Genomic DNA, 72089 nt, shown 5'->3' with positions numbered 1-72089 from the left:
TTCAAATGGAATAGTGGAATGTAGAAACAGTTTCTTACTCCAAGAAGTCTTTTATTGCCTGGTAAAATTCTTGTTTCATTGATAACAAAATTCATTGTTTCCTTGATAAATGCTAGCTGCTGAATCTACACACAGATCATTTCTTCCAGGCCTCCAACATCAGAAATCCATCAGAGAATTCCAAGAAGGCGAATAGAAATAAGGGTGTGTTGGTGTCTCTGGTAAGAAGCCCACTTTGCTGGTGGATGAATGGATAGGATTGGGTCCCAAAGATCTGGGGCAAAGCCAGGTAAAAAAAAAATTCATTGTGAATGTACCTTTATTGTTCAGTACCTGTACTGCCCATTGTGTATGATCAAAAGACTCTCCCAGCCACTGCCTAGGATAAGGAGACCCAGGAGACCCAGCTAATATAAGAAGGATACACACCAACACAGAGTAACTGGATGGGTAAGCAGCTCACAGAATGTGACTTTCTCCTCCACCTTTTATCTCAGAATTGTAGCCCTTTTGGATCAAGGGAATTGTGCTGAGGCTAAAGCTATAAGCTGAGCTCCCATACCATTCTGGGGGTGAGGCACGCACGTGTGTGCCCCAGGTAACCATACCGGTGTCTCCAGGTACCTTCCTGCTCCACACCTGTCGACACAGCACCTATTGGGAGAACTGGCCCAGTGCGTATCACTGCTATACTGAGTGCCATCCCCACGCCCGGCACTCCGTGGTGTACCTAGTAATTGAACTGAATGATAACCATTGAGAAATGTTCAGTAGTCACGGTCCCATAAGACAGACAGAAAGAACAATATGGATGTATACAGAAAAAAATAAACGAACAGCTGCCTTGGATTGACAGGCCTTTACCAGTGTTAACAAGAAATTGATGGTATGGTGTTAGATGCTCCATTGGAGGCACACTTAATCTATATCAAATACACATAGACCTTGCTTCAAGCAACTCTGTTCCAAAACTAAAGGCATATAATTGGAACCACTGAAATATATGCAGAAATTTAAAAATCATATTGAATTGTATAAATTATATATATATATATATATATATATATATATATATATATATATATATTTTAAAAGATGGCTAAAAATGCCTATGGCCAGGACGACAGCACCCCAAACCCTTTCTCCATAACCACATCTTGGCCAGTTGATACTTTTGTGCTCCCAGGGCGGGTGTGGGCAAGTCTGGAAAAGCAGCCAGGCTACACAGTAGCTTCAAAAGACATAGTGAGACCACATTTGTAAGGGACAGAACATGAGGGAAAGAGACAGGATGAGGAAAAGTGTACAAACGGGATTGTGTCTCAGTGCAGCGTCTGAAGTTTCCCACCCTCACACCGCCCGAATCCCCAGCAAGCTGATAACGATGAGCCCCTAATGCCTTCACCGCCTCTGACTTGTGCCGGCCCAGCATGCAGTCGTCTAAATGATACCACAACAATGCTAGAGCACACATTAAGCACTTATTGTAATAGCTGGACTGCTGAGCGGGAGCCATGGAAGGAGACAGAGCAGGAAAGACGAAAGGTGTCTTTGACGGCACAGGCACATTTCTAGCAAGTCATGGTTTGGGCTGCACTGGGCTACAGAGTGACCACAGCAGGGAAACATACCAAAAGGCTGCTGAGGGGATCTCTCTATTTTGAGGTTAAATATACATTAGACCAAGAGTAACATATTAGACCAAAGTAAACAATAGACTTTGGGCAATAATGAGATACCAAAATAGGGTCAGTAACTGAAGTGTGGGTTGTTGATAGTGGGGGAGGAGATATAGGGGAAATCTCTGTACCTTCTACACAATTTGGCTGCAGGACCTAAAATTACTCTGAAATACAAAGTCTATTTATAAATTAATAAAGTTCCAAAGGAAGAAAAGATGGATTATAATCCCTGCAGTAAATACAATGATCTTAACTATCAATCAGCCTCATCCCATGAAGGGTGAAAATCACGTAGTGTCAAAAGGCAGTTTCCTAAGTCAGAAATCGGGTATAAGTCTCAGCAGACAGAAGCCAAGGTATTGGTGGGCTTCATTCCTTTCTGCGGCTCTAGAAGAGAATTCATTTCTTACTCACTCAGGTCAGCTGTAGGACCAAGGTCCCCATTTTCTTCATGCATGTAAACTGAGAAGTGTCCAGCTTCTAGAGGTCACCTTATTCCTTGACTCAGAGGCCCTTCTTCCACCTTCGAAACCAGCAATAGTGGATCGAGTGGTCACACGGTATCTTTCGGAGCCACGAACTGGCCTCCTCTTTTACTTGTAAGAATTCGTGTGATTAGATTGGGCCCATCTGGATTATCTCCCCAACTCAAAGTCCATACTTTAGTCACAATGGTGACGTCTCTTCACCATGTCAGATAGCACATTCCCAGGTGCCAAGGATTCAGTAGGGGCATCTTTGGGAGGCCATGATTCTGCCTACCACACTCTCCTTACCTTCTTGATATATAGCCCTACATCCATAATGCTTTTGGAACTCCCTTCACTAAATTCTCTTGAACACTTCCAAGCTCAATGGACCTTGCCTTTCTGTGAGCATTCGGCAGGGTTTGACCTTGATGTGACCTATTTCTGAAAGCACCTGGCTTCTACTTGCTGCAATACTACCTGATGTTCTCCTCCTCCCTCTTGGGCCATCCCTTACTGAACCCCCATTCATTTCTCTGCTTCACCTGTACATCTCAGGATGGTATCCTGCTCTCCTCAGCCTTGGTTCTGAATCATAACTGCCTTCTGAGCAGCTTTGCTTGGATGATCCGTGCACTCCTTTTTGTCCCAAACCTGACCACTTCCTCTTTCTGCATTATATACCCCCTCATGACAGCACCAAACCCCATTCTTCCATAAGCGATTCTTTTTTTTTTTTTTAAAGATTTTTATTTATTTAGACAGAGATCACAAGTAGGCAGAGAAGCAGGCAGAGAGAGAGAGGGAAGCAGGCTCCCTGCTGAGCAGAGAGCCCGATGCGGGGCTCGATCCCAGGACCCTGGGATCATGTCCCGAGCTGAAGGCAGAGGCTTTAACCCACTGAGCCACCCAGGTGCCCCCCATAAGCCATTCTTAAGAGTCATTCTTTCCTCCTTCTGCCTTGCCTCACACCCTCAACCCAGTCCATCATCAGGCCCTGTCTGTCCTGAATCCTGAGTAGCTCTTGAACCCACCCCAACCACTCTGTTGCAGCTGCTACTGGGAATGTTCAGACTCCCCGAAACAGTCCCTAGTTTATTGCCTGGCCTCCTATCTTTGCGCCCTGTCCTACCCACTCCCAGCCATTCTTTATTTTGTCACTAGACACAGACCAGATCTTGTCATCTCTCTCTTTAAAAGCATTGGCTGCTGCCCATTGATGAACAGCATCGAATCTAGCCCACAATAGACATGGGCACACAGTCACATACCAACACCCCCCGCCAAAGCCTCAAACTGAGCGCTAGGCTTATCACCCTAATTACCCTTCTCCCACTTGTTCCTATCCCCAGAGTGGTCTACAGGCCAGCAACCAAAGCATTCAGTTAGAAGCAGGTTAGAAACAGAATCTTGGGATGCTTGAGTGGCTCAGTCAGTTAAGCACCTGCCTTGGGCTCAGGTCATGATCCCAGGGTCCTGGGATTGAGTCTTCCCTCTGCCCCCTGCATGTGCTTGCTCTTTCTCTCTCTCTCTCTCTCTCTCTGAAAACTAAATTTTAAAAACTTAAAAAAAAAAAAGAAAAGAAAAACATAGAACCTCCAGCCCCACTTCAAATCTACTTAATTGGAATCCGTATTTTAGTGAGATCCCTATTCAAATTCTAGGCACAGTAAAGTTTGAGAGACATCACTCTAGACTGTGCTCTCCAGAGTGGTAACCTTTTGAGTATGAAAATATCTTTTAGAAATTTTCTTTATTTTTATGAGTAATCTCCTCCATCTTAATTTGGATCTTTGCATGTTTTATGAATCACTGGCCATTTCAGCAAGTCCTCCTTACTTGTCACATCTCTGTGCTCTTGGTTTCCTCTGCCTGGAATAGTTTTCCCTCTCTCCACTGACTGAAACTAGCTTCGTCACTCTCCAGTATCACCTCCTCCAGGAAACCTTCCCCATCTCTTCAAAATATGTTATTGCTCCCACACCACACTCTCATAGACGTTCTTATTGAATTATTTTTGCTTGCATGTTCATCTTCCCCATTGGCTTGTGGGCTGCACGAGGATAAAAACCATGCCATCTCTATCTCTGTGTCCCCAGTGTACAGCAGTCATACATCTTAGCTAAGTAAATGAATATCTAACTTGAAAAACTGCTACACGTTAAATATTTTACTATTTTTCATATCTCTGTTTAAAACAAGAGACTCAGCTTCTCATTTCCTTCCTCAGATCGCATGTTCTGGCTGATTTCTTATTGGCATCAAGTCAACTAGACAGAGAGCTGAAAGTAGACAGGGCTTCATCCTCACACACCTATGACCAGCCCAGAGGATGTCAGATCGGCACCCCATGTTCTCTCAGCTCTGTGTTCATTTCATGTGGATTTACACTACAAGAAAGAGACAAAGACAGATGCCTGGAATCAAATGTTTAGCATCTTTCACTTTGTACAGACTTTGATCCTCATAAACAAGACCATGACAACATCGTAACCCATATGAGCAAAGCCCTCATTTCAAAGAAAAACATCTTGTTTTTCTGTCTGCTCCAGGATAGCATTAGCGGACTCTGACCCTAACTAGTAAGTTACTAAAGGGAATTAAACTCATTAGCAGTGTAGTCTGATATCTTAAAACAAAATGGCAGCTAAAAATTTTCAGAAAGGAGTATTTCTCTAACTCACAACGAAATTTGGTATGTACAAAAAGGTCAAAGAGGCACACCGTTGGACTAAATCCATTTCTTCACGTGGGCACACCGTTGGACTAAATCCATTTCTTCACGTGCAAACATGGGTCCTATCTGCCACACGGAGTTACTGTGAAGGTCTAATGAGATACAAAATGCAAAAAAATAGATGCTTTGCAACTCTCTATAAACATGTGTTTGGCATTGTCACTAATAGCGCTAATTTTTTTCAAATGACTTTCAGATTTCACTTCTTCAGGTAAGTGTTTGCAAACCTTCTACACTTTAAAAAAAATAGTTTATCTATTTATTCCAGAGTGAGAGAGAGAGCCCAAACATGAGCAGAGGGAGGGTGAGAGGGAGAAGCAGACTCCCCGCTAAGCAGAGAGCCTGATGGTCCAAGGACCTTGAGGTCATGACCCGAGCCGAAGGGAGATGCTCAACCGACTGAGCCACGCCGGCATCCCCCTTCTACACTTTCTTAAGTATCTCTTTTTCTTGTCTTTTTGTTGTTCTTCTCACCCTCTTCTTGAATTTGAGGGGGTACATACATCCCCTAAAATAGTAATTCGATAGTTAGGCAGGGCAACTGCTTATAGAATGCACCTAGGCACGTCACTTATTCCATCTAATAGGGTTTTAAATAAATTTTATACTTTTTCCTCTCTGACATTTCATGTACCTGGCACTGTAAGAAAGTAAACTTAAAGCCAAATGTGATAGGATTCCCTGTGGTCCTAATATCCTTTGCCTACTGTAGCATATGATCTGCTTCAGATAATATGGGTGTACACTTGTTCGTGTGGCAAAGGGAGGTAGGTAGAAGCTAGGAAAAGGGCAGGAAATAATTGGAAAGTTGGAGACGGAGTATTGCTTCTCATTGCAGGCCCTACCAGTATCCACTCCATGGTTATCTTCTTTCAGCTACTCAATACAGAGAAATGTCTGTCGGATCCATTCAGGATTGAATTTGGCCAACTCTATTCCCTATCAATGCCATGCTGCACCAGCTCCCATGAACAAAAATAGTTAACTAAAATGCATAAATATTTTACGCTTGTCTATTGAGATAACTTAAAAAATCACAAAATGACACCAAAACTCATAAGGGACAGAAAAATGGTGCATATTAGAGGTAACACAGGTGAATAAAGAGGACAGTAGAGAGGGGTTCATTTAGACTTTGAAAATCAAAAATACCTTCTCAGAGCAGGTGGCCTCTGAGCAGGTTCCTGAAGATGCTGGGGCTCAGGTAGGCCAAGAGGGGCAGGGATGCCCAGGAGGAGAAACAGGAGAAGAAGGCAGGTACAGGTGTGGCAAGGAACAATCATCTGCAGGGGACTGAATGACAGCGTGCTCCGCAGGGCTCCCTTGTGCTCCACAAACAGGCTTTGCTAGGCATGGAGAAAGTAATTAACTGCTCTTTATTTCTGCTTCTCTCTTTATATTTGGTAGGCTGAACTGATACATAACTTACATAAAGCAAAATTTTCCTTAATGTCCTATTTTAACATCTAGCACAAGGCCCAGTGCCTAGCAGAAAGCCTCGCACGCCGCAGATCTTCCACAAACAGCAGAAAGGGACTGATAGTAGCTGTCCACAAGGTATTCTTTGACTTTATAAGCCATCTTTTTTTCCCCATAGAACTTTTTTTTTTTTTTCGTGAACCACTGAGTTAACGTGCTAGATAATACTGTTGTCCATCTTTATAGGTGTCTGATGTTGAGAGGTCCCTGATTTCACCAATTTTCCACTTATTCATTTAGAAATTATTGCACACATGTCAACTCTCTCTCCAGGATCTCAGGGCATCTGGTTTGCAAATAGCCACAGGGAATCTGAACATAACATGTGACAGGACATTTGATACTATTTCTCACTTTCTGATGAAGAGACATTTTCTAATTGAAAATTCGATTGTGAGAGGAAAGATCAGGCTTCTCGGGGAAGCCTGAGGAGAACGGCTGAGGAGAAAAGGTAGCAGTCACTTTATTGCTGGAACCCCATTTTCAAATTCATTCTCCCCACTTAGGCTCCCACATGCAAAGCAGGTATTATTCGCCTAATTTGATAGATAAGGAAAAGGACTTGAGAGCTGAGTGATTGTTCAAGGTCACGGGCACAACAGACACAGGAAGAAAACTCAAGTTCTAGTTTAAGGCTCTAAAGAGAGGAACCTCACAAGACACTTTTTCATTAAGCTAAAAGAGTTGAAATTCTCTTTCAGACACTGCCTTTGATCAATGTACCCGTCAAGGCTCGGTTTTAGGAAACAGAAAGTACTCTAGCTATTTTAAAGCAAAAAGGGATTTGATACACGGAATTCTGTGCTTACAACGTCAGTGAAAGGGCTGCAGGAATAGGTTGCAGAGTGGACCTCCAGGAATGACTCCCCAGTCTACACAGCCAGCCTGGCCACTAAGGGGAGCTGCCCTCTCCACCCCCAAACAGAAGGGGGAGAGTTGGCAGGCTGCCACAGGAACAGCTGAGTTCCTGCGTGGAGCTGTAGAATCTGGAAACTATCAGCATGCTGCTACGATTGCCTTTCTACTTACAGGCGGCCGGTGACTATGGGATAGAATTTTGCTACAGAAAAGCATGGCATCTTTAAGATCCTGGTGGCCAGAAACAGTAGCCAAAGCTGCAGATCAGACCTTTTGTCAAATTTCCCCCTTTCATATCATGCATGGATGCAACTAATTGGGAAAGTGCTTTGCATCCATAACCCTAGCTTCAAGGGATTCTGGGAGATATGCAGCTGGAATAGATGGCCAGGTACTCATCCTCTAGACCCATGACCCCTCAATTCTGACATACTGACAGGCTCTCCCAGGACAGATGAGAACCAGGATTCTTGGGCTGTGCTTCAGGGACAGACACCACAGGCCACCGATGTGCAGTTACAACATAGGGTCCCACGGGCTTGCACCTTCAGGTTTTGCTTTATTCAGAGAGACTGTGGGCCAGATGGTCACCCTGGAGCTGTCTGTGCCAGCCTTCTCCAGGGTTGTCCCCGTAACAGCAGAGTTTGGTTGGGGCTTGCTTTGACATGGAGGGAAAGCCATGGGTAGGACTAGATTAGAAAGTTACTTAGAAATGGAGGGTCACCCAAGGTACTGAGGCCATAGTTGAGGGTAGAAGGTCAAATAAAGATCAAGATGGACTTGAAGGGCTGATGGCCATGGGACCAGCCTGGAGAAGGAGGTTGGATATCTTCATCACACTCTCTTAATTGGACTTCAGCATAAACACTCATTCCAGAGAATGAAACTGTAAGTTATCACCTAAGACAGTCAAAATCAATTATGGTATACTGAAAAGTCTTTGAACTGATTTTGCATTCTGTAAAATTAAAAATAAAAATATATTGTTTTTCCCTACCCATGCATTAAACACACACACACACACACACACACACACACACACACTGCCAGGCTCTTTTTCATTGTATTAAATCCATCATTCCTCTTTTACTTGTCTGTCTGTCCAGCCAAACCCAGAATATTGTATTGGGTTTTCACTCTCTGACTTCAATAAAGATATTAAGAAACTAGAATATAGGAGCACCTGGGTGGCTCAGTCCATTAAACGCCTGTTCAGGTCTTAATCCCAGGATCCTGGGATGGAGCCCCGTATCGAGCTCCCTCTGCTGTTCCCCCTGCTTGGGCTCTCTCACTCCCTCTCTCTGTCAAATAAATACAAAAAATTAAAAAAAAAAAAAAGAAGTAAAAAGAAATTAAGAAAGAAAGAAGGAAAGAAAGGAAGAAACTAGAATTTATCCGGAAGAGACCAATTAAAAATTAAAACAGGGCACAAGTCTAGACCCAATGGCATGAAACCATTATTAGCCTTGGAAGAGAAACTTATGTATCCAGGGGTCCAGCATTACGGAGGAGGAGTATAGTCTGTTCCGTGTGGCTCCATAGGGAGGAAGCCGGGTAAGTGGTTCAAGGTTACAGAAGGGGAGATTTAGAGTCAGTGTAATCATGAGATCCAGTGACCAAGGTACCAAGCTGCCTCCCTACGTGGTATGGTAGGGGATGACATCCCACCTCTAATCACACTGACTATTTGCTCACCTGCTCTGTTGCACAGACTGATTAGATTTTTGTCATTTTCCCACTGGCCTTGAAGCAGATCCTGACCACAGATCGCACACTTCCATCTCTGTATCCTCAGCTCATCCCACAGTGCGTGGCGCATAAGAGGCACTCGGGACAATTCAGGTGAAAGAGTGAAGGGGTGGACAGGGCTCATGGATCCAAATGGCAGCAGTAGAGAAGGACTGGCCCTCCTGCCTGCTCCCCTCCCCCAGAGAGCGGACTTGGAGCTGGTGATGCTGAGCGGAACTCCTACCTAAGCCCTCGTTCTGCAGAAATCAAGTCCAGCAGGTAGGTAAACGGGGACAAAAGAGAAGCTCATGGTGAAGCTCAGAGCCCGGTCTGAGCTCGGGTTCCTGGTGGAGGCCAGTGGAGGGGACAGCGGTTAGACAAGTCTGGGCACAGATGCCCTGCTGCTTTCTCAGCACCCATCCACAGTCGCAGAAGAGGTTATTTATTTTGGATGGGGTGGGGGGGGTGGGTAGTGGTAGAAGAGCTCCTGCATATAGAGGGCCCTTTGTTTCCAGATCTTCAAACATTCTCTGCACGTGATCTCACTCAGCCTACCTCTTCCCTCAGAAGCAGGCAGGTGGACACGACTGAAGGCGCCCCAACCAGCCTGTCTGGACAGGAGGGTACCAGACGGCTCCTCTGTGGCAAGCAGCCACCTTAGCAGCCAAGAAAGGACTCTTTCAACCCCAGTGACATCACGGGGTGACTGGAAGCCATATCGGTTCCTAGTCCTTGCTACTTGTGACTCACGGGTTAATACTGAAGTCTGTATCGCTAATCACAAATTAGCGACCCGTGACTCAGTGCCGGACTGAATCAGCGAGGATGGAGGGGTCTGAGCGTCAATAGTGTGTGTGTGTGTGTGTGTGTGTGTGTGTGTGTGTGTGTGTTCCAGCATAAGGTGCTGACATGAGCCCTGTCTTCTAACACCTCCACCACACCTCCACTCCCCTCCTCACGAGCTCCCGGAAGGCCCAGGACTGTCATTCCAGTTCGACTGCTACTAAAGTACGTCAGCTGCCAGTCAGCACTCGCCTGTCACCTTATTTATAACAGGCCTAGAACGGAGCTGCCTGTCCCTGGCCTGCTTCCGCCCCTGCCACTCTGCTCACGGTGCGTGACTCTCTCTGTAGGACCTTCCAGGCTCAGCGTGTCCGGCCAACGGGCACAGCGGTCCTATCGCCCAGTCCTGCCCGCTCCCGACCCTAGCGTCCTGCTTGCAACCTTCTATTCTTCCAGGAGCAAATCTAGCAGCCTGAGGCTGTGGGTTCATGAGTGCCGATGAGGAAGGTTTCTCTCTTGATTCACAGGAAGAGTATTCATACCTTTGGCTTCCTGTTTTTGATGAACCAAGTAAAAGAAAGTGTGTGTGTGTGTGTGTGTTTAAGATATAATTGGCCCCAAATAGTAACTTCTAAAGGAGCACAAGAACATTGCACATTGATGAAGGACCAGTCACTGATGTCACCAAAGATGACAGCCCACCTTCAGCCGAGGTGCCCCGGACCACCCTTGACACGTGACTGACAATGGAGCAGCCATGCTTCTTGGAACAAAAGATGTGACCGTTTTTAGGAGAGGAAGTGAAGAAGGGTGTCTTCAACCGAAACCCCAACGGATAAAATGTGTGCAGAGTGAGTCAGTGGGACGGCAAATGGACCGTGAGGGACTACAGTGCTCTCATTCCTGTTCCAGCAGATGGACACTTTCTCCCAACACCTGCCGACCAACCTGCCTGAGTCGGTCCAAAGACTGGGCAGCAGGGAGGAGGCTAGCTTGCATCCAAATTGGTCAGAGGATGGAACTGCGAACTATAATCCCCATCACCTCAGGCTAAAAGAAGTACCGTCTACACGGCATCAATCGCTTTAGAGGGCAAGGAAATAGAGACCAAGGCAGTCCGCACCCCCTTTTGTGAGCTCACGGTGGGGGGTGGGGACCGACTGGGGGCCATAGCTGAAGGTGGCAAGACCTCGCCCAGCCACCCGCAAGGCTAAGGGAACCAACAGCCCAGCAACCCACGTCCATTTGGGCTCTGACCACGTGCTGTAAGGCGGCATCCAGAGCAGCGTGCCTTGTCTACGTGTGCTTGTGGTGTTCCTCCTCATGGAGCTCCAGCCGCCCTCAGATATATCATGAATATTCAATTTATTGAGTCCCACACACAGTAGGTGCTCGGCAAATAACAGGCCTCTTCTCTCCACACTTGATCCTATAGCTCTTCAGAACACGGACTTTGGCCACTACCATCTGGCTCTGCTATTTATTAACTGGGTAACCTTGTGCAAACTACTTTAACAGCCTAGACCTCTTTCCTTACCTGCCTTGTATGGTTGTTGGGATGAACTGACTTAATTTATGTAAGATTAAGTCCAGCCCCTAGTTAGTCCTCAATAAATGGCAAGGAATATTTTTATTCCCTGACTCTTCCAACTGGGTTCATGCTACATCAGGGCACCATCAGTCTTCATATTTTCCAGCAGGTCTGTGTCTGTCTACTTGCCCATACACACAGGCTCAGGAATTTCATGGGGCAAGAGCTGTTTCTTACTCATTTCTGTTTTGGCACCATGGAGCACGGGGATTGGCACCTAGCAGCTGGTGAAGAAATGACTATCACTTAGCACTTTCGGCACCCAGAGCACTGAGCCCACTGCCAGTGTCTGTCAGCACACCGCTGTCTGTCATCAACACTTTGGGTTCCAACCAGAGGCTTTTGCTCTTGGTCTCAAGCTCGTGAACCTACGGAGAGCCGCCTTCAGCTGCAACGGGCAACCTCGGAAACAGGCCAAGTTTCCTTTCCAACCTCTACAGAAGGAAGGCTGTGATTCTCACCCCAGCAAGACCAAGGGTGACACCAGCTGATCTCAAGAGTTGTCACCTGCATGGAGAGATAACCATGTGGTGAGCGATGTCTTTCAACACAAGAGAATGTAACACTTCTTTTCTCAAAGTCTGTTGGTTCTGCCAAATCTCGCGATCCTCCAGAATGCAGCCCAGGGGCCCAGACCCCTTTCCAATCATTCAAGGAGAAGGAAGAACTCGGCCTGTTCTGGGTCCCTACTGTGTGGCAGTCTCTGTCCTGGGAAACACACCCAAGAAGGAAGATTTAACATCAGTTGAATTTAGTCAGACTTAAACTTCATATTCCCGCAGGGTAGAATTTTCCTTTTCTCTGAGGAACACAGGAGGTTAAACTAAAGACCTACCAGTTAGTTACATTTCCATGAGAGCATGGGGGGTTTACAGCTGTCAGCTAGGGCTGCATTCGAGTAAGATGCATCATTAAAGCAAACAAAGCCCCATGTTGCCCCTAGAGGTATCACCACAGCAACAGTGAGCGGATATGCCCGGAGCTGGACAATGAGACTTGCCAAGGCATTCATTAAGTTCTTAGTGGAGTTTTATCGAAAACGTCCTGGCCTCCAGCGCTGCATGGGGGAGAGCCACTGACTCGGCAGGTCGAGGGGCAGGGGACAGACAATGCAGGCTTTTGTGTGGGGTGGGCCTCTGGGGAAAGGCGACAGCAGTGTCCACTCAGCTGGGGCAGATGTCTAGCAAAGCCTGTGGAGGACAGGTGCCTCTGAGCTAGGAGATGCCCCGTGGACCGTGGACAGACACCTACATATAATCTGCCACCTGAACTTTAACTCAGGGCATCAGCAGCCTGTTGCTCTACGTTCCAGATGGCTCGAGCAAGAGCAGAAGCCAGAGGCTGAGGCAACAAGTGCCCAGAGCTTCCTTGCTACAAGTGCTCGTGGTCCCAGGTACTGCCCATCTGCAGAGGGGGCTCATCACAGCCAGAGGGTCTGGGCTCTACCTCTTCTCCCCGTGCAAGACTGGCAGGAGGTGACATGGAACAAGTGGCTATTTCAGAGGATCCAGATGAATCCTTGAGACAAGGATGGGAAGGCCATACCAACCTCCCTGATCGCCCCTCATCACTCCCTCTGCCCCCCACCCCTGCACGCACACACTGTGCTCCAGTCACACTGGACTTCGGGCAATTCCAGGACTCGCAGATCGACTTCCCCCAATAGACTCTGCGTTTGCTCTTCACCCCTCCTGGAACTTATTTCCCGTTTCTGCCACTCCTCAAAAAGGCCCTCCTTAGCTCCTTTTGGAAAAATCTTTCCTATTCTGGGACACCTTGGGCATATAACCTTTGTGACATGCCACACTTTGCAGTGGTTTAGTGACTCCCACAGGAGAACTTTCTAGCTGACCGCAGGAGTAGTCCACGGTGCTTCCATGGAGAAAGGGGTAGAGAGCATGGAGCGCGCTGCTCGCCACAGTCTTTCAGACACGGGGCTCAGGGGGGTGCTGTTGTCTTCCCCATGTGGTTTTCAGAGTCTCCCTACAGGTCATCACCTCCCTCAGCCAGAGGAAAGAGTCTGGAGGGGGTTACATGGGAATTTTAGTAAGTAACACACACACTTTCCACTCCCAGTCCAGTGTTTGGCACTCAGGCCTATGCCTGGACTTACTGGTAAAGGAGAGCGAGAGTCCAGTCCAGCTGCATATGCGGAAAGGAGGAAAATGGTTTGGGGGAAGAACTGCCCAGACTCTGTCACACCTGCCCTCCCTTCAGCCCTCGTGTTTCGCAGAAAAAGTCTCCCTCTTCCTGTCTAGGGTCAAACCTTCTACGTCTGCCTTGAATTTCATATCTTTCCATTTCTTTTTGTTTCTCTCTTACTAATTTTCCCTTTCCACATCTGTATTTTCAACCTTTTCCTCTCTACTTGGGTTCTTTCCTCAAATTACCTCTTTTCACTTTCTAAAGCCGCCACCAAATCCATATTCTCACATTCACTATGGGAGCCAAGTCCTTATCTTCCTTGAACACCCTGCGAACGGACAATGGACCTCTCCCCTCTCTTTTAATTTCTCTTTAATTTATTTTCTTTAATGATAATGGCCCCCTGCCAGCGTGATACCCTCCTCCTGCCCCCACCATGGGTATTTCTCCCTAGTCTACTTTTTGTCTCCCCTTCTTTCTTTTACTTCTTAAAGGAAGTAAGCTCCCTAAGTTCTGCCTTTCACTTCTTTGGCCATCCCGTGTTGACTTCGCCTGTGGCCATAGTATCAACTCTCATTTATACTCACGTGACTTCTAAACCCATATTTCTTTTTTTTTTTTTTTTAAGATTTTATTTATTTATTTGATAGAGCGAGATCACAAGCAGGCAGAGAGGCAGGCAGAGAGAGAAGAGGAAGCAGGCTGCCCGTGGAGCAGAGAGCCCAATGTGGGGCTCTATCCCAGGACGCTGGGATCATGACCTGAGCCTAAGGTAGAGGCTTTAACCCACTGAGCCACCCAGGTGCCCCTAAACCCATATTTCTAAATAAGAAACCCCTGCTACACTCCAGCCATTATACCCAGGCACCTTCATGTGTTCTGTGGAGGACTTAAGACATATTTTGCTGAAAGATTTAAATATCAAAGGGAAATATAGATAAGAAAATCATGAAGTCAGACATAGCCCACATAATCCACATCGGGTTTGCTTTCCAGTTGGAGTTATCTCCAAACTTCACGTTGGCGGGTCCAAAGAAGCAATAGGACAGGCATCAGATTCCCCAAACCCATTAGATAAAAGCAAACCACATATCCAAGAGAAACACGTCTTCTCTTCTCTTTAGATCCTAAAAGGATCTTCTCAAAGGAGTCCTGACTATGCAGTATTTTGGCTACTTTGGAGAAAGTCCTTGACACCATTCCTACCTCTGAGCCAGCAACGGGCTTCACCTGGGTGGGGCCCACAATGTTCTGTATGGCCAAGACCTAACACAAAAATGTAATTCAGGGACAGGAGTGGCTAAGCACCCAGAGCATCACAACCCTAGCTTGGCCTGGCTGGATGCAAGTGAAGAATTGGACATCTTAAGGAAGTAGATTCACTACAAATTACTCAGGAATATCTTCTTATACATTGTTTCTCACCACCTGTTCTTCACAGCATTAGATAGTAAAGGCTTCCAGCTTTCAGCATCTGGCCACCCTCCAGAAGGAAGATGGCGGTATTGACAATCACGGCACAGACATCAAGGTTTTGACAACAGTCAGGATATTGTCCTCTTAAGAAAATTTGGAAATGTAACAAGACAGTCTCTGTGGGTTCTGCTCCTGCAAATGCCTGACGCATTTCAAACCCATCTGATACTCATACATCATCTCGTCCCTGATTTTTCACATACTCCTCCAGCCTCAAGACATGGACCACTTTCAACTCATATTGACAAGAGATTCATATTCAAAGTATAGAAAGAATTCCTGCAACTCAATAAGGGAAAGAGAACTAACCAAATGAAATGGGCAAAGGATTTGGGAAGACATTTCTCTAGGAGAAAAATCTAGAAAGTTCTACCAGAGTGGGCTCTGCCAACAACTCGTTCAAGAAAGGCCTTGGAGGTGTAAAACCAGGGACATGAGTTTCATCCCAAAAACGCTGAGTGATTTTAAGGAAGAATCAATACGCTCAGCTTTTAATTTTAGGAAGATCACTCTCAACATGGTGGTCAAAGATGTTTGGGAAACTGAAACCAGTCCATCAGGAATCTGTCCCGCTGGGTTCCCGCAGTCATTCCCACAGGGGAGCTCTAAGAAGCAGCAGGATAGAAGTACAGTGGGCCAAGGAACTCGTGATTTAGGGACTTGTTATTGCAGAGTTTCTTCCTTGGAGAACATGGCAAAGAATCTTTCCTTGACTGTCCCCTTCCAGTCACATGGGATCATTCACCCTGTCTCAGAAGGTCACCCCCATTGCCCCTCCTATCCTACCCAGGCTTTTGGTGCTCTCTGTCCAGCTTCCTCTGCTGCCTGCCTGGCCCACGCCTGCCTGGGGGAGGACTTTCTAGTGCAGATCTCGTCCCTTTGCTCCCTTCACTACAACCCCTCCATATTTCTCATGAACATTCCTCCACTGAGTTCAAATTCTTTAGCATAACTCTTATGTCCCTTATGGGACTTCATCTTTTTCCAGTCTCATCACCCCGACATGTCCCTCCTCTCCAGATATGAAAAGTTATCTGTGCTTTCTCAAAAGGATGCTTCTACAATCTCAGCTTTACCAAAGGTGTTCCATCTTCATAAAATGCCTTCATCTCCCTCCCTTGGGATTCCTCTGTTAATGCCATTCATGCTCCAGAACAACTCCAACTCCCCAGATGGTATCCACGGCCCCTGGACGTTCCAGGTAGAAGCTCTGTGCCCACACTCCAGCTCACACACTCTGCCAAGAGCACTTGCCACTCTGCATCACGGCGGGTATGTTTGCCATCTCCCAGAACAGAGTGGAAGCACTCTGAGGTCAGGGCTGTGCCATTTACCTCCTGCTCCTGCTTATCTCGGGAACCCAGACACCTAGCAATTGGGCTCTCTCCCCCTTGCTAATTCCTCTGCATCTTTCAGGTCCAGCTGAAAATCACCTTCTGTTTTTCCTGATCCCACTCCATATGGTCAGGCATTTTTTTGTTTGTTTTGTTTTGTTTTGTTTTGTCACAGGATTTTCTACTTCCCCTTTCTCTTCCTTACCCACTTGTCACTTCTTCTCATAGTTCAATTATTTCACTGTGTGATTGTCTGACGGTGAATCTCTCCACAGGGCAGAGACCACATCTGTTGTGTCCCCAGTGTTAGAATAGCATCTGGCCCAGAGTGAATGTTCCATAAATATTTGGTGATTGGATGGATGCATGGATGAGAAAGGATATGGGACTAGACAGTGATACCTGGCTGGGACAGAAGAGGTTGAGGGACGTTTGCTCATTCGTCCGAGAGGGCATGGGTGGTGGTCATAGGCAGCCTGACAGAGGGTGACAACATCCAGGAGCAGGAATCCGACCTATGAAAATCATGCCAGGACACTCCCCTCTGGAGAGGAGAGGAGGACATGGTGACATAAAGCACTGCTCTTTGTCCATCCTCTGCCCATGACCATGACTGAGCACAAGCCAACCGAGGAAAAGAATGTGGCATGCTGAGTTTGCCAGTGGAGAAGCCAGGCTGGCTCAGAGGCCAAAACCATGTGCACTGTCATCTCTGGGTCCCCAACGGGGTGTGATTACCACTATTATCCAATTCATAACAGTAGTTCTCTTTTAAATACCATAATGCTACAATGTTTCATAAACGTGTAAAAATGGAACCTAGAGAGTATGCACTAGGTTCTACTTCCCCAGACCACCTCATCCATGCAAATCAATTTGAAGCTGACATTTTTGCAAATACCTGACCCACTCACAAATCAGCCCATGGAAATGGAGTCAGCTGCACCTTCTCACTCTTTTCCTCGGAGCGCTCTAAATGCCCTCCCTCCAGCTCCTTTTATCTGAGAATCTTAAACCACTTTTTATGCAGTCATTAATTTTCACAGCACTCCTGCTAAGAAGATTCTATTACTTCCATTAAACCAAAGAGTAAACCGAGAAGCCAAATTAAGTGATTTGCCTGCTTGGGAAATTAGTGGCCTAACTTGGTTCAAACATAGCTGTTCTGATATCCCAAGACTCGCACCCACCTGCCACCCTGCTTCCTGGCTCTGGGTCGTGGGTAGGAGCCCGGACTCCCGAGTCAGTAAAAACCAGGCTCAAATCCTTGCTTGTCAATTTCCTTGACAAGTTATTCAACCTCATTCAGTGCCTGTAAATTGGGGATAATAAGAACACTTGTTTCATAAAGTTGCTATGAGGATTAAATATGATAATGTACACTGAGTACTTAACACAGGATCTGGTGCAGATGAAGACTCTTGTTATTATGATGATGCACACCTGGAAGGGTATGTCCCTCACCCAGCCCCCACTCCCAATCTCTTCCTCATCACATCAGAAAATGGATAAACCCCACCTGCCGCTGTGCTGTATAATACACGTGTTTGCAGACCGAGTCTGCTCTGGGGCCACGAGGATATCAGAGCACATTCCTGGAGAATTACCATATCAACAATTATCTGATTATTTGTTCATGCATGCATCTCTCTTTCTATCCACCTACCCATCCATCCATGCATACATCCATCCATCCTTCCCTCCACTCATCCATCTACCCACCCGGCCATCCATTTAGTCATGTTCAGTACACATAGACAGCATCTACCATGGGCAAGCCCTGTGCTAGGTACTGTGGAAGATACGGAGATGATTAAGAAGTGGTCTCTGCCCTCAGACCTACAAATCCAGACAATCACAAGACATTGTAAAACAAAATGGGATATAAATGGTGTCATAAGAGAAGTTACTGAAGGTTTATCAAGGACCCTGACCGCCTAGAAAAAGCAATGAATTAAGAGATTAAGAGTCAGCAGATCTTTCTCAGTCCTGACTTGAATGTTGGGCTCCCATCGGCCTAGTCTCTTTCCTAGGGTTCAATTTCCCCATGTATAGAGTTAAGGAGGCAGCTGTGGAACATTCCATGGGCCCTTTCAGCTCAAACATTTCAATCCCTCTGCCTCTGGGTAAGGCAAGGTAGCAATCAAACTTGGAACTGAGTAATAGGGCATTCCAGAAGCAGAGAAGGACACAAGCAAGTCCATGAAGAGAAAGAATCATGGGATATTCATGGAACAGCGTGTGGTACTTCCAAGTACAGCAAATGGCAAAAGAAGAACGTCCTGAGAGTTAGGTGTGGACTATATTGTGAAGGGTCTTATTTCCAGACTGAGGAACACACACACACACACACACACACACACACAGGTGCACATACACGTATGTATTTATACACACATGGATGATGAGGTTATATGCGATTGGGCCATACTTTTTAAACAGTAGGCTACAGAGTAGAGTGAGGTGGCACTGGAAACAGGGAGACCAGGAGATGGGATAAAAGGTTTTGGTAACACTTAAGACAAATTACAACCAGGGTTTGCATTAAAGCAGCAGTAGGAAGTTAAGAGACAAGTGGGAGAACATAGGCACAACTACAGGACCTAGTAACTCACTCAAAGTGGGCAGAAGTATTTAGAGATGACTCTGGAGCTCGGTGTTGACCTCCACTGTGCACCAGGGTGGCACGGTGCCTTATGCCGGCCCAGGCATATTCCCGTGAGTGGGTCAGATGTGGGCTTCGCCTTTGTGGGACTTGCTTGCTGTCCGATTACATTCTGAGAAGTGCATCCATTCATATAAGAAATCAAGTTTCTCTCAACCAGTGTTTACTGAGTACATACTGTGTGCAAAAATTGAGTGAGGACCTTCTTGCCCTGAAAGGAGAAAATAAAGAAAACGCCCTCACCACGACCGGTGACCCATGTGCTATCTAGAGTAGGCACGCTGCAGCAGGCGTAGGACTCTCTGGAGGGGAAGAAAGGGCAGCTGGAAGAAATGGAGACAATTAATTACAACTTAGCAAGTGGTAAGGATCCTTCTTACCACACTTCTTGTGCACCAAGGACTCCCTTTCCCATTGTGCCTCCCCATGTGACCGCCAGCAAGGGCAGGAAGCGGCAGGAGTCTGCCCACCTCCCAGAGTTGGTTTCTGTTTTAAGGGATCCTGGAGGAAGCTGCGCTCTGCAGGCCCAGGAGGCCCTCTAACTTCAGGAGCTGGAGGCTTGGATGACTGCCCTCCTCCCTGTCACAGCTGTGCAGGGTCATTTTCCCCTGCCCTCCGGAGGCCGAGGTGAGGCAGCCGTGGGGGCATGTCAGACAGTGTCTGAGGAGGGACACCTAGGTGGCGTTCCTGGTTCCTGGTCTACACCACCAGGCCCCTCTGCGATAGGTACCTGATCAAGCAGGAGGCATGGGGGCGCCTTCCTGTCTTTCTCATCCATCTGCCTCATGAAAACGTCCTTGTACTTCAAGACTCAGGTCCAGCACGTCTCATCTAGAAGCCCTTCCTCATTATCCTCACCCCTCTTCTAAGTACAGTGGGCCACTCTCTCTCCCCTATTCACAGTTTTAACAGGACCCATGATTCTTCATTTTAATCTTACTTATCCACATATTCTCCATTTCCCCACCCCCAGCAAACTCCAAACAATCTCTTAGTCACAAGTGTATTTCGGTCATCTTTGCGCTCTAGCACTTGGCCTCATACCTGACATCTCGTCACCCTCAAGCATGCGTCACTGAGAAAAGGAGCTAACTTTTACGGACAGCCCACCCTGTGGCAGGTACTCTACCAAGGGCTTTACATGCACTGTTTCATTACACAACAATCCCCTGAGTTTGGTGTTACCACCCCCCACTTCACAGATGGAGAAATTAAGGCTTAAATGAGCTAAGTAACTTGCCTAAGAGGAAAGTGTTACTTTCCTTCCTAAGATCTCCATCCCCTTAGATAGATGGTAGATAAGATGGTCTGAAGTTAGAAAGACAGCAGATTTTGTTGCAAAACAGGGGGCTGTAAGAACATTAGTCCAAGCTGACTGCTGAACCAGTGAGATACGTGTGGATACACACTCTCAGATCATGCAAGTTCTTGCTTATTGGACCGTGGCGAGGGCTTACCAGTAATACGAAAATAACACCGTAACACACAAGCCACGTAGGCTCTTTATTAATTCTAGTTCATGGTTAAGAAACATTGCATAAAATAGCTTGTAAAGTCTAACCAGCTCCTCTCCCTCCCACACTCTTACTAATTCCCAGTGACCTTTCCCTCCACTGTCCCTTTCCAGACACAGTCGGCAGCAGGCTCTGCTTCCAAACCCATCAGAGAATTTGTGTAGGTAAGTGCACTCCAGGAGGAGAGGAAAGAGCCTGTTAGGCACAGAGGAGATTTGCTAGATGGTAATGTGGCTGGTTCTAGCCTGCTGCCTGCCTTCAGAAATAGTCCCTTCCATGGCCTCAACCCTAGAGAACCCAGGAGAGCACCCAGTAGACTGCATTTTTTTTTAAGATTTTATTTATTTACTTGACACAGAGAGAGAGAGAGAGAGAGAGATCACAAGCAGGCAGAGCAGCAGACAGAGAGAGGGGGAAACAGGATCCCTGCTGAGCAGAGGGCCTGATGCAGGGACTCCATCCCAGGACCCTGAGATCATGACCTGAGGGCAGAGGCTTAACCCACTGAGCCACCCAGGCGCCCCATGTGGAGTGCATTCTTATTGAAAGGGATCTTGAAAGAAAACTGAAAGGAAATCCGGGCCTGAATCCTGCAGAGAGAAACAGAAGAGAGACAGAAAATCAAGTAAGCCCGTGGAGCAAAGGTGTACAACCTAAACCGTTACCCAACACCACTGCAAGCCAGGACACTCCGTGCGCTCGGGAGAGGCTTAATTAGCCTGAACTAACAGTCTGAGGTCAGACAGTTAAGAACACCTCACACCCTGGTTTGAACCTGAGAGATGCTGCGGGTCACACTGCCACACCGCTGGTAGGCCCCAAACTGGAGAGTATTTTGTTTTCTCCGGCCCAGGCTTCCCAACTCCTCCTGTCCTTTAGAAGCTCAACACTGTTTATTTGTAAGTGTCTGTCTATGGGTTCTGTGCTCCTGATCGAAGGAAGCTTATGAAAGAGGAAAATACACTTAGATAGCAAAGACTGTACTATAGGTTTTGTGTTTATGTATATATACAGCCTTTCAATCAAACTTTGAGGGAAGGTGGATTTAGCATTAAACCTCTTTGCAGGAAGCAGACCCACCTCCCCTCTATCAGTTTCCAACGACTTCTGCTACAAATTGCTACAAATCTAGTGGTTTAAAGCAACACAAATGTATTATCTCATAGCTCCAAAGGTCAGAGGAGCAAGATAGGTGTCACTAGGCTGAAATCAAGGCCTGCGCGGGTAGGGAGAGCTGTGTTTCTTCCATATGCACCAGGTAAGAATCCATTTCCTTATCTTTTCCCCTTCCCAGAGCGGGCATTCTCTGGCCCCCAACCCCTCTGTGTTCAGGGTCACCAACACCAGGCTGCATCTTCCTCGAGCTGCCATCCTCTGATTCTCTGCCCCTTTACATCCCTCTTCCACTTTTAAAGACACTTGTGATCACACCGGGCCCAGTCTGATCATCCAATCCCTCCATCTCAAGAGCCTCAACTCAATCACTTCTGCAAAGTCCCTCTGACTGCACATATGGCATAATAAACTATACTATCGACTGCCAAATTATATGGGCATATAGTCACAGGGGCTAGGATGTAGATGGCTTCAGGAGGTCACTATCTTGTCTACCACACCCCCACTCCTAATGTTAATTTCTTATATCTGATTAAAACTGACCAACCTTTATCCTAGCCTGTCATTTCTCATTAGGGATCCTTGTCTATACTTTGAGACGTTTGCACAGGCATAACTTTTTTAGAATTGTTCTTAAGCCTCCCCTGGCTTTCACTTAATTGTTAGCCTGAGTGTTAGATATGACTGAGGTCAAGGACCTTAAGTTGGGAAGACTCTTCTGGCTTATCCGGGTAGCCCAGGATGATGACACAGTCCTTCAGAGGGGAGATTCTTTCCTGGCTGCAGAGAACCAGGGAGAGATGGCAGAAGAAGGATTAGATGCCCCATTGCTGGTTCTGAAATGGAGAAGTCTGAGTACGGACCAAGAGAGGTCTCTAGAAGCTGGAAGGGCAAGGAAATAGTTCCTCCCCGCAAAGTCTCTAGAAGGAATGCAGCTTGACCAACACCTTGACTTGAGCCTACTGAGACCATTCAGACTTCTGGCCTACGGAACTATAAGGTAATGAATTTATATTGTTTCAAACCACTAGATTGTGTTAATTTGTTACAGCGGCAATAGAAAGTTTATACAATGAGCATTCTTTTCAGTCCATGCTGATGATTTAAGCCCTCAAAATGAATGTGATTCAGTCATTAGTAGACTGGCAACACCCTCCTCCAGATCATTAGCCAGAATTCAAATAAGCCCAGGACTAATGGGGACCCCTGGAGGAGTCCATCTGAGAACGCCTTGGGTTGAAGGAGCTGTGCAATTAATTATCATCTTGCCTTTCCTGGATCTGCTTGTCTATCTGAGCCAATCTGTACCTTTCTTGCCAGACATGATACCACATGGGTTTTATCTTTTAAGGAACATTACCTTTCCTCTCCCTTCCTTCACTAATGTTATAGTCAATGCCCTTCCACCCCAAACTCTCCCTGGCTCACGTGCGTGCACACACATACACACACACACACACACACACACACTTCTCCCTCTCTGAAAAAAGCAACCCAGATTTGAAAAGGATTTGTTCCTCTAGTGCTCTGATGTCTATTGCCCCAGGGTTTGTGAATTTCTTTCCTATTCTAAATATTTCATTATAAAGCTCAACATACTTCAAGGAGCAGTAGACTGCACCAGTCCATTTTCAAGCTTTACATGAAGAGGAGTCTTAAATTGGATTTTTGTTTCTTCTAAGGAATACCAAGAATTTTATGAATTTTTGCCACAATTCTTTGAAGATGTCAGCATGAACCAGGTGAAGGGCAGTGATTCCAAGATTCTATTCACATCCATTTCGCCTGATTGAAAGCACTTCAGACTTTAGATTTTGAGTCTTCAAGATATTTTTTTTGGTCTATTTTTCTAGATTCTTTTTTTTTTTTTTTTTAAGATTTATTTATTCGACAGAGAGAGAGAGTGCAAGCAGGGGCAGAGAGACACAGAGAGAGAGAATCCTGGAGCAGCCTTTCCACTAAACATGGATCCCAACAGGGGGCTTGGTCCCAGGATGCTGAGATCATGGCCTGAGCCAAAATCAAGAGTTGCCTGCTTAACTGGCTGAGCCACCCAGGGGTCCCTTTCTAGATTCATTTTGCACATACTATGTTAGATACTATCTCAGGTGCTGGAGGCACAGTGGAGGTCTAAAGAGGCAAATCTGAGAGTCATTTCCAAATTTAAAGCCATTGGAATTACAAGAGTGGATGGAGAAAAGAAGATGGGTCCAGTTCAGACCCTCACAGTACCCCAAAATTTAGAGGTCTGGCAGAAGAGAGGGACTTAAGATGGAGCAAACATTTATGGTAGGAAGCGAATCAGCAGAGTGATCATACAACCAAAGAAGACAAGTGTTTCGAGAAAAAGGAGAACAGGAAGTGGTGCAAAATGCTGCCCAAAGGTCAAGTAAGATAAGAACAGATCAGTGATCACTGGTCTTGACAACATGGAGATGATCTTATTTAACACATGCAACTGGAAAGTATAGAAGCCCAGCTACAATGGGTTGCAGGAAAGGATGTGAAAAGAAAGAGTGGAAACTATGACATTGAAAATACTTTGAATCAGTTGCTGTCAAGAACAGCAGATAAATGAAGTTGTGCCTAGAGATAGATATGGGGTCAATGAAAATGGGTCTTTCCAAGGGTACACCAGTAATCGTGGTAATAGTACAATGGAGAGAGGAATTGGAGTGGTGGCCAAAAAAATGGATGATTTCAAAGAGGAAAACCAAGAGGAAGGGGTCCAAAGCACCTGCAGGTTGAAAGGGCAGACTTAGGTAAAAGAAGAAATTTTACCCATAGAAACTGAAGGCAGAACAGTAAGGATGAGTATGAAAGTATGGTAGGTTTGGAAAGTGGGGCAAGAAGAATTTCCTCTCTAATTCTATGTTCTTAAAGAGGTATGAAACAAGGTCATCATTTGCCCTTTGAGTATCTTTATAGTATGAGCTGGTAGAATGACTGCTACCTTCTCCAATAAGATAAGAGCTGGGATGCGGGCCTGGGGATCTAGTGTAGACACAGATTATTTGCCAAGTCACTTAGCCCACTGTGAAATGTGTTTCTTTCTTTCTTTCTTTTTTTTTTTTAATTTTATTTATTTATTTGACAGAGAGAGAGATCACAAGTAGACAGAGAGGCAGGCAGAGAGAGGGGGAAGCAGGCTCCCTGCTGAGCAGAGAGCCCGATGCAGGACTCGATCCCAGGACCCTGAGACCATGACCTGAGCCAAAAGCAGAGGCTTAACCCACTGAGCCACCCAGGCACCCTGAAATGTGTTTCTTAACTCTCAGACAGGAATGATAACTCTTGTATTCTGGAAGCTCAACTAACTAGAGGTCTAGAGATACTGGAAACACAGAATAAATTGGAAAATGTGTTTTGAAACATATGGTAGAGCTGAAAGAAAGTAAGCACAATTCTCAAAGGCAGAAACAGTGAGAAAACACGAATCCAAGGTGGGCACCTGCTACTGGAGCCAGCATTGTGTCATCTGCTGACCAACAGGGACCTAGTGCCTGGGTTTTAAGAGGTTCCATGCCCACAGGATAGGAAGCAATCCTGGGCGAGAGTATGATGAGATGTCAGAGTGAATTCCAGCAACAAAGAAAGAACCCGATAAATAGGACCTCAGATGAGAAACACTCTCAATGAGTGACTCTAGAATAGGAAAATCTACTGGAGAGGGAAATGGATATAAGTCTGTTCTGTCCTTCGCTCTTGACAGATGGGTGGGGAGAAAGTGGGGGAAGAACTCAGAATATTTGACCATAAGCCCACCCTTAAAATGGTTCAAGCCTAGAATACAGTCTAAAAATGTCAACTAAAAATTTAAAGAGGAATACACATCACCACACATCTCGAAGAATTCCGACAATAATGTTCAATAAGTAGGTATTTGCAAAAAGTAAGGGAAAGAGGCACCTGGGTGGCTCAGTCAGTTAAGCATCTGCCTTCAGCTCAGGTCATGATCCCAGGGTCCTGGGATCCAGCCCCACATTGGGCTTCCTGCTCAGTGGGGAGTCTGCTTCTCCCTCTTTTCTCTGCTTGCCACTTCCTCTGTTTGTTCTATCTATCTATCTATCTATCTATCTATCTATCTTTGTGTCAAATAAATAAATAAAATCTTTAAAAAATAAAAATAACTTAATTTAATTTAAAAAAAAGAAAGAAAGGGGGAGATCCCACAATGCAAAGGAAAACAAGCCACCTTGTAAAGGGCCAACAGAAGGAACAACTTGCAAGATCAGACAATGTAAGAACACAGATAACAGGATTATCAGCTAAGAATACAAAATACATTTGATATGCTTAAAAAATGAAAGACAGGAAGATGAAAAAGTTCTAAAGAGCTGCTGTACAATACGGTGTTTATAGTTAACAATCCTGTACTGCACATAAACATCTGTTAAGAGGGTAGATTTCATGTTACATGTTTTTTAGCACAATAGAGTAGGGGAAAGGTAGTATCAAAAAGTTGGCAGAGAAATAAGAGACTGTCAAATATAATTGGACAGATATTTTTTAAGGCCAATTAAAACTTTGAGAAACAAAAGCTGAAGTAACTAGTCAGAACTGAAGGGAAATTTAATGAAAAGATAAAGCTGAGAAAAATTACCAAAAATGCAGTATAAAATGGTAAAGAGATGAAAAATATGAAAGAGGGTTAAGAGGCAAGGAGGTCAAGGAAAAAGATCTAACGTGTATCTGAAGGGAGTACCAAAGGAGATAATGGAGCCTTTTCTGGAGTTGACTCAGTAATCCTCTGATACCTGAAGTTCGATAAATACAATGTTTCCAAAGAAAGCCCCACCCAGACAGCGCAACTTGGGATTGCAGAATCACCAAGACAGAGAAGCATCCAGAGAAAAAGGGAGACAACCTACAAAGAATATCAGCCCAACAGTTGGCTTGCAAACAGAAACAACTGAGAGAAAATCATGGACAATCTGGCAAAACTACCTTTCAAATATGAGTGAAATTAACATAATTTCAAGAAAGAAAAACCCTGGAGAGATCATCACCGACACGCAGTAAAAAACTTGGAAACGATGACGTTCAGAAAGAAGAAAATGATCACAGAAGGAAATAAAATGATTCTCAAGAAGAAATGAGGAGGCAAGGAAATAACAAACATGTGGGTAAATAATTTAAAATACAGGCGTGCCTGGGTAGCTCAGTCGGTTAAGCGTCGGACTCTTGATTTCAGCTCAGGTCATGATCTCAGGGTCATGAGATTGAGCCCCACATCAGGCTTTACACTGGGTGGGGAGTCTGTTTGAGATTCTCTCTCTCCCTCTGTCCCTCCCGTCCCCTCTTTCACACACCTTCTCTCTAAAAATAATAAAAATAATATTTTAAAGCACAAAATAATTACTATTATGTCCAATCTTTCAAGTTAAAAAAGAGAGAAGGAGATAGAAGTAAAATACTAACTAAAAATGGTACAGGAGTCAAGAATAAGTAACTTGGTAACTTATCTCAACCCTAGGAGCATCAGTTTCCCCCCTACATGTTAAGTAGTAGCCATTTTCAAAAGGATTTCTGGAATCTATTTGCTTCTAATTCAGGTCGATTTTTGATCTCTTGCTCAAAGCATTAATGGTTGCATTTTCTGGGAACCAGATTTCCTAATGGTGGCACTTTGCTTCCAACACAGATCATTTAAGTAGCTAAATCAAGTGCAACAGATGCAAAAACTCCCAGATTTTCCTTTTTTTTTCCATTTAATTTCTGAAAGCGATGAGATAACTACAATGACAGCCATCTAAGTGGCTGTACATTTTGTCTAAAATGCCCTGAAATCATTCTGAGTTATTATGTAAATACCCAAATCTGTTCATTATGTTTTTATGGGGGGAGACTCAGCAGTCCTCCTGCCGGTGCTATTTCTTAAGATGAGATCATTAGAAAAGGATTAGTGGTGTAATGTCTGAGGGGCTTAAACAATAATTTGAGTCTTTCAGATGTGCAAAAGGTAATTTTAAATAAATTCCAGGGTTTTTCTGATGACAGCCCTTAGTTCAATCATAACTGCCTTTAAAGAAATGCTAATTGGATGAGGTAATTTCTAATGCAAAACTTGACATGTTGCAGACCCAGTAAATAGTAGTTATCACCCTTCTTGGTATAATTTCTGGGTGGAAATAAAAAGAACCCAAAAAGCACGGTTGCTGTGCTGGACTGTTGGTCTTCAGGAATCTTCATTCCCTCCCGACCGTGATTTATAACTTTCCAAGGCCACAAACCTGGGCAATAAAGAGATCGTTATCAGCAAAGTGTATTTCTGGAAATGTCTGATCCATCAAGTCCAAAAATGTTTAGAAAGCACAAGTATATGATGGGCATCACCAATGGAAAGGTGTGTAAGGTTTGATCCCTTCTCTTAAGGGGCTCACGGTCAGCCACATGATTAGTAAGATGAGCATTAGGACAAATGTTCACTGGGCCCCTACCTTGAGCTTGGCACTGTGCTAGCCCTACGGACACAGAGATAGGCAGGGTATATGTCTTCAGGATCTCACCATCCAGCAGAGAATACACATAAGCTATAAAACCAGGAGATCACAAAGCTTCACAGCCATAGAAGAGCCAGGTTGGGAAGGGTAAGAGGTGAACTAGCTAATCCTGACTGGAAGAGCTGGAGGAAATTTGAAAAGGAATTGGCACCAGAAATTGGACTTGAAAGACGGATAAGAAATAAACAGAGCCTCCTAGACACAGATGACGGCATGGCAACCACGCAGTCGTAAAAGGGTGTGCCAGATTTGAGGAACGAGGAAAGAACTGTCCTCTGGCTTGATGGTCAAGTGTGTAGGTGAAAACTGGGAAAAGCTGAGGTTGGAGAACTAAATAGGGTCAGTTTGGGACAAATCTTGCAAATTTTACAAAGAATTGAAACCTTTTTCCAGAACAACAGTGGGCAACATAGAATCTAAAGCAGGAGACCTCAGTTGTATCCATTTTTTTTTTCTAACGATTTCATGAGGTCAGTGGGTTTTTTTGTTTTTTGTTTTTGTTTTTTAAAGATTTTATTTATTTATTTGACAGACAGAGATCACAAGTAGGCAGAGAGGCAGGCAGAGAGAGAGGGGGAAGCAGGCTCCCTGCTGAGCAGAGAGCCCGATGTGGGGCTCGATCCCAGGACCCTGGGATCATGACCTCAGCTGAAGGCAGAGGCTTTAACCCACTGAGCCACCCAGGCACCCCTCATGAGGTCAGTGTTAAAGTCCCTCTGGGTACCAGAGCGACGAGAGGTCAGGGAAAAAGAATAGTGGAGAGGCCACAGCAATAGTCTAGACAAGACATGATAATATGAATCCAAGTCACAGCGGTGGAGCAGTGCGAATACTGCCAAATACACAAGAAGAAATTTGACAAGAGAGGCAACTAATTGAATGTGGTAGGAGAAGGAGAGAAATCCAAGATAAATGGAGGGGTATCTAACTGAGAAACTGAGTGAGCCACTTATCACTACCCAAGAGAGAAAGTATAATATACAGAGCAGGTTTGGGAGAAACTATGATAAATTCTGTTGAGCAAAATTAAAGTTTGATAGGACTTACGATACCTCAACAGGAAGGATGTATCTGGTAGGCAATTCAAACTATGGGGTGATGTTCGGGGGAGATAAAAGTTTGAAAGAGTAATAGTTGAAGTTGTGGCTGTCTTCCGATGAATTCAAAATGTAAATATATATGTCAGAAGGCGACCAAAGGAGCCTGAGAATTTGGCTAGAATAACCGAAGCTCCTTGTCAGACCAATCGCATTCATGAGAACCTACAATGTACAGCACTGCACTCTAGTCTCTGTGGAGAATAAAAGTAACTAGGCAAAGGGTCCCACCTTTTCCCAGTCTCTTATCTAAGTAAAAATGCTCATGAGCCATTTCTGCTGCTCTTCTGCTGCTACCTTGATTAAGCTGGGACTAGGTACAAACTCAGTGCCAGGATTCTTGAACTTTCCTTTCCGTCCTCTCATTGACCTGGAAGCCTCTCAGGTGAGATGAGGGTAATGCAGAAACACAGAAAAGACGTTGGAACCTGGAGCAGGTGCAGAGTAACAAAATGAACACGACTGGAAGCTCATGGCTTCTCTTTGTGAGAGCTGCCTGCCTTTCCTCTGCATTCTGTCTTCAAGAGATACAGCCAGGAGTTGGGATTTCTGCCTCAGCTTGCCTGAGGCGTGTGCTGTTGAGGTTGGATTAAGGCCATTTTCACTACCTCTCCAGAACATGGTTCCTCCCTGGTCACTCCCACCTACTCCTCCTGTGCCTTTCTCTTTGAAGACAACAGCAGTCTGGGAGAAAACATCATTCAAATAGCAGTGACCTTGCATTGATCTCTTTGCTCCTGGTTATGTTCCCCACTTTATACTACTTCTCTAGTTATGCCCTTAAACTATTTGAAATTCAAGGACAGTGAGACAGGATCCAAGTTCATGTCCCCAAACTACTCACATCTCCCTAGAAAAGACTGGAAAGTCTGACATTCCCCCAAACAAGAAGTCTCCTCTCTACCTATTACAAGGAGAAAAGTTGGGATGACAAAGAAATGTAAATCGACCATGACATTGTCATGCATTAGCACTTTTCAAACAGGGGTATGAGGTACCCAGTGATATAAGCCGTGGGCCGGATAATTCACAAAACCACAGACAATCTGTTCACTTGGGAACTTCAGTTCCCAAGATGGGAAAGAGGATTGTGTCTTAATATCAAATAAGCACAAATATATTAAGAAGAAGACTGCCAAGTTTGCATAGGCTTTTTTGAAAGATAAAATATGAAACTTCAAAGAAATTTCAGACCTCTAGACAGACTGCTTCCAGCCCCCTAAATCCAAGAGGCAAAAATTCCCTCTCCTCTGCCATGGGGGCATTTCATATGCTTGGGGAAGATTCTTGGCTGGAAGAATCAGAAAAGGAATCAAGCTCATAGGTCAGTCTGGTAAGATGAAAAAAGCCTGGAGGATTAAATAGGCAATGTCTAGAATGAGAATACAGTAAAGCAGCACAGACAGCAATTAAGAGACAAGTGGATAGACTCAGAATGCAGACCAAGGATGCCTGGGTCACCCTTTTGCTATGTAGCCTTGGGGAAGACATACCATCTCCCTGAGTCCCAGTTTCCTCAACTGTAAAGTGAAGAAATTGTACTAGATGAAAAGTTACAGCCTCTTTAAAATATTTGAACTGTTTCCAACCTTTAAAACATAGGAGATTTCAAATAAAATCCTGAATTGTTGTCTTCTCTTAAAAAATGAGAACATTTTACCATTGGGCCTGTCATATTCTCACATGGCAATTATTTGCTGGGGCGAAGTGAGCCTCCTTTAGACAGGACATGAGTTCCCACGTGCCCTCAGGATGTATGTGGGCCCTGGCCACTCCCCCCTGCCATGTTGACCCATCTTGCCCAACTATAGATCCAAGGAGTCCAAACCAGTGGTCCCTAGGTCATGGGGCTACTTCAATTTAAATGGAAACTAAAATTAAATAATCTTAAAAATTTAGTTCCGCAGTCACTCTTGTCAATTTCAAGATTCAATAGCCACCGTGTGGCTAGGGGGCCGCTGAACTGGGCATTGTCAACATCACAGAAAATTCTATTAGACGGGGCTATAAAAACACTTGAGCATGTGACCCAAGGCTAAATGACATTTGGGATCCCTGGTAGCCCTGATTCTAACTCTTTTGTGGGGAAACCCCACCAACAGGGGGTGCAGCTACTGTGCAAATGTCCCTTTCTAAAAATCTCTCCTCCTAGATCTGTTGCCACAGACATGATATCCAAAGACACACTCTTGAATCAAAAGCACACATGGCGGCCACAACGAGCAAGGAGGAGAGGTGTGTTGATCTGTCTTTGGGGGGCCAGTTCGGTGCAGGCAGCTAGAAGCAGGCAGACCCGTCTCCCCCAGCAGCCCAGATCAACCCAGCTGTGTGCAAGCGAAAGCAGCCCTTCCCATTCCCACACCTTAATAAGAAAGGGTAATTAAGACAGATACAGAAATGATACCCATTCCAAAGGTGCTCCCTCGCAAAAGAGATTAGGACGAATCTAGAAGCCATTAGGCTACAGACACAGCGTAATGGAATAAGCAGCGGAAAAGTCTGCTTCCCGGCACAGAGGTCGTAAGAAGAGCAAGAGGTGTATGCAGCCCATGAACCATACTCACACGTAATTACGAAAGACCCGGGTTCACCCATGTTACTCATTCCAGCCAGCCCTCCCGGTAGCATCATCGGGCTACACTTCGTTAGCCATTAATAAGCCACTGTCTGTGCCAGGCAGCAACCAAGTTGCATTTTTCCTAACACTATCATTCACATTGGCCTCCCCCAACTGGATCAGCAAGCTTGAGGCATTCCTGTTCAGAATTTGACATTGAGAAATAACACAGCCAGCCAGCACCTTGAAAGTGGGGATTTGATAGGATTGAAGACCCTGCCAGAGCAAGGGCTTGCCACCCAGCCAACAGCTTGTAAAAAAAGACATACCTAACCTAAGCATCACCCCAGCCCAGTTAGGTCAGAATTCTGGGAGCAGGGCCCAGGAATTGATATATTTTGTAACTATCCAAGAGGATTCCAAGCGATAGCAGGATTGAGAACCACGGGCTTTTGTAATCTGAGGGTCCACTCAACCACACTGCCCACATCTTGCTGTTAAACCTTTCAGGCGAACAGGATTGTTCCCTGCCTTGGCCTCTCCATTCACAGATGGTGACAACACTGACTTACAGTGGAGTGCCAAGAGGACAGCCAATTCCTGTGGAGAAGCTAAATAGCAAAGATGCTGGGCACCAAGGGCCCAGAAACTTTCCTGTCTCTAGCCCCAGGATCCAAGAGAGATTCTCCTCCAGTATTTCCACATTCTCTGGGATCCGGAGCTTGGGAGGGAAAGTGGGAAGTCTAGCTCTGGAAATCGGGTTGTGCCCTGAGTATCTGGGCCAGAAAGAGACAGGAAAGAGGTGATGAGAGGAATCCAAGAAGTCTGGGGAGAGGAAATCAGAAGAATTAGCCATGCAGCTGCTAAACATAGAGACAAGGAGGGACAAAGAAAGCCAGTTAGCAAAGAGGGACCGGACTGGCACAAGCCCGAAGCCAGGAATGGCCACTGTGTGTGGCACTCAGAGGAAGCGCATGTCCCCACATGTCCAGTGCGAGACCTGGGCAGCACTGATGTCAGCCTGAAAGATGGGTAGCAACAGGGCGAGGCTCTGCAAGAAAGTTCTGCCCATTTCTAAATTGTTTTGCAAAACCTAGCAAACAGCATGGGTCCTGCTGCCTGGCATCATCCCTGCATATCTAAGAAGCAGTGAAATGCAGGACAGCTAGAGTTACGAGCTCCCTCACACATGAGCTGGCTCCGGCGCCTTGGCTGTCCAGCTGTCCTCTCCTGACCCCGGCATAATCTCTCCCTAATGAATTTTCCCTCTCGGTATCTCGAGCAGATGGCTCAACAGGAGAGCGAACACATTCCCAAATCCTAGAGCATGACTCTGTACACACAGGGAAATGTGGGTTTTGTTTTGGTATTTGCTTTTTTTTTTTTTTCTTTTTCTTTCTTTCTTTTTTTTTTTTTTTAAATAGATGTACAATAAACACAACCATGTCTTGGGGACTCTCCATGCCTTACCAGAAACAGCCAAGCCTTTCCCGGGAGCCAGATCTTGGCAGGAACTCGTGTCTTGGCTCTCTTGGTGACATTTGCAATATGCTAACTTTTTTGCCAGTTCTAAGGGATATCTGAGTGCTTTACCTAAGAGAGGGTGTGCGGGCACTCCTCCCTACCCTGGGGCTTCAGCACTGGAGGAGGTCATGTGCCAGCCAGGGCTCCTCAGTAAAATGTCAGCAGCCCCTCACACTGGTGGCTGTGCCTGCTGGGGGCCTCTTTCAGACTTTTTCATTCCTTTTCCTGGGCAGAGGAAGGGAATAAAATCCCCCACCTTGGCACAGTTACAGCGTCGGAGGTAGGGGGGGGTTGACATTCTGAGGAACACTTCTTAAAGGAAGACTCGAGAGTGCACAGTCTCAGGGCCCAGGGGAAAGGCTGAACTCCATGCAGAATGTTGTATGAATCCTGAAGCATAAATAAAACCCCAGGAGGGGACAAAGCATACATGTACAGGCATGTTCCTTAGGACAAGGCTCTCAGACTCACAAAAGGCAGGAAGAAATCTCAGGGGTAATCTATTCCCTTGGGCTCTTAAATCTGCCTCAGAACTACCTGGGGAGTTTTTCAAAGTGAAGCAGTGTCTTAGGCTCATCCCAGAGGTAGACCTTCTAGGGAGGGGAAACCTCTGTGGCTATTTCTCCCTAGTTTCCAGCTTTTCTGCAATTCTGGCACTCAGGTACTCCTGTCTGTGGCAGAGGTGAGATGGAAAGCCCACGCGCCCTCCCAGGGCATCCCACACTTGACTGTGCACATGAGTCACCCGGCCTGGGTACCACAGCTCTGAGGGGCTCCCAGGAGATGTGGGTGCTGCTGCTGATCCTTGGGCCACTTGGAGGCACAAGGCCCTAACATCCAGCCATGTAAATAGAAGACTCCTGTCCCTATTAAGCTCCAATCTTTCTAAGATCAAGGTTAAAGAGCCCATGTGGTAGAGAGGTTGGATGGGACCGATCCATGTTTTTTTATCACGATCCCGGAACTTAACTGCTGGGTCACTTAAACTCTCTGATCCACCATTTCCTCGGATGTTAAAATGGAGAGGAAACGCGTCCCCCCTTCACAAAAGGGGCTGTTCGAATGAGAATATGAAATTGTTCTGCAAACTGTAAAGCACTACGAAATGGAGGGGTTTGTTATCAGATTAGCCTTTGAAAGACATCAACAGTAGTCAGTTCTTAAATTTGGTTGTTAATAGGTATACAACCATCTTTACAGGCAACTGATGATTGTCATTTCCTGAAAGGTTGCAACCTTCTATATCTGTACATGAGTATCTGTGTGCGTGTGCGCGCGCGCGCGTGTGTGTGTAGTTTTCTTATCCCATGACTTGGGGCAGGGTAGAGGAGCAAGGAAGTTCTCTTGAACCAGGAGGATTCAAGAATGCAGAGCAAATGTTCAGAATCAGCAGCCAAATTGGTAGCTTTTCTTGCTCCTTGCCCTTGGATTAACAGACCCTGAGCCAAAACAAAATGGAACCATGACCTGGCCAACTCAATCTCAATATTCTGCCTAGCCACACATCCCTGCCGGAGTGAGCATTGCCAAGTTGGGTCTGGAGTCTAGCCCAGCCAGGGAGATCTTCTCTCAGGACCCTAATTTTTTAAAGTTTCGGGTCCCCCCTCCCACCCCACCCACTCACACAGACATGTCTGGCCAGCACCGGTCATGCCATGCATGTATGTGCATTCCCCAAAGAAATGAAACCCTTGGCAGATTCTTACACCACATTCTGGAAGCGGCTCCTAAGGTTGCGCAAACACACTTGGCACATGCTTAGGGGACCAAGCAGTTCTCTGGGTTGAATCTCAGAAACAAAATGTACTTGTCCTACTTCCGAGATCATGTCTGAGGACTTGGCTCCCTCGGCCGAGGGACTGCCTCCTCGCTGATGTCATCTTGCCACGGAAGGCAAACATCTTTGGGTTCAGCAGTTCAGGACCAGAAGTGGGGAAAAGGTGGGGATGGGAAGGAAGTGGCCCAGGTTTGGCTCTGCCAGGACAACTGAGAAATACACTGATGCTTACAACTAAAGAATCGTAAAATAGAAACGTATTGGCACCATTCGTGAGGAGGGGGCCCCCCGACTGGGAAACCCTCGGGTGAGGGTGACTAGTCACCACGTGCCTCTGTTAAGTGGGGTTTGACAAAGCACTGGGGGCTGCCCCGAAGCCAGTCTGAGAAGCCCAGAGGGTATTCGACAGCCAAACCCTAGGGATGAAATAATTTCCACATAGAGCTCATGCCTTGCTCTCATGTCACTCTTTGTAATATCTCAGACATCCAGTGACTACGTTTTCCCAGCCAAATTGAGGCGGATCCTGCTGGACCCGATCACACGTCTCAACCCCAGGTTATCTGTCAGCACACAGAGTACCCAGCTAGGCTCCTCAGAGGGCCAGTCTGGACAAGCAGCTTCTATTTTTTTAAAACAAAAAGGGGGAGGGGGAATCATCTATCCTATGTTCATATTCTTCCCTTATAAAATACAATCTTTGTATCACCTCCCTAATGTCTAATATGTCAGATCACAGAGCCTCATCTAGGCTTTGTGGCCAAGACAAAAGTCCCCGTGAAATATGAGTCCCGGTGGTGACAAGAGTCCGACGCCTGCGTCACGCGGAGATTTGCATCACCAAGTCTTAGAAAGACAGTGACAGATGTGGGCTTTCCTTTACTTTCTTCAAAGAATGATCAACCAGACTAGGGGCTCGTACCTGGCTGTCCACTGGAAGCCCTGAGAAACTGTTTAAAAGTTCTAACACCTGAGTCCTTGGCCAAACTAAGTGAGTTGGAATCTCTAGGGAGGGGAGGTGGAGGAGGGACCCATCATCAGAATCCGTTAAAGGCTCCTCTGTTGATTCTGACGGATAGCTGTGCCTGAGAAAACTCCAGCGATCCTCTTTTTCTTCCAGGTGAGAATATTTTAGCTCAGAAAACTCAAATGCTTTGCCTAGGGTCACACAGATAATTAAGGGCAGAGCTATGACCAGAGCCCAATTAAATTGATTAATTGCTAGGCCAGGTCCCTGTTTTAAGCCCAGGTAACCATACGGTACAATGATTCTGAAGTAGGTTCAGAGTGGGGCTCCAAGAACTAGACTCCCTGGGCCTGCTTGTTGGAAAAATCACCTCATTGGTTAATCTGAATTCCAGCTCTGCCACCCTACTGTGGGACCTTGGCAAAATACCCAGCCTTGCAAAACCTCACACCCCTGGGCTACAAAGTGGGGGTGGAGGTGTCTGGGATGGAGAGGGGTAATACTAGTAACACCATGCTCCTGGAACTGTAGGAGTTTCATGAAATAACTACGAAATGCTTGGCACAGTGCTTGGCATAGTGTTCTGTGACGTGGGCTGGTATCATTATTAACACCACACAGATGTACTAGTACCGGTCCTCGGTCTTTATGGCGTTGATATCTGAAGTCAGCAGCATGTCATGTGCAGGGGATAGAGGTGGGAATTGACCTCAAGAATGCTCAGCTGTAAACATACAGGGACTAGGAGAGCTCGGTCCAAGGAAACATGGCCTTTCTTGACTTCCAAGATGATTTACTAGTTCAAATTCCAACCACATGACTTGGAATGAAGTTCTCAGTTCTCCTTTCCATTATGGCTCTTTAAATACATTCAGTCTCTTTGTTCTCAAGTTCAGCAACACACAGTAGACACTAGAACCTTTGACTCATCTTTGTTCCAGACAATATAGAACAGCGGCAGGGGGAAGGGGGGCCTCCCATTCTAAGAAACCAAGTCAGTCCCCACGCAGCAGCACAAGAAAAAAGAATGGGGATTGGAAAATTCATCCTCTCCCTTTCCTCAAACTTCCTCCTGCTTTAAGGGTTCATGTTATTGACACCATCGTTTCTTGGTTACCTTGATTCAAAACTTCATTTGTTCATGATTCCCTTTTGCTCTTCCATAATCACTGTAAAAGCAAGAGCTCTCCTCGCTATATCCATCCTCTTCCTCATTCAAGCCCTCATCACGTTCAGCTGTTATTCTCCTGAACTCTTTGCTGCTGGGAGTGTGACCTGCAGACCAGCAGCTTTGACATCACCTGGGAGCACATTACAAAAGCAGAATCTCGGGGCTTACCTGAGACCTACAAATCTGCATTTTGACAAGATCCCCAGGTGATTTGTGTGCATGTTGAAGTTGGGATGTGCTGGGCTGACACATATTCCTTCCTGAGCTCTGCCCATCTTTCCTGCGCTCATACGAGACTGGAGGATCACCTCCCCACAGTGCTCCTTCATGCCACTCTCATCCAAACTGTTGGCTTTCCCTCCCGGCTGCCAAAACAAGCTGTGTTAGTACTTGATGTGCACACAGGGCTCTCCAATTACAAAGCACTTCCACTTAGCATTTTATCTACGGTCACATCTAATGCATCAGCAATTTCGTGGTAATACTCCAAATAACCCAAATTCAGCCATGTATTTCTGTCTCCCCACAACAACTCTCTCTAAACCACCATGATTGCTTGCCTAAATGACCACAATGGCCTCCTGTCTGGTCTTCCCTACTTTCGTTCATGCCCTGCTACAATTCTCTTCTTGTAGAATAAATTGTGCCCCCCTCACCCCCCAACCTAATTTCCCATTGCCATTGGAACCAAAATCAAACTCCTTCCCCAAGACCATGTGGCCCTATCTAGGTGATCTGTTCCAAGCATTTTAAGGAACTTGTCTCCTCCATCTCCCCCTGCCCTCCATCCACTGGTCATTCTGGTCCTTCTCTGTGGTCTTGCTGGAACTCCAGACCCTCAGATCTTCACATTTCCGGCTTATTTCCGTTAGTTCTCCACTCTTCCATGAAGCCTTCCATGACTACCTTATTTAAATTACCAAAAACCCAACTCTTTGACCCAGTCTCATTATTCTCTCCCCAGTTGTCTGTTCTCCTTCCTTCCCAGCAATTACCTCTCTCTGAAATTATTTTATTTCCTTTTGGTTAGTCTATGCACATATTATCTGGGTCTCTGAACCAACATGTCAGCTCTTTGAGAACAGAACCCTGCATGCGTGATTCCCTCAGTACCCTTAGGATCTAGGCCCTGGTAAGTTTTTCTTGCAAGAATTTATTGCCCAAACACCATTTCCTTCATTTTGAGTCTCACTGTAATCTTATGACCACTAGTTCACACATTAATCCACCATTCTTTTAGGGAGCCTCCGATTTGCTTAATGATTTGCCAAAAGTCAGTCAGCTAGTGCCATACGATGTCATACTCCAACCCAGATCTTCTTGCTCCAAGTTCTATGATTTTCTCAATATACCACACTCTCTTTCACAGAGATTATTAAGCTCAATATTCAAGGACATCCATAATGCATACCTAATTTATATTTTAGGTATATAACTATAAACATATTTTATATTTACATAATGAATATATCATATTTATATTTAAACACTTCTCAATTACAGTCTCCCACATGACAGCAGAATTATATATTCGCTTTTCCCTGAACATGCCCCACACTCTCCTAATTTCGGCATGCTGGACTGGTTACCTGGAATGCTTTCCTTTCTTCTATTCTCTCAGCCCATCTGTGCTGACTGGAACCCCATCCTTCTCTAAAGTTCCACAGGATATAGTACCCCTTCCATGAAGAGTATACAGCCTGATGCATTTTTTCTCTCTCATGGATTCTGACAGACGTCACCCCCTCCTTTTTTTAACCTTCATTATGATACATCATTACAATCTACCGTGGTCCCACATTTATCATTTGCCATCTACCTCCTAAATAGCATATGTTCCCCAGAAGGTTCCATGTCTATCTCAATTCCTTATCATACCCTTTATACATGTCATACACATGTACTTTGCTGAATTCCCCTGCTTTAAACATGTCTCGTCCTAAAAATGTTATGAAAAAGATTTACAATGTCTGATGGGTGACACAGATGTATTATATAAATCTATGAAAGAATTGAAGGGACCCAGGGGAAAAAAAATGACTATCACATACTTCTATAAATGAGAGCTTGTTTTTAGGTTTCAGAAGAGGAACAAAGGACATTACTACTCATACATTGCTCCCCTCCCTGAGAAGACAGAAAATAAGATGAAAGAGAAAGAAAAAATGAGAGAAAGAACAATTGACCTTACTTTATCCCCACTGAGTGATGACAAGTAGCGTATAGAGCGTGGGAATTCATTCAACTCTACATATGCCGGAGGCTTGATCCAGTATCAACCCAAAGGCAGGATGTTGGTGGCTGCCAAGCCCTGGTCACAAGAGACAGGGCAAGTCAGGAACCATGGCAAGGATCCAAAAGAAGGCTATGCAGAATGTCCTGGTGTTAGCAGCATTTCTGGACTATGGTTTAGTTTAGGTCTCAAATGGTTTCTAGAGCTTTCTCAGAGGTCCAATGGCCTACCTTGGTCAAGAGCTCTCTCTTTCTCTTTCTACACATTCCCACCCTTGTTCTATCTAAGACCTTCTCAGGTTTTCAAGACTATGGTGAAACAATCAGAAAGGTAGGTTTACTGTGAAACTAATGTAAGTTGAGATTTGGGGAGCTTTGTGTGCATAAGCTGAGAATTGCTGAAGTTTTACAGAGTTCTAAATGCATGAGGAAAGCCAGTTTAGAACAGGGAAGCCTTCTAAGAAAGTACTCTGGCAACTAGCTAAAAAGAGATTGGAAAAGGGAAATGAACCTTTAAACTTCCAGTAGTTTAATATAATTTCTTTACTCTTTCCAAATAAATATTTACATTCATGCCTAACTTGTCATTTTGTGCTTTTTTTTTTTCCATTAAAGAGGAGACCCCATAAAATGAACGTTATGTTCAGGCACCACAAACTTGAACCTGCCCCTAAAATAGTATCAACCAGAAACAAGAATGAATGACTTCACTCATTCAACGATGTTTACTAAATACCCACCTCTGCTCACAAAACACAGTCAATGTTGATGAAACAAAAAATAGTCCCAGGGCCTGGCACTACAAAGGCAAAGGAAGTAGATGCAGTCCTTGCATTTTGAGACATTATAGGATTGTCAAAATATTTGAGTGCTCAGAGTAGATTCCCATTCCCTTAAAGCACTGTGAGGGTAAATTCTCAGCTCAACTCTGGAAAGAGTCAACTGACCCTCCACCTATCCGGTTCTAACCTTGTTCACTTTGTCATAGAAGGTGCAGGTGTAGAGCATCCCATTGACCCTCAATTAAGTCAAAACTCAAATAAAGTCACTGCCCTTCCCAAACCCAAACCAATGTCTATGCTCACTCACCTCACCAGTCCTCCCAAATATCAGGCAGACTGGATCAGGGAGTTTGAAAGGTATCCAGGCATCCATCCAAGTCACAGGCCACCCTGTGAGACCCACCCATCAGTCCGTTGAAAGAAGTGCCAGTTCTTAACTACAGTGGCTCATCTACCTCCTTAAAAAAATAATAATAATAAAGCAGCTTCATCATAAAATTCAGTGGTTTGTAGAATAAGAACTTAATGGGTTGAAGAGGATAAAATACTGTGTCAAAATCACAAAAGGAATGAGGTCCAAGCGGTCAGGGTATTGATTGATTGATTGATTATTGATTGATTGATTCATTCATTCATTCAGCAAAAATTTATTGAGGACCTCCCATCAGCTAGAGGATACATCCATGAACAAAACAGAATTGCTGTCCTGTTGGAGGTGACACTCCAGAGGAGATAAACAAGGAAGTGAGAGCACTGAGATGACAGAGAGAATACATGCAGGATGAGGACTCTCTCGAGCAGCGGCATGAGGATGGCGATGTGTTCCCCAAGTACAGGCACTTTGCTGGCTGTGCCCAGACTTACATCAGAAGGGCCACAGCCACATCTGGGATTGTGCCTCCTAACAGTAGCAGATATATCCCCAACGGAAAAGGACTGCTTAATGCACACCATACGTTGACACTCCGGCTTGTTCAACTACACAATAAATAAATATTTCTTGAAATGCAATTTTTCCAGCCAGAGAAAAGATTTCATGGAACATCATTTAAAATAGATTTTCATTTCATGTCATTTAACTGACTTTAAAAGCACTGGCCATAAATTCCATTTAATAGGCAGTTCCATTGGGGAGGACTGGTGGGGCAACTGTCAATTAGGTGTTTCATAAAAGGATGCAAATGTCTCATAAAAATGATGGAAGATTGTATTATTGCATTAACCATGTCGTCCTTGCCACACTGTTACACACCACAGAATAATAATCGACACATTTAAAAGGTGGAAATCATTCTGAATGTGCATTTAAACTGTGTGTAAATGCAAGCTGTCTTGACTCAGTTCTTAACACCTTTGTCAGCCACGTTCAAATCCTCAAGTGCAAGGGAAAATAATTAATAGGTGAGATATCTGATAGAATAAGGTTATGGGATCCACCCAGATATTTTCCAATATGTATTGTTTTACAGTTACGCCTTTCAAAGCTGGGCTGTCAAATCTATAAAAATACAAAACTGATTTATTCCATCCATAAAAATGTCTAATGGTGCCACGCTTCAACCTCCAATGTTTTTTTCCCCTGGTGTCTAAGGTAAAGGATTTCAAAATGTTAGCAGACTACCCTGACAGGAGAGAGAGAGCAGAATCCGAAGCAGATGTAGGAGAGCAGGAAGCAGAGGGAGTACAGACTTGTCACGGTGGAGGGTGTCCGTCCTAAATGAAGAGGGGAAAACAGGAAAAGAGGTACCCAATAATTCACTCAAAATAATAAACAGCCAGAGAGTCAGAAGCAAATACTGACAGCCTCCAATTTTAATGTATCTTTATGGATCATTAAAGAGGGAATCAGTTGATATATACGGCTTTACATGTGCCCACAATACTTGGTAGGCCGGGGCTCCTGGCTGAGATGCAGGGGCAGAAGCTATGCCCAGTTCAAAAGAAACAGTCTTGTTGGGAGGAGAGGTGGAATCTCAAGGCATATCAAGAAGAAATACACTGGTACGGATATTCTCACACCCGAGGTGGGGTGTGACGGGATGTGGGAATACAGGCTGAAGGGGCACCTGGGTGGCTCAGTGGGTTAAAGCCTCTGGCTTTGGCTCAGGTCATGATCCCAGGATCCTGGGATCAAGCCCCGCATCAGGCTCTCTGCTCAGCGGCGAGCCTGCTTCCCCCTTCTCTCTCTGCCTGCCTCTCTACCTACTTGTGATCTCTGACCATCAAATAAATAAATAAAATCTTAAAAAAAAAAAAAAAAAAAGGAATACAGGCTGAAGAAAACAAAGAAGAGGTTAGGTCAGTGACAAAAACGGACAAAATCCCTGCTCTATGGGTGGAGACAGATGATGAATAAAGAAGCAAAATACAGTACAACAGTAAGCGAGCTTTACGAAGAAAAATAAAGAAGGGAATGGGAATAGCAGTAGCAGGAGGGAGTCACTGTCCGAAGCCTCACTGAGAAGGCAGCCTCAGAGAGTTTCAGCAATCTCTGAGGAACAAGCTGAAGGAACAGCAGATGCAAAAGCGCGAGGTGAGGGCATGTCTGGTACATGTGAGACACAGCAAAGGAGATGGGATGCCTGGAGCAGAACGGAAGCAGGTGAGATGGCAGGAGGAGAGGTCAGAAAGGTAAAGAGGGACCGTACGAAGGGCCTCCTGGGTGGCTGGCAGGACATTGGCCTCTGGAGGGTTCCGAGCAGTGGAATGGCCGCCATGTTGAGAATGGTCTGCTAAAGAGGTCAAGGGAGGAAGCAAGGTGACCAATTAGGAGGCTAATGCGCTAAATCCAACTAAGAACGTGGTATCTGTGACCACGGTGGTCGGGCGGAGGTGATGAGAAAACGCCAGATTCTGAATATGTCTTGAAGGTAGAGTCTATAGGTTTTACCGATGGATTGGCAACAGGGATTGGGAGAGAGAAAAAGGAATAACTCCAAAGTTGTTGGCCTGAGCATTGGAAAACATGGAAATTGCTTGTCTGGGGTGAGGAAGGCTTCAGGCATAGCAGGTTTTGAGACAGAACTAGCAGGAGTCTGGGCTTGATAATGTTAAGCATGACACGCTTAATATACACCCTAATGGAGATCTCATCTAGGTAGTTAGATGCACAATTTGGGAATTCAGAGAAAAGACCAGCTGGAGATGCCAATTAGGAGTCGCAAACACATAGATGGTTGTTACAGCCATGAGACTGGATGAGAAAACCTTGGTGATAATAAAGAAGAGAAGAGGTTCAAGGTTTCAGACATAGCTGCTTCAATATTTCACAGTCAGGGATGAGGGTAAAGAAACCAAAGAAACCCTGATGCAGTGAGTGATCAATTAGGAAGGAAACCAAGAAAAATGTGGTATCCTATGAGGCTAGTAAAGAAAGTGCCTCAAATTGAAAACTTTTGAATCCAAAACACTGTTGAAGTCATGGAGATAGAAGAAGTAGGCTGCGGCTAGTGGGAAGGTTTTACTAACAGGACTCCTAAAACCGGGGAGATGGAGAGTGTAGCAGGAAGAATATAAGGAGACAATACATATGGAAATGGATTGTGTTGAGCTGGTGTATGGCCTTGCACCCGCTGAAGGTCTTTGTACACCCCAGGGTCTTGACCCCAGACTGATGCCTACTGACTGACTTGATAAAAACTTTCTCCTCTTTCTACAAACTCCCAACAGCTCTCCTCACATACCCGATTCCTCTTTGATAAGAAAACTGAAGAGGTAAGAAGCTTTCCACACATACACTCACCACTACATCTCCCCCACGATCCTCGTTCTGTCCATGCTCTCTGCCTCCCCTCTTGTGGTGCAGTTCTCACTCCTGTATGAATCCTCAAATGATTCTGTGAAGAAAGAAAACCATATGGAGAGAAAGGGGGAGGCAAATATGGAAAAATGTTAACAATCATTGACTCTAGGTGAAGAGTATACAGGTATTCATTGTGCTATCCTTGCAACTTTGTAAATTTAAATTTTTTTCCAAAAAAAATTGGGGACAAATACAACCAGCCATATGCTATTATGTACTTCTAAAATTTTATTCTTTCATACTCTGTGGTTATTTACCAAAATATATAAGATATTATGATTGTAATGATAGCTTAAATCAGAAAAAATTGAACATTTAGAGCCTTACAGTAAGGACACTTACTGAGGGAATGGGATCTTTGAGATCTTTGAGTGACTGCAACTAGGAGGGATGGGCATGGAATATACTGATGACATAAGTTACAGAGCTGTGGGTGAGAAGGTAGGGAGGAGAGATGGGGACAGTCTAGAATAGCAACATGGAGCATGGATCCCACCCCATCTCCAGGTCCAGTGGTGGGAGTGCTGGGAGAAAGAAAGACCACCACTTGAGGGAGGGGCAGGAAAACTGCCAACTTCAGCAAAGTCAAGTCTCAGGTAGAACAAGATAGGGAGGGAATTGAAAGAAGTGGTGGAAATATGAAAGGTCTTTCTAATGATGGACCCAGAGGTTCACCGGACCCAGTGGAAGACTGAGGACTAGGAAATGGGATCAGAAAAAGGGATGAGAAATTCCTAGGGGATGAAAATCAAGCAGTGAGAAACAGCCTGGGAGCTCTCCCTTTCTGGTGGAATAGGAGGGCTCTCTGTTGCTGCTGTTGAAGGCATGAAAGCTAGTGGGCAGGCAGAGGACTCAGAGCACCCAAAACCTTCTCCACTCTGGGAATGGAGGTGGGGGGGAGGTAAAACAGAACACACCCCATGGGCTGGACACCCTCATGAAAAGCAGGTGGCAAATTTGGTTTTTCTGCAGTCCAGGCAAAGAAAAAGATGTAACTTTTAAATGGTGCACAGAGACCACAAGATAATAACAGAGAAACTCAACTATAATATCTCATCCTAGGAGCTGAGAGAAAGTTCTTCCCAGATCTTCTATGGAGGACAGGGGGTGATGGAGGAAACAAAACACATAGCAGCATAGATAGCAACAAACTCTACATGAGTGTTTTAAAATGTTCTTCAGTGTAAAGTGATGGTGTAATCTTCAGCAATGGAGCTCTTTAAGTCTTTAACTTAAACCAAGGACAGATTGAGTGTATCAAATAGATTGAGTTGCGCATCATCTAAGCAATCCTTCATAAACACTGTCTTTCTCATGTGCATTCTCGTAAGTATTGAGCAGAAGTGTGTTTGAGGTTATATTTAACAACAAATCTGTGGTAGAGCCCTTCTATGTTGAAAGTAAGGGGCACAACCGCTGTCTTGACAGATGTCCTCTTCTAAAAGTTTCAGAGTCTACCGAAGACATGCACTTAATTACCAAATGCAGACAGACCAAAACGATTTTAATTTCCTTCAGTGCAGATCTCTACATACATACAAAATTTATGAATGATTGAAGCCATACAGCATAAAACATAGACCTAATAATTTTAATTTAAATAAATGTTTTAAGTGCATGTGATAAAACATCCACTTTTGCCAGAAAATAATAATAAATACCCATTTAACTTTGAGTGATATAACTTCCTGGTAAAACTTACATAAAAAGTGACCTACCAAATGCTACATCAAGGTAGCTGAATGTGTTGTTTTGTTGTATAGTTCTGTTATTCAGCAGGAGCCACTGAAAAATATCTATACAAAAATAAAATTAGTTTTAAGTCAATCGACTATCATTCTTTGGAGAAATCATTCTTTGAGGAAATAATTAGATGGCAGGGACTTTTGCTGTTATGTCTACTCTAACTTATTAAAATAAAGATTGTGAGGGGGGTGTGGGGGGCTCAGTGGGTTAAGCTCCTGCTCTTGATTTTGGCTCTGGTTACCAGTCAGCAGGTAGTCTGCTTAAAGATTCTTTCCCTCTTCTCCTCTCCCATGCTCTCACATGGTCTCTCTGTCTCTCTCTCTCTCTCTCTCTCAAATAAATAAATAAATAAATCTTTTAAAAAAGAAAATAAAGATTGTGGGGTTGTGTTACATGGAACTTGGCCATTCCTGAAATGCATCACAAAAGCGCCCCAGGAAAACATGGGTAGTTATCAAGATATTCTAAGGGTTCTTGGCTTCTACTAGAAGGGGCATTCTGCTAAAAACAGACCATGGGACAAGTTCCAACTTGCCTGGAACATAATTTCAACTCTGACCCAATAAATGAAGCAACAAAAGACAGGTTCTTCTAATCTAATTGAGATGAACTGAGAGGTTTTAGTTGGTGAATGGAAAGTGCTGGGCATCTTGAGAAGAAGCAAATATATCACCTTAGGATTTCTAATAAGCAGGAAGGGAAGTCTGGTCATAGGTGGGCATGGGCTTTCAACCTACAATACTCCATAGGAAGGTCTGACATGGTTTCACAGCTCAGGAGTCTACAGTCAGCTGAGAAGGGAAGGCAGGCAAATCAGGCAAATGGTAACAGTTCGCATGGACCCACTGTGTTCATGTGCTTTATGGACATGATTTTGTGTCATGCTCACAGCATGCCTAAGGGGGCTCATCAGCACCCTCACTTTCAGAGAAGGGTAGAGAAGCCATGTTACCATTATAAAGTTACAAGGTTAACAAAGGTCAGTCCCGGGATCAAGACTTTGGTCGGTCTGACTCCAACACTGACCCTCTTTCTAGCACTTTCTCAGAAAGGCCATCATGTCTATGCAACAGAAATGTTCTCAGTAAAGAAGGTAGGGTGGCAATAGCTTAAGAAATGAGCGGGAGCTGTCCAAACAGCTGACAAATGTTTAAGAATGGTTCAAAAGAATGGAAAGAGAGCAGATAACCAGGTGGGGGAGTGGGGCACATCATCTGGAGGGTACAGCAAGCTTCCCTTTGCTGAAGCGAGCTCAACAGGCCTGTGATTCATGGAGGTGACCTCTCAGCCCCTCTGATAGAACACGGCAAGAGGAAGTAAGTTGACTTCTCAAGTCCGGGGACGTGAGTGCGGGAATGACACAGAGAAAATAAGACTCCTCCACTAGCCACTAGGAGTTTGCATCCATTTTCCTGTCTCTGGCAAAGCCCAGAAATTTTTGTGCTGCCAAATGCTTTCAGCATTATGAAAGTCCTTATTCTGGCTACACATCACCCTAGTAGACTTTCTTTCTGACAAGATTAGAATTCTCAACAACAACTGTTTAAACTGTATTACCAGTTCTCTGGCAGCTTCAATCTATTTATATCTGGGATAGGAGATTCTGGGGTTTGCCTGTGGGTGCATGGGTGTTTGCCACGGAAATGCCTGTTTCGTAAATTGCTACTAAGATGAGCGCCACACAGATGAAAATTATTACTGGTCCCTCGGGAAGAGAAGTCACATTTTTTTCCTGAGACTTTGAGAGAAAGTGAGATTTGGGCTTTAATCTCTACCTGTTGTCTGCTTGCAGAGCTGGTGGCTTGCTATGGCTGCTTTAATTTTGTTTTGTTTTGATTCCTCTGAGAGATTCAAAGGATTGTAGAAAGGTTCATTGTAATTCAGCAATTAGTGTGTCTGCTGCTTTCCCCTTCTCCTGACCAAAAATGCAAGATCATTCTGTCCTGTGAAAGTCATTTTCCACCGACATCTTACACATTAATTTGCTGGCGTGAAAATCCAGAGGCAAGGAAGAGCAAAATGTCAAAAGTTCCAGCAGATTTTGTGCATGAAGCAGTAGGAAAAAGTGAGAGAAAGACGCCTTGCAGGCAACTGCCCGGCTTTGATCCAAAAGAGTGTTCCTTCAGTTTTTATGTATGAAAACAACAGAAAGGAATAGTTGAAAGGCATGTGCTTCTGAAGGATATCTCACTGGGAATTAATCCTTGGAAATACCCCATTCACCTTGTCACTCCCCTGCTCTCAGACCTCCCCTGCTTCTCCTTCCCTACAGGATGGTGTCTGAATCCTGGGCCTGCCTTTCAAAGCTCTCCACCATTTGTGTTCAACCTGCATTCTAAGCTGCTTTCTCCGCCTGCCTTAAAGGACCATCCATTTGCTCAAATGGGCTTGTCCAAAAAAAAAAAAAAAAAAAAAAAAAAAAGTTCTCATTCCTACTTTTTTAAAAAAGATTTTATTTATTTATTTGTCAGAGAGAGAGAGAGAGCTCACACAAGCAGGTGGAGCAACAGGCAGGGGGAGAAGAGGGCTTCCCACTGAGCAGGGAGCCCAATGTGGGACTGGATCCCCAGACCCTGGGATTATGACCTGAGCCAAAGGCAGCTGCTCAACTCACTGAGCCAACCAGGTGTCCCCTCTCCCCGCTCTCGTTCCTACTTTTGACACTATTGTTCTAGCCCAGCATCAGTTTCATGGGTCTGTGATGAGGGCCATCACATGGGGTTCACCGTCTGGAGGTTTTGTACTTTGGGTTTAATGCTTCATGGCTACTATCTTGAAATTCTTAGGAATTGTGCTTTTGAGCTGGGTTTTGTTCCATCTGTGGGACGCTGGAGCAAAATAATGAGGCCTGAGCCCTGGCTCCTGAATGGTCCACCTCCCACCGCTCCCCTCCCCACTGAGATGCATGCTAGGCCACACCCCACAACCATTGCCACCTTCCCCCAGAGCAATGGGCAGAGGTTCCGGGAAAGCACGTGCCCCACAGCATCTCAGGGCATGGCAAAGCAGAGGCTCCCCTGTCCTGGATTCATGCTCATTTACCCTCTCACCCACCCACATTGCTCTAGGTATGGAAAACACCCCAACACAGAGATTGCAATCCCCTGAAGGTTGTTCGCCACCTGTGGATCGCAGCAGTGGGCCTGTGCACAGAGATGGACTTCTCTGTCCTGCGCTGACCCTACAAAGTCTGTTTGTAGGCCCTGCCAATACTGTAGCCTGCCCTACCTGGAATATTAGAGTCTGCACACTTCTCTTTCTATCACATTTCATCGTGATAATTTTAGCTCTTTCTTTACACTGTTGAGATTATTTGAAATCAGAACCATGCCATCATGAATGCTATTCTCACGCCTTTTAAACAGGCCTTCTTTAAACTATTGATATAAAGAGTAATTTTAAAGATTGCGTCTTTAGTACCTCTAAACCTCTACTTGGTTCACTCAAATTATGAACTAGTTCATTACCAACTCACTAATCTGAGACCATGACTATCTTGTCAACCAGGCCTATATCTCTCCACCTTGCCCTCAATGAAGATGATTGCTGACTGCCAAACACCATCCCCTTCTTTCTTCTGCCGTCCTCAGCCCTCCACAGTGGGACCCAAGTACACCTCCCCTCTACAAAGTTCAACTGCACCCCAGGATCTCGGACCAATCATGATCTGAATTCTTTAAGGAGAAATTATTCACTGAATGCTTGCTTTAAAATGACAAGATAGATTTTATTCAAACTGCTGCCAAAGGGGAGAGTACAAACCGACCTCAACGTTGCTGAAACAGACGGTGAGAGGCTTTTTAAATGCTGCTGTGTGTTCAAAGAAGAGCCTTGAAGGATGTTAAGTGGAGTAGGTTCGTTCCCGGGATGAGGCCATGGGCATCTGCTAACTCTGCTAACCTGAGCTCATGAAGCCAGGCTAGACTAGGAGACAAATATCCTACCTGTCTTGAGGACTACATTTCAAAGGGATAGCCTTTAGGTCCTTGATAAGGCTGTTCCTGGGTTATAAAAGATACACCACAAAGGGACAGAGAGAAAAGTTTCCAACGGCGAGTTCTTTAAAGTACGTACTCCAAGAAAGAGGAAGTCAGGGGCCTGGGGTCAGGTTTGGGGCTGGAACTAAGAGTAACTTCTTTCAGCAGCATTGGGCTTTCTCAGACAGGCATTGTAAATGAGCTGGGACACATCTCAGGGACAGGGCCTTGAACTTAGAGAAGTCACGCTCGAGTTTGGTCAAGTCTCTTTTTTCGGAGCTTTGTGAAGTCCCTGGTGCTGACAGATGGGCAGTTATCCTAAACCAGTCCCTGCCCACCAGCCCCCTCCAACCTCCATCTGCCCAAGGATGCAGTGGCCAACTGCCGACCTCTGGTGTCCCTGAACACCAGCTCCCTTGTGCCCTCCTCACAGGGCATCCTTTCAGTATGCAGACGCCCAGGCCTGAATACTCTCCACGTAGCCCACAGAGACTAGGGTTTTTCCGGTTTTTCTCAGGAATCTGTCCTTAGCCGCTTACCCAGAAGCAACAACAGGTTGGGCAGTAGGAACCTGTGAGAAAAGAGCAAATGTTCTAGCGCTTACTCTCTGGCAGAACCTTCTCTATCAGTAGCATCCGCCCCCAGACATCACTCTGTCCTGAACAGCAAGTCCTGGGCCATGTCCAGCCCTTCACGACCATCTTACCTTACACCAGCCACTTGGCCCAACATCAGTTCTTTTATCCTTCACAATAGCCCCCTGAAGAGAAAGTAGTGCTCAGAGAGGTTTAGTAATGTAGGTCAAACTATATTTTCACTTCTTTCCTTTCACTTGTACTAAGGAGAATGAAATTAGAACTGAAAGAGAAGATCGGAAAGGAGGTATTTGGGAAACACACCTGGTCTTCAATAAGTATAAACCTTTGGGCCCCCAAAACCACCACAAAAATCACTGAAGAAGTGACCAGAGAACCACATTCGTGGTCTTCACAATACCCTGGAGAATGACGGAAATGCCAAAAGGCTAAAGATAGTAAATGCTTCCTGATGGTCATAAAAGGGAGAATTGGTTGTTTGCAGCAATGCAGAGGGCTGCCCATCCATAAGCTTCCTGTTGACTTCCAGGGAAATTCCCAAACCAATTATTGACAAGTCTGGGTGAGCTCTTAGGAACATACCAGAACTAACATAGACACACATTAAAAGAGTTATTGTTTTCTACTTTATCACTTATTACACTAACAGATGAAACAAAACTGGGAAGAGTACCCTAGGTGACAGAATAAGGATCCAATAGGATTATAAACTATTAGAAAGAAAGAAAAATAGAATCCCAAACAGCAATAGGTGTAAATTCTTGTCTTGGGGTCAAAGTGATTACTTACAAAATTATCAGATGAAGGAGACCTGGCTTGATAGAAATTTATATTTAAAAATGCAGGTGTAGGGGCACCTGGGTGGCCCAGTGGGTTAAGCCACTGCCACGGCTCGGGTCATGATCTCAGGGTCCTGGGATCGAGCCCCGCATCGGGCTCTCTGCTCAGCAGGGAGCCTGCTTCCCCTTCTCTTTCTGCCTGCCTCTCTGCCTACTTGTGATCTCTCTCTGTAAAATAAATAAATAAAATCTTTTAAAAAAATACATAAATAAATAAATAAAAATAAAAATGCAGGTGTAGTTGTGACCCAGTGCCTTCATGCTAAGCATACAGCCAGAAGTAAAGCAGTCACCAAAATGTCTAATCTAACTCTATATCATTTAGTTAAATAAAAAATAAAATAAAATAAAAGTAGGTCAGATTCCCAATATGTTGGGCAACATGACCTCTAAAGTAATAGGAGGTGGGTAACCCAGGGTGACATTCATGGAGAGGGACATTAACATCTTGAAAATGTTATACAGTCTAGAGAATGCACTTCTAGAAATAGCTCTGCATATATATGAGACAGCCTGATAAGGGCTACTTGAATTTTTTAAAAATCCTAATGTGTTCAGATCTTTTGGCTGAAACTGGAAGAAGCCTAGCTTAAGGAAAAGGGAAATTTTAATAATTTATTGGCTCAAGAAACCAGGAATGATGGAAGAGGAGGAAGAGATAACTGGCAAATTTCCAAAGCCAGAGACTTCATGCTTCCAAGACATTCTCTCTCTATGTCCCTCGTTTTACTGGGGCTTTGCTCCAGCTCCATGTTACTACCTCTATTGTGGGTCATCATTCTCCAGGTGCTCCCACTGGCAGAGCAGGAGGGAGGAGATGGAGAGGGTAAAGGGACAACGGACCGAGGAGGTGGCAATAGACAAGAACGGTTGCAATCAGAGGCCCCCCTAAAACCATATGACCGGAATAAGGAAGGAACAGATCACTGAAAGAGGGAAGATGAGGGGATGCTATTTGCGGGAGAAGAGTAAAGATATGCCGCATAGAAATAAACACAGACATCGCCCTCCCAGCAGTGAATGAGTAAGTTCTAGCACCTTCCACAGATGCTACAGTCACACTTCAAAGAAATACAAGAATGTGTACATATTCACAAAGACAGATCTTGCCTTATGACATAAGTTACTTAATAGTTGTTTGTAACTGAACTTTTAAATAAATTTTTTTACATATAATTTAAATACAGTAAAATGTGTTCATCTTGGTAGTGTTCACTTTACTGAATTTTGATTAATTCATTTTACACACCTGTATGACCACCACCAAATCCAAGATATAGAACGTTTCTATCTCTAAGAAAAGTGCCCTAGTGCCTAGCTGTAGTCAATCCAATGATCCCACACTCCTTCATGACAGCTCCAGGCAAATACTGATCTGGTTTTTTGATGTGTGTAGGGTTTTTTGTTTTTTGGGGGTTTTTTTGGTCATTATAGATTAGGTTGGTCATTTCTAGAACTTCAGGTATATGAAATCATATAGGATGTACTCCTTTGTGTCTGCTTCTTTCACTCCACAGAACATTTTTGAAATTCATGTGTGTTATGTGTATTAGTAATTCAACCCTTTTTATTGCTATTATATGTATATACCACAATTTGTTACCCATTTACTAGTTGAGAGGCATCTGGGTTGTTCCCATAAACAGTTGTTTCTAGTAAAGCTGCCATGAATATTTGTTGAGAGATGTTCTAAACCCTGAAAGCTGTGAAGGTAATCTTATTTGAAAACAGGGTATTTGCAGATGTAATCAAGTTAAAATGAGGTCGTTAGGGTAGGCCCCAATCCAATATGGGTGTCTTTATAAGAAAAAAAAGATACAGACACAGAGACACAGAAGGTGAAGCCCATGTAATGATAGAGGCAGAGACTGAAGAGACACGTTTACAAGTCAAAAATTGCCACAGACTCCTGGCAACACCAGAAGCTAAGAGAAAGTCATGGATCAGAGTCTCTCTCAGAAACTTCAGAGAGAGGATGGCACTGCCAACACCTGATTTTGGACTTGAGGGTTTAAAACTATGAGAGAATAAATTTCTGTTGCTTAAAGTCACCTGGTTTGTGGTAATTTGTTACAAAAACTCTAGGAAACTAAGACAACATTCAAGTACAAGTCTTCATACGAACACATGTTTTCATTTCTCTTGCACAAATACCCAGAAGTGGGATTGCCAGGATGTATGGTATGTTTAATTTTACAAGAAATGACCAACGTGTTTTCCAAAGTAGCAGTAAATTTTACCTTCCGGCTAGCAACATACAAAAATTACAGCTGCTCCGTATCATCATGAAGTCTTGGTATTATCTGTCATCTCAGTTTTCCATTATGGTTTTAATTTGCATTTCTTTGATGACTATTGATGTTGAACATCTTTTCATGTACTTGTTGGCCATTTGTATATGTTCTTTGTGAAGTGTGTCTTTAAATATTTTGCCCATATTCTTGAGTACAATTTCTTTATCAGATGTGTGTTTTGTGTGTATTTTCTCCCAGCCTGTTGCTTGCTTTTCACGATCTTAAAGGTATTATTTTGAAAAGCAGTTTTCATTTTGCTAGAGTTCATTTCATCAAATTTTTATTTTACAGTGTGCGGGTTTGGTGCCCGAAGAAATCTTTGCATACCCAAGGTCTTACAACAATTTTATCCCATCTTTTCTCCAAGAAGTTTAATCGTTTTAGATTTCCCATTTAGGTCTGTGACTTATTTTTATTTCATTTGCTGTGCATCATGTAAGTGTCAACATTCATTTTTTTCCTCATGGACATCTAGTTATTGAAACAAGTTAGCTTAGTGTCTGGCAAAAATCGGTTGGCTGTCTATGTCTGTGTCTATGGTTTCCGGAGTCTGACTCTGTCTCACTGACCTATATATCTCTCCTTACACCAACACCACCTACCCCAAATACTTGAACTTTATAGTAAATCTTAGAATCAGGCTGCACAGTTCCTCTCATTTTGTTATTTTTCAAAAGTGTATTGAAATTTGTGTTTGTTCTTTATGTCTATTTCTCTTTCCCTTAGTAATATATGCACACGAAGGGGTTTCATTGAGAAGTAAATCTTCCTCTTTCCATCACTAGGTCCCAAGACTGCCAAGTCTCCTCCCCAGAAGAGGCCACTTTTAGAATTTCTTATTATTTTCTTTTTCAGAGACTACTGTAACTGATTTTTTAAAAAATTGAGCCAAATTTTACTATTTAAAGGAATGTCAATTACAGACAAATTTGAAAGGGAAAAAAATAATGCCCTCATTTTACTTTCTGTATCAATCCAAATTTCAAGTGTGCTTGCCTCAAGCAAGGCCAATCAATATTGGAAGGATTCAAACTTTGCTAACGATGTACTTAATTTTATCCACCCAGAAAAGAAGAGCAGGGACATTTGTGTGAATCACCCACTCACCTTAATTCTGTTAGAGTTATTTAAATATGCTGCTTATTTTTAGTTTAATTGCAGGATAATTATATAACACCAAGTAATCAGAGCTTGGTAACACCAACAAATTGATCTTTAAGACATCTTAGAGGCCTAGTTAAGAATCATCTGAATGTGTGACTCAGAGGTCACCCACCGCAAAGATCAAGACATTGCAAAGCTACAATCTGTATAGATAGAATTTAACTCAACAAACCTTTATCAGTTGTCACACAAGTACAAAATCTTATAATAGGAGATGTGAAGGGATGCAAGACAAACCAAACCCTTCCAGTGCCCTGCAGAAATTCAAAAACTAGAAGGGGATGCAGGAGTGTGCATAAGCACCTCTGATGCAACGAAAAGTTCTAACACTGAGGTTCCAATAAAAGGCACTGGAAACATGGAGAAGGCACATTCTGGAAACTAGATAATCATACCATTTAAACTTTTCCTGAATTCAAAACACGCTTAAACTCTTCCTGAATTCAAAACACGCTGACCTTCTCATTTTAGGATGACATCTAAGCAGTGCATAGTTCTCCAGACTTGTGTTTCATCCTTATTATATTTCATTCTTACTAAGAGGAATTATTTTAACTCTGAATTAGGTCAATGGTTCTTCAGAGAATATAAGTATATGAAAAGAGAAGGTGATGTTAGGAACTAAACAAATCCCTAAGCTTGCCTTGTTGATCACATTTAATTACTCTACTGGGAACATGAAACGAAAGTAATAAAGTTCTCCTTTTTCTGGTAACATAAAAAATGGATTTAGTGATTTGCTTTCCTTAGAGGGAGAGAGACAAGCAGTGAGTACTTCCCAGCCCAAGAAGATATGGAGAAGAAAACTCCTTGCTTCCTTTAAAACTTGGCATTGCAAAACAAAACAAAACAACAACTTGGCATTTCCTCTGGGTTCTCAGGAAACCAGGAACACAAAAGCACAAAGAAAACTGTACCTGAGAACTCGTATGCCTGATTCAGAGAAAAACAAGACATTGGTTATGGGTAAAGTGTATAGGTTTATGGACATTAATTACCCAGAATTTCTTGTTGTTTGTATGTGTCACTAACACTCAGTGATTGATGTGTGTGTTGTAAAATATTTTTCATTAAAACTTCTTATAATTTAGGGTTTTTATAATTTCATGGCTTCCCGATAGTCTAAGGTATCCTTAGAAACCCCGAGAAAGGAGAGCATGTTATATTAAACACAGTACTCTGAGGAAATAAGTGAGAAAGCGTTCAGTGAAAAATGCTACATTTGTTTGTGTATATCTTGGTGGCATCATTAATTTCTGAATAATGCATTCCCCACCCCCCCAAGGATCACCAAAGTCAGAGTTGTGAAGCCAGATTCAGTATTTCACAGATAAGCTCATTGACTACGTAAGTAGAAGACTAGTGACATGCTGTTAAAAGTGGGTCACATGGCTATAAGTAGAAGTTAGAAATAACCCTCCTGGAAGATTTGGAGTGGACAGTGTTTACGGAGATGTGAAAGGAAAGGTGTCCAAGCTTCTCTAACGGTAGCAGTCAGATCCTTGGTGTCTCTTTTGAACAGACAATTAGAATTCCTGGTTTAACATATGGGGAAACCCTGAAGAAGTCTCATGGCCATTCCTCCTTTGTTAACAAAGAAACTTCTACCAGGATAAACATTATATTATTAGTGTATTCTCAGGTAGCCCTATCAATATCTGGAATATGAAGGCCACTGAATGTTCAATTACCTTTAAATACCCAGGCAGCACTGCAAGGTCAGACACCACAGTCAGCAGTATGATCCCGCTTCCTAAAAACCCAGAACACTTGGTGGTGTGCCACAGATCAAATACAGGAGTTGTCCTGAATAGGTAGGACCAGATCATCAGAAGCTTCAGCTCTGGTAAGAGAGAAGGTGGGGATTTTGTCTGCCGAGCCCTCTCTCCCCGTGGTGACTGGATCTACAGTGCAGGCGAGGACTCTGGGCTCTCCTATCTCAGCACAGTCACTGGCAGGCCAGAGAGAGCTCTGACAATCCACGAGAAGGAAGTGACTGGTATCACACTTCACCCTCATCAGAATGTGATTGCTACCTACAGCGAAGATGGGCTCCGAAAGCTCCGGAATTCCTAATTCCACTTTTCTATTAAAACTCACTTGAGGGCGCCTGGGTGGCTCAGTGGATTAAGCCTCTGCCTTCAGCTCAGGTCATGATCCCAGGGTCCTGGGATCGAGTCCCACATCGGGCTCCTTGCTCGGCAGGGAGCCTGCTTCTCCCTCTGCCTCTGCCTGCCTCTCTGTCTGCCTATGCTCGCTCTCTCTCCCTCTCTTTCTCTGACAAATAAATAAAATCTTTAAAAAAAAAAAAAAACTCACTTGAAAGCATGTACTTAAATGAAGATATATATTCATGTACTACTTTTTTTTCTTTTTTCTTTTAGGCTACCTTTTCTAAGCAATTATCTGAATTAGGCATAAGAACGATTTTGTGAAAATTCATGTTCCCTTGTTTTATATATATTTTAAGGCCTTCATTTATCTCTTTCTAATTGGGACAGTTACTTAATGTTTTCAGTAGTCTTCTATGTGGAGAGTGAAATACTGCTGTTTCTAGAAAAAAAAATTGTACTACTTTATTTGAAATGTTGATTAAAACATGCTTCTCCCAGTGAAGCTTGTGGAAATAAAAAAAGGAAAACAAGAAAGGAGAGGAAAGAAAAGAAAAGAAAGGGGGAAAAAGGAAAGAAAAGACACAACCCTCCTGGTAGTCCCATGATTTGGCTCTTGTATCAGTATTAGTTAGGAATGCCTTCAGCTGCAAATAACAAAAACACGCAATTAACAATGGTTGAAATAAATATGGACCTCTTTTTACTAATAGAACCTTCAAGGACCTAAGCTCATTCTGTCTTTTCCTTCTACCACCTCTAATACCTTTGTTGACTTTTCCTCATCATAATTATCACTGGTCACAAAATGGCTGCAGAAGCTCCAGGCCTCATATTTGCATATAAGACAAAAAGAAATACCAAAAAAAAAAAAAAAAAAAAAAAAAAAGGAAAGAAGGAAGAAAGAAAAAGGTGACACCAACTCAAATGTTCCCTTTATCAGGGAAAGAAGAAAAGTTTTCCCAAAACCAGCAGAACTAACATCTCATTGCTTAGAACTGAGTCAGCTGCCAATGTCGCTGGGGAAGTGAGCATGTGGTACACTCTCTATTGTGGGAGGCAGGAAGGAGTAAAAAGGTTGAGCATGACTGTGAAGTCAGCCAATCAACGGTTTCCACCACAGTATATAATCAAACCATTACACTTCATTAGGCTTTAATTTTCACAACACCAAAAAGCAATGGCAAAGGGCACTGTGATTATAATGAAATCAAAATAAGGAGGAGTTTACAGATGCCTGAATATATAATAAACCAGGCTGATTAGCTCTATCTTTGGCTTCCTTGGAAACTTAGCCCTTTCTGTCTATAAAGATAACCTGGGGTAAGTCAGAGCACCAGGGGGCCTTGTTTGCTTTGCAGCTGGAAATCAAAAGCCTGAAATAATAGAATAGCCACACAGAGGGGTTGAGCTTGCTCTCATCACCACACCACACTCTACTTCAAAGCCTCATTTAGAGGCTGTGAGCCTTTGAAGCCTTTTAGTCCCAAACTGAAGCATCCCCCAGCAGGTCCCTGGTTTTCTGTGTGTTCAAAGTCCGACACATTAGCATGTATACAGCAGGATGAGCTGATTGTGATCTTTTGGATTTGCAACCTTCTAAGGCTGGCAGTCATGGTGTGCTTTTTGAATGTTGTTGTTGTCCTCGAATCCAGTATTTTGGGAAATCACTACAAAAGGCACTGAGCGTAATGGGATTCACTTCCCACTCTCCTGCACCTCCTCGGATCTTCAATTTAACGATCCATGATCTTTGTAACAAGAATGCTGGGATAAGAAAACAATGGACATAGCAATGGAAGCTAAGACATCACTGTGAGTTGGTCTTTTATCCGGGACAATAACCACGACTGTTGGGGAGGTAGGAATATGTCAAAGACTAGTGAAAAAAATACAGCACAGAGAAGACAGATAGGGTGACAGCACAAGAGAACCCAGGCCATAGAAGACTATTAAACCCTGCAGGATGGATGCACCGATGAATGCACAGACAGATGGATGAACGAACGTACAGAGAGATAGGTAAATGGACAGAGGGAGAGAGGAAGGTTAAGAAGAAAGAAAAAAGGGAGGAAAAAAACAAGACAGCAAGAAGGAAAGGAAGAAAGAATCTGAACTCATACCAAGGGCTGGCAAGAAGACAAAACAAATAGCAAATACAATTATTTGGCCTTAGGAAGCTAGAGCTTAAAAATCCTAACATAAATATGTTTTGTTCCTCTTTATTTCCACCCCCTCCAGACTTAGTAATACAAGCTGGATCTACGGGGATTTCAAATTACTTATCTCGTCTTCTTTAACATCATCCCCGAACCACTGGCTTTCCCTGAGGTTGGCTATCAGTGCAGAGAAAAGATGATCAGGTTTTAAAAATCCAGTGAGGTTTACCACAACAGACATGAACACGACAAGAGGGAAAATGAGAAAAAGTATCATCCCAGCCCCCAGTTAAATTTCCTTTCCACTTAAGTGAAACTACAATTGCGTAACCATTACTACTGTAGAAATATTGGTGTGTCTGACGGTGATTCTTTCCCACGTAAGATTTTTGAGCTCTAGATGCACTTGACAATGCCAGCATGTTATTCACTGGCAGGCTCTAATGACTATAAAGAAGTGTAATAACTAATAAGGCTGACAGCAGAAATTCGACGAAGACCGTAAGACCATAAATACAACTTGCTGCATCAGCCGGCCTTGCCAGGAACACTACATTCTGCTTGGATTTTCATGCGCCAGCACCAGACTCATTACCATAATAACACTAGGAGCGTGGAGTGGAAAGAACACAAACTTTGGTGTCAGAAAGACTAATATGGGATCCATCAGGTCCCACCTGTGGCCTTGGGTAAATTATTTAACTGCTGGTGCCTCAGTCTCTTTATTTCAAAATAGATATTTATTTGAAAAATAGATATGACACTCGTACTCCAGAGAATAATTCCACTTGCTGAAAGGATGGACAACATATAAAATACTGGGCATGTGGCAGCTAGTCAAGTACACAGCAGTTTTCTTTCCTACCCAGTGGACGACAACAGGACTCATGCAACCTAGAAAAAAACTGGCTTTTCAAGAGGACTGTCTTCATAGCTGTTCTGGAACTCTGTGATATAAAGTCTGCAAGGCCACACCTAGCGACCCTCTGCTTTGATTGTTCTCCAACGGTGACAGTGCACTGTCTTTAAGGCTACTGGCCAGAGTTAGGCATTTTTGTATTGCAACTGAGCTTACCAACAGAGACCCAAAGGGCCTCATTCACACCACCCTATAAGCCAGGAGTTGGGAAACAACCTGCTGGCCAAATCGATTCTTGTAAATAAAGTTTTATTGGAACAGAGTGGCACTCGTTCATTTACACAGCGCCTCTGGCTACTTTCTCCCTATGATATAGCCCAGTTGACTAGTGGTTACCCTAAGTCCTATAACATTTATTATCTGGCCCCTCACAGATAAAGTTGTGTGAAGCCCTGTTCTAAGCCCCCGAACACAACCATGGTCATGTGTTTGAAATAACTTATTCGTGGAGCACTTTTTACAGCCCCAGCACTGTGGTAAGCTTGGTGTCATTTACAGATCAAACAAACACCAATCCCTGAGAAAAGGTTCATGGCCCCAAAAAGAGATGAGTTTGTGAAGCAATCAAAGACTTGTGGCAAGTTATAAAGTGTCCAATTCTATAATATGGGCTGCAGATGGGACACCCAAACAGGAGCATCCAAGATACTCTGGAGTCTTGAGAAAAACATCGCAGGAGGATAGAAGCAGCATAAGTGGGTATGAAGCAAAGAAGCTTTCCAGGCAGGAGAGGAGGAGGAGAGTCATAAAAGCAAGAAGAAGTATGGCAACTGGTAAAGACTGGGCTTTACTACAGGACAGCCAGTGGGGACTTAGGGGGACTGATAAAAATGAAGCTGTGAGGGCACCTGGGTGGCTCAGTGGGTTAAAGCCTCTGCCTTTGGCTCAGGTCATGGTCTCAGAGTCCTGGGATCGAGCCCCACATCCGGTTCTCTGCTCTGTGGGGAGCTTGCTTCCTCCTCTCTCTCTCTGCCTGCCTCTCTGCCTACTTGTGATCTTTGTCTGTCAAATAAATAAATAAAATCTTAAAGAAAAAAAAAAGAAGCTGTGCCATCTGACTGTGGGAGCAGCTGGGAAAAGCTGGCTCTAAGAGGTTGGGCTTGACTCTAGGCAAGAGAGAGACATGGGTTTCCCTCTGCACATCAACTTTATGGTAAAAGTAGTCTTGGAAAGAGAGAAATTGGAGATAAGAACCCTGGTCAGAGCTTTTAACTAGAATTCAAGCACGATATGATAACAGAATTGTTTGAGTAGACGTGGAATAGGGACAGATCTGAGAGACTTTTTAAACTAAAGCTTGGCTACTGGTCAATGTGACATGTAAAGAGTCAAAGAAGATTCCAGAATTTCCTACTGGGGAGCCTGGTAGAATGGTGGGTGCCACCAGAGGAGAGGGGAATCCAAGGCAGAAGGAAACATTTACGCTCCTTTTAAACAGATTCAATATTATAGGATTTTAAATTGTCAAAAATGGCAGTACCTGGTTGGCTCAGGCAGTTAAATGTCCAACTCTTGATTTCGGCTCAGGTCATGAACTCAAGGTCACAGGATGGGGCCCCACACCAGGCTCTACACTCAGCAGGGAGTCTGCTTGAGAATCTCTCTCTCTCCTTCTCCTTCTCCCTTTCCCTCTGCCCCTCCTCCCATTCACACTCTCTCTCTCTCAAATAAAGAACTCTTTAAAAAACTGTCCAAAATGGTGAACTAGAAGATTCATTTGTTTTATGCAACCTCACATCTTGTATTCATGAAACTTGCAAGATTTGAGGCTGAAGCACACATGCGTTCCAGTCATTCATTCCTTTGACAAATGCTAATTGAACACTTGCTAGAAACTGATGACTGAGGTAGGATCTGGAGATACTAAGATGAACACATACGGCCCTGCTTTTAATGTAGACCATAAATTTGGTGACAAAGATTTTACTAATAGTGGATACAAACTTGAAAAAGATAATTCCAACTGAGTGGGATAAGAATTAAATCGAAAAGGAATTCATGGTACGGTAGGGTGGGGGTGGGGGGCGGGTAAGCAACCCAAGATCACAAAGCAATAAGCAATTCAAATTATAAATATCAAGAATGCAGGAGAATGAAGAGAAATTTCTCACTCTTGAAACTATGGAAACGGGATACCTCCTAAACAAAGAGAATACGACTCAGGTTAGAATGGATAAAGGGTGAGGATCAAGAAAAATGGTATGAAAGGCAAGTGGCAATCAGGAAAATGCAAACCAAATCCCAAGAATCACAGATTGCTTCTATTGGTCTATTCATTTAGATCCTAATCCCTTCATATCTGAAAGTAAGTGACTTTCCCTCTAATGTTATAAATCTTTGATTATAAGAAACGAATTCACTTTACAATAATTAGCTTTAGATAAATCAAGTGCATTTTTTCCATTGAGAAAAGATGCGTAGGCAGGGAGTGTTTCATTGCTGGATCGTGTGGCTTCCCTTGTTGTCTACAAGACACTTAGAAGGTATTTTAGAAACTTGGGTATGTGGGTACCCAATGTCTCATTGACACACTGGGCACAACTACCTTTTATTGTGTGAGGGTGAGGAATGCTGGGCACCCGGCAATGTGTGCAACAGCCCTACATCGGGGAGCACTGTGTGATGCATTCTGCATGACTATCTGGGACTGGACACTCATGTAGGTGAAAACCCTATGTAGAATTGACTGAACCTAGTACCTAGTTGCATTATATATATAAATAATTTGGGGGGCACTATTTTGGTACATACAGAATTTTTCCAGAATATTAGTACATTGGAAGCAAAAAGAAAAACAGAATTGTCATGTTTTGCTTGGAATTTTACCAAGCATCATCTACAATTTTGGACATTCACTTAGAAAATTGTGTCACCAACAGCATTGTCACTTGTGGTATTAGGCATTGTGTTAGCAAGACAAAACCACTGCTATCAGTGTGCATTTTCAGCTAGCCCCCTCAGAGTTACTCCAATTGCATAGTTTTAAGTCCCGAATTGGGCTCTTTGCTCGCCCGGGAGCCTGCTTCCTGCCTCCCCAACCCCCCCGCCCCCCGCCTGCCTCTCTGCCTACTTGTGATCTCTGTCTGTCGAATAAGTAAATAAATAATCTTAAAAAAAAAAAAAGGTAATAGGCTTCCCCTCAACTAGCCATTTAGTGGCAAAATCAGAGAGATCATTTTACTGAGCTCCTCCATAAATCAGGCTCTGTACTAGTCACTTTCAATACCTTTCAATCATTTATTCCAAAAATATGCACTTAATGTCCACCCTCTCTTTGCACTGAGCAGGGGCCGATGTTGCCAAGCTTCCCTCTAGGGAAGGCAGATCAAAAAAATCCATGATTATAAATGCATAAATAGATGAAATGTTGGTGGGACAGAAAAGAAAGGGTCTAAGTCAGCTTGCTTGAAGAATGGAGGTGACACCAGACATGAATCTCGAATGATGGTAGGGAAGTCAGCCAGGAGCACAAGATGTGCAAAAGCATTTCTGGCAGAGGGAACCCTGGAGGAGAGTCAGAGTGCGCTGACGCTCCCGCAGAACAGGAAGGACTCTGATTCGGTGTCAACCTAGGGCAAGAATACAGCAGTGGAGAGGGCTGGGGTCGGAGAGAATGGAGGGACACAGTTCATGGTGAGCATGTCTTCCCAGCTCAAGGACCTGAACTTGCCCTTGAAGTTCATGCAGAGAATGATAAGGCTTGTACAGAGATGTGTGACACCAGGAAATTCACTGTGACCATAGTATAACATTTAAAATGGAATGTACTGCAGTCATCCACACAAGAAATGACGAGAAACTGGATTAAGAGTGGCCTTGAGTGGAGAGGATGGAGCAGAGTACAAGGAGACAGGAGAAGCAGAATTAGCAGGATTTGGTGACTGATGGAATTTTCCAGACTGAGGGAGAAGGAAGCCTTGCAGGGGCTCTGGGTGGCAGGTGTGGAAAATGGAGAATGATGAAACCCTCCACTGAAATGAACCGTAGGAGGAGGGGGATAGCTGGGTCTGGATGAGAAGGGAGAGAAAGGATGAGTTCAGCCCGGGACATGCTGGGACAAAGACTGCATGGGCATTAGGTCTGAAATCCAGGAGGCAGGTCTGCACTAGTGACATTAGAGATAGCAATCTGGGAAGCAACAGCAACTAGATCACCTAGTTTAATCCCCACCCCCCATCCAGTTATAGCCTCATTTCACAGACAAGAAAACAGAAAGGTGCCTGGTCATATAGTCAGAGAGCTAAGATTTGCCCCATGATCAGGCTGACTCCAAAGCCCATCCTTTCTCCTCCAGACCATATTGTCTTCCAGATCAGGAGCCTTGCAACTGCCAGCAAGCCATTTTTCTATTACTCCAACTGGTTCTTCTCTGTACATAAGATGGTCGATACAATCTATCAGAATGGTTGCACAAAGAAGCACATCCTTCTGGAATCACTAGAAATGACTCCCAGATTTCCCAAGAAATCTAACGTCAGAAACAAGGTGATAAATATGGTACCAAAACAGCAGGACCATGGCCTTCCCAAGGCCACTCTGGAACCCACAGAGAAGTGTCTATTACTACAGTCTCCGAGTTCATGTTACTGACCCACGGCTCGAGACAGCAAGTGGCAAAGGAGGACCCCAGCGCTCTCACATCAGGCCTCCAGGATTCAGAGAGTACCCTCATAGCTCAAAAACAAAAACCAAAACACCTTGTCTAAGGGGTCCAATCCACTTCAGAAAATGAATTGCTGTATTAATTTGTTATCTAACTAGATTTGTTTCAAAGGTATCAGATCAAAGAATAACACGACTGTGCATCTCCTGAGTTTCACATCAGGGAAAGGAGGGAGGAGGGGGGGAAGGTGGGAGTGGTGATGGGAAGCTGCTTGAAGTCACAGATGGGCTTGATGAGAACAGGGAAGCAAGCAGCCGGCAGCCCTCTGCTCTCTGCTTGCTGCACACAGATCTCCCCAGGTGCTGGGCACAGAGTCGGGCTGGCTCCACGAACGGCCCTCACCTCAAGGCAGTGCAAGATTGATGGTGCCAGAAGAGCCTAATCCCTCTCATATGCCAAGGCGAGGGAGCTAACACGTGATTAAAAACAACTTCCCATCAACATGACAAGGCACTCTGCATTGTAAGCTCAAACTGTGGCCTGGCCCTCTCCCCACCTTCTACCCACATTGTAGATTTACAAAGAGCTCTTGTAAGAATTCCCCTCTGGGCTCCAACGCATCCAGGTTTAAGCCAACCATAAGCATCTTGGAAGCCACGAGACCCACATCCTTGATGAACTCTCAGCCAACCCATGACACCAGCCAGAGCTTCTAGAGAAATGCACAGCTTCATGCTGACTCTGAGACGGCCAAGCCCTTCCAAGACTGACCAAATGGTCTAGACAGCAAGGCATCTCTCTGTCTAGACAGGCTAGTCAGTTGATGAAAATCAACGCATGTGAGGACGGCTGTGCTGTCGCCTGGTGCCATGGCCATCATCCCGTTCCCACATTCTTTGGCTCTGGATGTGCAAACAGACCGGACGAGACACGGCTGCTTCTTTGGCTATTCACAGACACCATTCCCACCGGCCCCCACAGTACTGGATCGTCTAGATGCTGAGATGGCTGGTTAAGCAAGAGTTAAGTGTGCAGGGATAGTCTAAGAGTTCTTCCCTTCTTCTTCACCTTCATTTGTACCAGGTGCTACCACAGTCCCCTCCTGGGTCCTTCCTTGCAACAGCTATCACCCACTCACTGGTCTAAAAGAGAGAGGTATGGCCCATGACGTGACTGAAGGAGCAAGGTCTGTGGTCCAGACAGTTTAAACCATGACTGGGGTGGATGCAGACAAAGAACCCTCTGTCCAGCCCTTCCCAGAGACAGCAAACTGAAGCCTGCAGACTCAATGATAAAATTGGGGTATCATCAGTCACCCTCCCTGTCCTGCTGACTTCTCATGAATGACAAGAGGCTAACATGAAAGCGAATATAGATTAACACAGCCAAAACAGAACATATGGTATTATTACTAAGAGCTCACAAGGCCTCAATACTACATAACCCACCAAAACAGAATGAAGATGTTTAAGACCCCTTTTTTGACCCCTCTGTGCATCAGAATCTTGGCTTAAAGAGTCAGCACCCCCCAGGGAGTCTATAACTGAAGACCTCACTTCATTGACAATAAGACATAGTTCGGAGTGACAGGCTCATGCCCTGTAGTGAGAACTATGTAGTATTTTATTAGAGAGTCTAAGACAGCAAAACTTGATCCTAAATTTTCTGTCCCTTAGAAACTAGTGGAGAGCCTTACACAGTATAACCAAGTACAGTTCTCACCCATACCTGTTTCATATTTCTCTACATCTGAGAAGTCCCTGCTCCAAGACATCTGCTTGTTTGAATAATTACAAAGAGATCTTGTTTTGCATCTGTGCAGTTGCCCAAAGCCAGGTGCCTAAGAACCAACTACCAATAACAAGCTCCGCTTCCCTCCGCTGTGCATGGCCGTGGGTGAGCCGACTCTGACCCAGGAACAGCCACGTTCCTGCCTCCTGCCCATCCATCGCTTCTTCTTTCCACAAATACCCATGGAGTGCCCACAATACGCTGAGTGCCGCTGGGGATAAAATGGTGTGAAAAAAGTCACGTGAGGGCCTTCCTTTCTAGGGGCTTCTTCTCTATACCTGGCGCGCTGATGAGAATGGGCTCTTCCTAGGAGCGCAAGGGCCATGAGGTCTGCCGTAAACACCTCAGACAGAGAAAGCCTCTTCCTGTTGGTGTCTGAGCCCAACAGGGATTTCTCCTGATACAGAAATCTGGTTGCCATAACGATGGCGACATCGCCCCCAGAAGTGGCAGTAAGGGGAACAGCTCGGGATGTTCCTGTTTGATCACTTCAGAGGACGCCACTTCCAGCAGTTTCTATGACCTAACTCCATGGTAAGTCTCCTAATTACACCAAAGCTCCCTTTGAGCGCTTACTGAGTGCCAGGCAACGTGCTAAGAACTTCCTGTTTAATCTGCTTAATGGCTATTATCATCTGCTTTGCACCAATGAGGAAGATCAAGTCACAAATCCAAGCTCATGGGTGGCGATCGGCAGAAGCCGCCAATCAACCCTAAACTGCCTCTAAACACGACTCACGGATGGAAGAAGCCGGGTACCGCACCTATCATGCTTATAGGAAGACGATTTTTTTCTGGTTTTGGTCCCTCTCTGGCTGGGAATAGAATTGACTGCCTTCCGAGAAAATCCAGTCTGGTCTCTGTGATGCGGAAAAAGAGTCAAGTGTTATGTGAGCCCCGTGGGGCCCAAGGGGGTGAAATGAACAAGCGTGACAGCAGCATTCTGTTTTAAATGTCAGCAATGTTCTAGGTGCTGAGAAAGACCCTAATTATTGTCAGGACATGCAGTTTCCCTCTTCCCTCCCGGCACTCGGAGCCGGCTGCAGGCGCTACCGGGTTCCTCCTGCCGCTTCAGCGGAGCCCACGGCCTTGACGGTGTGGTGACATCCACTTTCAGGGGTCACCCGGACTCTGACAGAAACCACCACCGCACCGGTCCCCACTGCATTCCCTGATGCCCAAGCCAGGGACCAGGGCACTGTGCCTACTCCCCCTCCCAGGAGAGACCTTGGGTTTTGAACACGTTAAAAGATAAACTGAGAGGCACCTGGGTGGCTCAGTGGGTTAAGCCTCTGCCTTCGGCTCAGGTCATGATCTCAGGGTTCTGGGATAGAGCCCCGAGCAGAGAGCCCGCTTCCTCCTCTCTGTCTCTGCCTGCCTCTCTGCTTACTTGGGATCACTCTCTCTCTCTGTCAAATAAATAAATAAATCTTTTTTAAAAAATAAAAATAAAAGATAAACGGAAGCATATTGCCAATGTTTAAGAGTTTCTTTGAGCAAAATTCTATTCCTACGAGACCACACCAAACCAGAAGTGGCGAGGAGTGTTCCAGAGACAGGAGCTCAGGCCGAGGCGTTTCTAGAGAAAAGGTGGAAGCAAAGTAAGGAAGTCATTGACCAGCTACAGCTTAGAACCTGGTTGGCTGTTTGTGGGTGGCTGTCCTTGATGTGTCGATGGCGTGACCTCCCGGCACTTACAGGCTGAGGTTCTGGTTTGCTTACAGAGGCCCCTGTGGCCTCAAAGCCTCAGTGTGACCGCCTCTTTGTTTAATTAATTTAATGAACAAAAGACCACCCCCATGAGTACTGTGGTTTTCTTAGTGACTTTGCACAGAGCCAGAGCCACCCTGCTCAGAGCTAGGGGTTGAGGGGTGGGGGTGTCTCAGGTTTCTTGCTTCCTACAACCAACGCTGGGAGGGGGAATCTCAGATTCCTTCATTGGTCAGTTAGAGGTTGGAGAGAAAAACAGCTTCTTTGTCAAAGGCTCATTGGAAAAGGCATGAAGAGATGAGTTAGAATCTGGGACTGTGCCCAGGTGGAGGTCTTGCCTGGAATTCCTAATACATTCCTTCTGTGATTAAAATAATATAGGGAACTGGGGTGGCTTGTTGCTTCTCCGTGTGGAGTCAATTTGGCTCACGCTGTGGGACCATTGAAAATCTGACCTCAAGTAGTGCCAGTTTCAAAATCTTTTCATTCTGGGTATGTTTCTATTCCACACAACAAGCCCATGGCTGTTCCCTAAACCCTTCTCCAAGCAGAGAGTAACTCAGTAGACAGAGCCTGTTGCCAGAAGTGATGCAAGCGGTCCAGCTATCCAGTGTCTTGTTCCTCCGGCCCCGCCCGGCAGCCCTGTCTGGAGGCCAGCTCCCTGGTCCACTTTCAGGTCGACCTCCTCACCTCCCCAAGCCACAGGCCTCCCTTTGTGGTCTGAAGAAGGTGTTTCCAGGTGACTGGATGCATAGGGCCTTTTCTCCTTCCAACAGCAGGAGAGGAGCCCTGCCCTGCTTCCCCCACTATGCCGTGAGTCATCAGCACACGGGATGACAAAGCTTTTGGCAAAGATGGGGGTGGGGGGGAGAGCAGAAACTAAGATTTGCCTCCCCAAAGTTTGTTTGCAACTTCCCTTGACCTCCATATTCTTTCCAAAAAACATGGGGTCAAATGCAAAAAAAAAAAAAAAAGCCTGCCAGGTTTTCCTTGAGGAAGCTGGTTTTCCAAGATGGAGACAAGAGGAACCAAACCTATGTAAAATTCTTTGAGAGCTCTGATCAGCCCAGTCTTTGCTTCCAGAATGACCTATCCAAGCTCTGAGGCACCTGAAGCGGTGAGAATCTGCCCTGAGAGCTTCTGGAGAGAGCGGGGAATTCGATGCAGAATATGCTGTTGCTGTCGAACCATCAGGAAGCCGAATAGCACAGTACCCCCACCTTCCACTCCCAGCCCTAGTTGCTTCGCCCTGCCTTTCCTCTGGTTCACGGAGGACATCCTACTTTATCTGTGGCTCCAAGCAGATGAAAAAGCAATTGTAAAACGCCCACAGAGGAGCAGCCAGTTGTCATGATCTCCGAGAGGAAGGAAATAACATGGTGTTTTATTTTTAAGTAGCCCAAGAGATTTCAATGATTGCATTAAAATTTTAATCACAAACTCCTTAAGTTGGGAAGGAAAAAAAAGAAAAAACCCACAAAGGACTCATTGTATAAGAGAGTTTCACCATTTGGAGTTCTTTTATAAATTTGTGTCAGATCACAATTTGCTGTCTGGGAAATGTAAATTAGTTATTAATGAGCCAAAATTCTAACATCAAAGCCTGTGCATCCACATGCCAGAGAGAAACAAAGAGCTTTCACAGTAATATCAACTGCTCCGTGCGCTGGCCTGAATGCGGCATTCATTTTGATGCGCTTTGCTGCCTCGTGAAGGATCTCACTTTTCCCAAGCATAATCTCGAGGGGCACCTGGATCCTGAGCATCACCTGCACCTGAGCTCCGCAAGGCTGTCAGCATTTCAGGCTACAAATAGCGTGCATGTGCAGAAAGGGGGCTTTGCACCAAGCAGAGCGGACGCCCCCTCGCTTCCTGGCTCCGTCAGCTGAAGATTTTCAAAGCTCGTTTGGTGTTTGCAGTCTGACCTTCCCCCGGCGGAACGGGGAACTCAGATCTGTTTCAGAAGTCTTCACATATCCAGGTGTGCCCTCTTACCTGCAGGGATATGTTCCCAGACACACACACCCCCACCCCCGACCCAGGGGATGCCTGAAATCGCAAATAGGATCGAACCCTGTAGGTCCTATGTCCTTTCCAGGACAAAGAGACCTACGGACAACGTTCAATTTATAAATTAGGCACAGTAAGAGATTCGCAGCAGCTATAATGAAATGGAACGACTGTAACAATATTCCAATATGAAATGAGGTCTGTGGATGCCGTCTCTCACAGTCCCGTACTGTGCTGCACTCACCCTTCTGGGATGATGCGAGAGGCTCAAAGGCCCGTGGGATGGGGCGAAGAGCGGGAAGCGGCACCCGCATAGGGATGCGGCAGTAGGCTGCTCCAGATCTTCTGCCGGTTTCTCAGAAGGAGGATCTCCTGCTTCCCAACTGGGCTTGATGACGACCACCTGAAACCCCAGAAAGCGAAACCTCAAATAAACGGTGGGGCGGGGGGTAGTGTCATTTGCTTCAGAGGCTCAACCCTTCCTATTTTGATTGAGATCACGGGTCTAGCTAAGACACACACATGCAGAATGAGAAGAGGGCCGCTGTTTTGGTGCCTGCGGAAAGTAACCGTCCTAAGGAATCTACCACTAGTCCTTTAGGCCTTCGGGAGTATTCATTTCTTCACTCTTTCAGCAGGGGCTGCTGGGGCTGTGGCTGGGTGGCACTCTGTCCCACACAGTGCAAGTGTAAGGGGGAGAAAAGCAGACGGAGCGCTGCCTGTGGTGAGCTCGCTGCCCGGACAGGGGACGGGCCGTAAGGAAGCACTCAGATCACTCTAGTGCAGGGGCTGAGTGTTAGGAAGGAAAGCCCCAGCAGTGAGGACCAAAACAAGGTTTCTGGCCTGGTTAGGGGGCTGGGCATGGCCTCCTGGAGGAAGCGACATTTCAGACTGAGAGCCAAAGGAAGAGAGAAGGTCAACCAGGTGTGGAGAAGACAGGGAAGAGGTTGAGGTGGGTGGCATCCGCCAAGATGCAGGAGTGGAGAATGGACGCGGCAATGCCCTGCCCACCTCCCTGCTCAAGAGTCCTCCTCCCCACAGAGCAGGCCCCCCTGACTCCCACCTGCAGGCTTGGCCTGGGTCTGGATCCATGGCTGTGTGGAGCCAGGAGACTTTGGGAGCTGCCTCAGTTCCCGAGTCTGGGTGACACAACACCAAGTCACGCTAGCTGCTACACTCTTGCTCTTACTGTCCAATGTGTGATACCAGCTCCTGGATCCCAGATCTGGCTAGAAGGTGCCTCGGTGAGCCGCTGTCCTGTGGGCAGCCCTCCCGCCTGTGACTGATGGCTACCTGGATGGATTTCCTTCTGTTGCCTGTGCTATTTCCCTGCTATTGGGTTTTTTCCTGTCTTTGTATCCCCTCACCTTGTAGGTCACTCCTGATCGGCCCAGGGCCTTTGTGGACTCCACCTGCCTCCCGTGACCCTTGTTTCTCAGTACAGTGTCCACCCAGCAGGCTAGCATCCTCCCCACACTGACCCACTCCAGTGGGCCGTCCATATTTCCAGGTCCTGGCCTAAAACCCCCCTCCTTGCATGATGCCTCATTTCTCTGAAGGAGAGATTTGAAGAATGGAACGTGAAGGAGAGGCAGAGAAAAGAACAAAGTGTGCATGATCAGCGCAGGAAGAGAGCAACAGAAGTCTCAGAGCCTGGGAGCGAGGCCCTGGCTTGGTGACGCTGTCATGCAGGCAGACTTGAGGACCTCTGGCCCACAGGATCTGGGTGCCTGCTTCATGCTTTGTCTCCCACTCCCCTAATCCCCCTCTGGACCCCTTGCCCAGAACTCTACACTCCAGTGTTGAATGTTTTTCACATCCTCCAGCAGATTAGTTGGAAGACCTTCACAACTCCTATTTTCTGTGCTTAGAATATGTAAGTGCCCCCCTCCCTTACTTGTCAGCCTACCAGTGGCCTTCAGCCTGAGCAGCCCTCTATCCTCCGAGTCTATCCCAGGTAGACCTCCGAGTTGGGTGCCTTTCCATGCATCCCGTATCTCCCTGAACTTCCTGTCTTGGGGTTCCCATCATACTGCATCTTAACTGTATGTCTTTTTGTCTCCTCTGCTAGACTTCCAACTCCATGAGATCTGCAACTGCTTTTTAATTCAACTTTGTATCAGTTGACCTCCTGCCTGCTTATTGGGTGATCCAACACACAACAGAAGCCCAGTGAGTACTTC

At 44.9% G+C, this 72089-nt stretch overlaps 1 long non-coding RNA gene and 1 pseudogene across 1 annotated transcript; one reads left to right on the top strand and one right to left on the bottom strand.

The window, feature by feature from the left end:
- Positions 1-19086: 19086 nt before the first annotated feature.
- LOC131813786 (uncharacterized) lies at positions 19087-44013 on the bottom strand. The gene is made up of 2 exons (XR_009346975.1): positions 43928-44013; positions 19087-19268 (listed from the first exon to the last, which is right to left on the bottom strand). It is a non-coding gene; the product is annotated as an uncharacterized LOC131813786 (long non-coding RNA).
- A 364-nt stretch (positions 44014-44377) lies between these two features.
- Positions 44378-56679, top strand: LOC131813626 (WD40 repeat-containing protein SMU1-like; annotated as a pseudogene).
- Positions 56680-72089: the final 15410 nt, after the last annotated feature.

Source organism: Mustela lutreola, chromosome 13 (genome assembly GCF_030435805.1).
Source record: "Mustela lutreola isolate mMusLut2 chromosome 13, mMusLut2.pri, whole genome shotgun sequence".
Classification (NCBI taxonomy): domain Eukaryota; kingdom Metazoa; phylum Chordata; class Mammalia; order Carnivora; family Mustelidae; genus Mustela; species Mustela lutreola.
The sequence above is the reverse complement of the archived record's forward strand: the minus strand, read 5'-3'. Positions and strand labels throughout refer to the sequence as shown.